The 70,614-nt window shown below is 46.6% G+C and overlaps 2 protein-coding genes across 2 annotated transcripts; one reads left to right on the top strand and one right to left on the bottom strand.

Annotated features, from left to right (window-relative positions):
• Positions 1-14,697: 14,697 nt before the first annotated feature.
• On the bottom strand, positions 14,698-16,204 carry LOC125154045 (translation initiation factor IF-2-like). The gene is made up of 3 exons (XM_047837711.1): positions 16,132-16,204; positions 15,702-15,756; positions 14,698-15,536 (listed from the first exon to the last, which is right to left on the bottom strand). The coding sequence occupies exons 1-3, from the start codon at positions 16,202-16,204 to the stop codon at positions 14,921-14,923; spliced, it is 744 nt and encodes a 247-aa protein (XP_047693667.1). The 3' UTR covers positions 14,698-14,920.
• On the top strand, positions 16,125-43,790 carry HAPSTR1 (HUWE1 associated protein modifying stress responses). The gene is made up of 4 exons (XM_047838059.1): positions 16,125-16,793; positions 17,440-17,520; positions 29,143-29,418; positions 41,133-43,790. Exons 1-4 carry the CDS (start codon positions 16,568-16,570, stop codon positions 41,375-41,377), a joined length of 828 nt encoding a protein of 275 aa, XP_047694015.1. The 5' UTR covers positions 16,125-16,567; the 3' UTR covers positions 41,378-43,790.
• The last annotated feature ends 26,824 nt before the right edge of the window (positions 43,791-70,614 follow it).

Below are 70,614 nucleotides of genomic sequence, written 5' to 3'. Positions count from 1 at the left end.
CAGTCACTGGCAGTAGCCTGACTACTAGAACAGATGTTTGAATGCTCCCAGACAATAACCCACACAGTGCATTTGGAGGATGCAGTGTACCGCCCCTAGAATCCTTCACCCCACCCTGAGCCTGGGCCTCTCCTGTTCTCTTACAAAAGGCTGTTGCTTCAGCTGCTGGGAGAATTCGCAGAAACACAGTCTGCCAAACATATTGGTACCATCAGCTCTTAGCACCCCTGGGGTACAGGGGACATGATTCTAATTTTTTTTTTTTCAGTTGAGATCTAACTGGCAATTGACATGTAACACTGTATTAGTTCCAGGTATGCAACATAACGATTCAATATTTGGATATATTGTTAAATGACGACCACAGTAAATTTAGTTAACATCCATCACCGCACAGCTTTACAGACCCTTTCTCCTTGTGAATAGAACTTGTAAGATTTACTGTTTCAACAACTTTCCAATGTACGACACGGTATTATTAACTCTAGTCTCCATGCTATACAAGTGCTGTATTTTTTAAGAAGGAAAGAAAATGTCCTTGTGATTTTGGGATTGTGGTCTGCCAGCGCCATGGTTAATGCACCCCCGTTTAGGAAGAGCTAGGGAAGATGCACATATTTGCACCTGTTCCTTGTGCTGGGCAGCCTCTGAGGGGGTCCCCAAAGATCCACACCTCCTGGTATTCATGCCCTTGTGTAATTCCCTTCCCCATGGTGTGGGCTGAACTCACTGACTTGCCTCCAATGAATAGAAATACAGCTGAAGTGATGGACGTCACCTCCAAGGGTAGGTTATAAAAAACTGTCATTTCTGTCTTGGGCACCTCCTTTCTTTTCCTCTGCTGAAAAGAATCCAGCTGCCAGGTCTTGAGCTGCCCCGTAGAGGCTTAATTAACATAACTATCACCCAGACTGTTTCCTTTCCCAAAGGAGATTACAATAGAATCTTCTTGTAATCCCTCCTTCTGGTCCTTCCCTGTCCTCCCCCACATCCCCAGGCAACCTTTCATCTGTTTTCTGTGGCTATAGATTAGTTTGCATTTTCTGTAAAGGGAGTGAATCATAAGGCACACACTTTTTTTTTTTGGGGGGGGGGGGTCTGGCTTCCTCTACTTAGCATAGTTATTCGGAGATTCACCTCTGTTGTACTGTGGACCGAGAGTTCATTTCTTCTCACTGCTGCATAGCAGTCCCCTGTATGGATGCACTATGGTCTGTTTATCTTTCCACCTGTTGGACATTCGGGTTGCTTCCAGTTTCTGCCTATTGCAGAGAAGCACAGGGGGGTGCCTGGGTGGCTCAGTTGGTTAAGCATCTGATTTCAGATCAGGTCATGATCTCACACTTCATGAGTTCAAGCCCCGCTTCCGGCTTGCTGCCTTCAGTACAGAGCTTGCTTCAGATCCTGTGTCTCTGGCTCTCTCTGGCCCTCCCTCACCCAAATAAATAAATACTAAACAAAAAAAATATTTTAAAGAAGAGCATGTAAGTATAAGTGCGGATATAGGCTTTCTTTTCTCTTTGGTAAATACCTAGGAGTATTGGTGGAAATGGTAGAGTATTATCGTGAGTGTATGTTGAATTTTATTTTATTTTGTGAAGTTTTTTTTTATTATTTTTTATGTTTATTTTTATTTTTGAGAGACAGAGTACCAGCGGGGGAGGGGCAGAGAGAGAGGGAGACACAGAATTGGAAACAGGCTCCGGGCTCTGAGCTGTCAGCAAAGACCCCAACATTGGGGCTCGAACTCAGGGAGTGTGAGATCATGATCTGAACTGAAGTCGGACTCTTAACTGACTGAGCCACCCAGGTTCCCCTATGTTTTTATTTTTAAAGTAATCTCCACACAGTTGGATATTACCTAAGCCTCTAAACTCACAATCCCAAGATCGAGAGTAAGATTCCCTACCAACTGAGGCAGCCAGGCATCCTGTATACTGAATTAACATTTTTTTTTTTAAAGTTTATTCACTTATTTTGAGAGAGAGAGAGACTACGGGAGGGGCAGAGATAGAGGAAGAGAGGATCCCAAGCAGGCTCTGCACCATCAGCATGGATCCTGATGGGCTCAAACTCATCAACCATGAGACCATGACCTAAGCCTAAACTAAGTGTCAGGTTCTTAATGGGCTGAGTCATCCAGGCACCCCCTGTATGTTGAATTTTAAAAGAAACCCTTGGCTTATTTTTCAAAGTGATTGTACCACTCTACAGTCCCACAAACTACTCTGTAAGATGTTTAACCATTCTGGAACTAACCAGTAAACACCAGAAGTCCCAGTGTCTGTGACAGCCATCTCCCACCACCACCCATTCCAAATGCTTCCCAGAATGGCGCGATACCCCCACCTCTGCTAGACCAGAGGCATTCTTGTTCCAGTGGTAGGAACCCCCATTTATGAACCAAGGAGGAAAGCTTGTGAACCCCTATTTCTTTTTTTACTTTTTTTTTTTTTTTTTTTAATTTTAAGAAAGAGAGAGCGCGCATGAGCAAGGGAGAAGGGGCAGAGGGAGAGAGAGAGAGAATCCTAAGCAGCTTCCATGCTGCGCGGTGCAGATGAATCCTGACATGGGGCTTGATCCCACAGCCCTGGGATCATGACCTGAGCTGAAATCTAGAACCGGAGGCTCAACCAACTGAGCCACCCAGGTGCCCCTGTGAACCCATATTTCTGAACTGAGTACATGGTAGCCAATGTACAAGACGGTAAGAAGAGCAGGAGGTAGCGACTAGTGGTACATCTTGGCTTGGCTTTGCATTTTGTGGTTCTTTGGTTTCTGAAAAGACCAAACTGCTCTTTATTTAGAAAACCACGGTTTACATGGAGTGGAGAAACACCCCGTGGTGGTTGGAACTTACAGTCAGGACCCATTTGTTTTCTATTCTTAACTTTGCCTCTGGCCCTGGAGCCTCCCAGAGCCTCCCTGGGGTAAAAATAAGTGGTGTTTGGTAATCTGGGGCTGAAAGGTGGTACTTAAGTCAAAAGTACACCTGAAACTCAGCTAATTTTCTCTAATCACCTGTACCAGCCAAGGATCAGCGGGTGCGGGGGGGGGGGGGGGGGGGGGAGGGGGGCTTGGGGGGGGGACATGATTATGATGCAACCACAACCACGCACTGCAGGACGGCACGGAACAGTGTTGTGATTCCGAAAACCTTCATCCCTGGACCTTATCAAGCTGGAGTGTGCATCAGAATCCCCAGGAGGGCTTGTTAAAGCATAGACTGCCTGGTCCCACCCCAGAGATTCTGATTTCAGGTGTCTGGAGAGGTGCCTGAGAATTGTCATTTCTTTCTTCCCTTCCTTCCTTCCTTTCAGTATGCTCCACGTGGAGCCCAAAGTGGGGCTTGAACTCACAACCCTGAGATCAAAACCTGAGCTGAGATCAAGAGTCAGATGCTTAACTGATTCCTACCCCCCCCTTTCTAAAAAATTAAAAAAGATTTTTTAGGGGCGCCTGGGTGGCTCAGTCAGTTAAGCGTCCAACTTTGGCTCAGATCATGACCTCGCAGTTCGTGAATTTGAGCCCCACATCGAGCTCTCTGCTGTCACTGCCCACTTGGGTTCCTCTGTGTCCCTTTCTCTCTGCCCTTCCCCAGCTCTCATGCACACTGTTTCTCAAAAATGAAAACAAATTTTAAAAATTTTTATTTTTTATTTATTAAAACTTTTTATATTAATTAATTCATTATAGTTTTTATTTTAGAGAATCTTCGTTTCTAGTAAGTTCCCAGTTGGCACACCTGCTACTGATCATGGGGCCACTCTCTGAGATGCGCTTCCTTCCTGGAGGTCTTTGCTAAGGTCAAGTCCAGCTGAGTCAGTGACCTTCAGCTGGGGTGATTTTGACCACCAGGGGGCGAGACTTGGAGACATTTCTGGTTGCCACAGCTGGCGTGCAGTGGGCATTGCTACTGGCATCTAGTGGGTAAAAGCCACGTCTCAAAGCATGAGACAGCCCCCCACAGGAGTTATTCGACCCAGAATATCAACAGTGCTGAGGCTGAGAAACTCTGAACTGCCGAGGAAAGCATAAATACATCAGAAGATTATTATTACAAGGAGTAAATAATACACAGCCATTAGGAAGAATGCCCTTTAGACCTTTTATTTCTTTTTTTTTAGGCATTTTTAAAAATGTTTATTTATGTATTTTTAAGAGAGAGAGAGAGGGAGTATGAGCAGGGGAGGACAAAGAGAGGGAGGCAGAGAATCCCAAGCAGGCTCCACTCTGTCAGCACAGAGCCCGACTTGGGGCTTGAACTCATGAACCAGTGAGTCGGATGCTTAACTGACTGAGCAAGCCAGGTGTCCCATTTTCTTAGACCTTTTTGAAACTTGACGAATTGTTTGTGATGGGGGGCAGGGGAGAAAAGGAATACGTTCAACATTATCAGTGGTTTCATTAATTTTCTTTATACTTTAACACTTCCTAGAAGTTTCTTGTTTCTGTGTTTATTTATATGGCATCCGTCTCCATTTAAAAGGACCTAATCTAGTACATGTTAGGAGAGTGTTAACTAGTTGGTGGCTACGTGGCTGGGGAAACCCAATGTCTTATAAGTCAAATCAATGGCGAGTTGACAGGTTCTTAACAACTGACTCCCTGAAAAGAAAAGCTCTGGTTTGCAGTATTTGCTGATTTTCATGCTGTAAACATGCCACCCCCCACCCCCCACCCCCCGTGGCTGATTTCAAGCCACCTCATGATGTCACCGGAGAAGGAGTTGGGTAGATGAGCACAACTGGCTGGCCAAGCCCATAGGAGCCAGGGGCCCTGCTGTTAATTATGGAAATAATTATGTTAATATAAAAGACTTGAAAAATATATACATTTTTTAATGTTTATTTTTGAGAGAGAGAGAACGAGTGGGGGAGGGACAGAGAGAGAGGGAGATACAAATCTGAAGCAGGCTCCAGTCTCCGAGCTGTCAGCACACAGCCCAACGCAAGGCTTGAACCCACGAACCGTGAGATCATGACCTGAGCTGAAGTCGCAGAATGCTCAACTGACTGAGCCATCCAAGAGCCCCAAGACTGGAAAAAAGTATTAAAAGACTGGAAGGAAAAATGGCAAAAGGCTAATAGTAGTACACTGGGATTATGCAAACATTAGAAACTATGAAGCTCCAGCTTAATACGAAATGAATTTGAGAGCGGGGTTGGGGGGGTGGGGGGTGGGTAGGGAAACAGAGGTGGCTCCTAGGCTGGGTTATGTCCTGGGTTATGGAGGAATAGAATCACCTAGCCATTCAATCGACGGAATGGGAAAAGATATTTGCAAATGACCTATCGGATAAAGGGCTAGCATCCAAAATCTATAAAGAACTCACAAACTCCACACTCCCAAAATAAATAATCCAGTGAAAAAATTGGCAGTGGACATGAATAGACACTTTTCCAAAGAAGACATCCGGATGGCCAACAGGCACATGAAAAGATGCTCAATGTCACTCCTCGTCAGGGAAACACAAGTCAAAACCACAGTCAGATACCACCTCACACCAGTCAGAGTGGCTAAAATGAACAAATCAGGAGACTATAGGTGTTGGCAAGGATGCGAAGAAATGGGAACCCTCTTGCACTGCTGGTGGGAATGCAAACTGGTGCAGCCGCTCTGGAAAACAGTGTGGAGGTTCCTCAAAAAATTAAGAATACAATTATCCTACGACCGAGCAATAATGCTACCAGGCATTTACCCAAGGGATATAGGAGTGCTGATGCATAGGGGCACATGCACCCCAATGCTTATAGCAGCACTTTCAACAATAGGCAAATTATGGAAAGATCCTAAAGGTCCATCAACTGACAAACGGATAAAGACAATGTGGTTTATATATACAATGGAATAGTACTTGAGAAAGAATGAAATCTGGCCTTTTGCAGCAATGTGGATGGAACTGGAGGGTATTATGCTGAGTGAAATAAGCCAAGCAGAGAAAGACAGATACCATGTTTTCACTCATAGGTGGATCCTGAGAAACTTAACAGAAGACCATGGGGGAGGGGAAGGGGAAAAAAGTTACAGAGAGGGAGGGAGGCAAACCATAAGAGACTCTGGGATACTGAGAACAAACTGAGGGTTGATGGGGGGGTGGGGGAGAGGGGAAAGTGGGTGATGGGCATTGATGAGGGCGCCTGTTGGGATGAGCACTGGGTGTTGTATGGTGTTGTATGGAAACCAATCTGACAATAAATTAAAAAAAAAAAAAAAAAAAGAATCACCTAGCCATTAATGTTACTTAGCTCCCAATTTCTGGTCTCCACCCAAATTCTAAATTTGTGACTGAGAGAATCAGTTGACATGATCCTATGTCAATTGTAGTGGAGGTTGGGGGCGGGGGGAAGATGCATATAAACATGCGGTGCATGGGGGGGGGCATGTGCTGCAGGTGAAATGTGGGTGAGGTAGAAGTGATGGGGGCTGGAAGACTCTGCTGTGGAACGCCTGGTCAAGGAGGACTGCTCAGAGGAAGTGACATGTGAACTGAGACCTAAATGACAAGAAGGTGCCTGACAGCCTGGGACTGTGTTTTGAGAACAGCCAGCAAATGCCTTCCCACTCAAGATGCCGTCTGCGCATTGGGGCACGGGCATCGCTGGGGGCTTATTGGACGGGCACCCACCCAGGGCGCACCCCAGCTGTGTGGAACTGGACTATGCATTTGAATGAGATCGACGGGGGGGGGGGGGGGGGGATTCAGGTGAGAATCACAGAGCTGGGGATTGAATTCGAGAGCCTGCATTACTGTTTCAGGATGCTGGTTTCGGTCAGATACTGTGACTCCACTGCATAGACATCTCGCCTCAATGAGAAGCTGTTTCTCTAGTGAGACCCAGGCTGGCAAACGGAACTGAGCCTTTGTTTTTCAGAGCTGTGCCATTTTATTACTTTATTTTATTTTTTAAATGTTTATTTTTGAGAGAGAGAGGAGAGCGCACACACAAGTAGAGGACGGGTAGAGAGAGGGAGAGGGAGACACAGAATCTGAAGTGGCTCCAGGCTCTGAGTTGTCATCACAGAGCCTGACATGGGGTGTGAACTCATGAACTGCAAGATCATGGGCTGAGCTGAAGTTGGATGCTGAACCAAATGAGCCACCCCAGCGCCCCTGAGAGCTGTGCCATTTTAAAACTGGTTTTGGGGGGCACCTGAGTGTCTCAGTCTGTTAGGCATCTGACTCTTGGTTTCAGCTCAGGTCATGATCTCATGGTTCGTGAGTTTGGGTCCTGTGTTGGGCTCTGCATGGACAGCATAGAGCCTTCTTGGGATTCTCTGTCTCCCTCTCTCTCTGCCCCTCCCTGGCTCGTGTTCTCTTTCCCTCTCTCTCAAAAACAAACATTTAAAAAAAACCCACAGATTTTAGGAAAGTGAAGGAATCACTTAGCAGGCAGAAGCCGGAGGCCTGAGAAACAGCGTTATCATGAGACTTTTCACAGTGACATCACCACCGGGCTGAAGCGTACCTTCAGCCCAAGCCCTGGGCACCACAGGCAGAGTTCTCACAAGTCGGAAAGGCCATGGGCTGTCTTTCTGAATGCACTTAATTGCCTGTGATTCACCCCTCAGAGAGGAGCCAGAAAGAGAGATCGTTCCTAACCGGAGTACTATCTGATAACTGGCAGCAACTTGCAGCTACAGTTCCAGGCTGAACACCAGCCCTGGAAGGAACACGCTGTTGTAATGGGGCAAAATTGCATAAAAGGTGGGTAAAAGCAAAGAGGAAGCACAACCAGCAACCTCAAATTTCCCCAAGCTACAGATTACATTTATTTAGCACTGCGCAGATTACTACGTCCTTTACATATAACGAGCAATGGATTGCGTTTAGCTGTTGGTGCAGAGACCCAACCACAGCTGCTCATACGAACTAGAGGGCTTTTACTTAACTAGTGGTCTGAGGACATCCACAAATTCATCAAACTTCCTCCTTTCTGCTCCACTATTCTCGGCATATGGCTTCCTTCCTCAAGGTTACCTCATGGTCAAATATGGCTGCTGCAGCCCTGGCTACCTTGTTTGAGTTCCAGGCAACAGGAAGGAGGAAGTAGCAAGAGCAAGAGACCAAGCTAAGTCACTTCCTTTTAAATAGCTTTCCTGGAAGCCCCACCCAATGACTTCCTCTTATGATTTCATCATCCTCCCTTCCTTGCAAAGGAGGCTGGGAAATGTAGTCCTTAAGCTGGGCACACTGCCCACTTGAATACAATTTAGGCTCTGTTTGCAAAAAATAACTGTCAAATGGATATTGGGAGAGAAGCATGCAGTCTCCAACATGCTTACATTGTCCCATTCTGTGCTCAGTTTTGAGAGACCTTTGGGAAAATCTATAATTTCCCCCACAAGGTCTGAGATTCTCGGACACTTTTTTCTGTGTTATAAAGAGACTAGCAGTATTTTTTCTTTCTTTTTCTCTGGGGGGGGGGGGAGGGGAGAGAGAGAGAGAGACAGAGAGAGAGAGACAGAGAGAGACAGAGAGAGACAGAGAGAGAGAGACAGAGAGAGAGAGAATCTTAAGCTGGCTATATCCCATGACCCCGGGTTCATGATCTGAGCTGAAATCAAGAGTCGGATGCTCAATCAACTGAGTCACCCAGGCACTGCAAGACTAGCAGTATTTTCTCTTTTTCTTAAGAAAGGTAGAATTATTTGCCCAAGGTAAGCTGCATTTCATAGCAAGGGGAGGAGAACATATAAGGTTTCAAATCTGTCAAAAATCTTCTTTCACAATTTGTTTTCTGTGTTTCTACAGAAAACAAGAGTTTAGGGAGAAACACATCCCTTTAATTTACCAAGTGAGGTGAGTTGTGACCACATTTGATCACAGGAAAGGCATGAGAAGGAATCAGAACACATCCCTCCCACACTCCTTCCCCCACCTCCCAGAAGAGCAGATCATTGTTCCCATACACGGTGACTGAAATGTGAGTGGGGGGAGTCACCCGCATCTCCAACAAGCCACCCCACCTTTGGAGTCCAGGACTGCACGGTCATAGAATCTCACCCTCAGTAGGAAGCTGAGTGCAGCACGGGTACAATCGAGATGTGGTGTTTTAAAGTATATCCCCATTTCTATGGCATGCCTCCCTTCAAAGGTGGAGCCAATCCCCCTGGCCTTGAACGCGACCCAGAGTTAGTGGCTTGCTTCCATGGAAGAGACTGTACACATGCTGTATGACTTCTGAGGCTAGGTCATAAAAAGGAGAACTTCCTCCTGGCATTCTCCCTCAGCTCACCCCCTCTGGGGGAAGCAGATGCCATGTCTTATAGCAAAAGTGAAATTCAGAAACCAGCTCAAGAGTGTACTTAATAACGCCAACACTGGTGCTAAATTTGAGCAAGCAACGTATTAAAACCCAAAAAGGACTGCCTTTTTTTAAATGTATGTGCAGTGAAATGTTAAGTAAAAGATGTTTTATTTTATCTTATTTTTATTGACCTCTTGTGCTCATAATGTTATTTGACTTTTCTCATGTCTTTTGACTCATGCCCTTCATTCTAACTTTGAGCTTTCCTGGCAGTAACTGATCTATGAGGCCGCGTGTATGGCCTACTGTGATGAATGCACCCATCATGTATCACGAGAAGCTGTGGGTATCACCCATTCTCTTGACGTTGCTGTGTGGTAGTCCAGGAGAGAAGGAAAAAGATGGGCTTCCATTTCAGTTTTAATTCAATCACATGGGGGCGCCTGGGTGGCTCAGTCAGTTGAGCGTCCAACTTTGGCTCAGGTCACAATCTCGTGGTTCATGAGTTCGAGCCCCGCGTCGGGCTCTGTGCTGACAGCTCAGAGCCTGGAGCCTGCTTCAGATTCTGTGTCCCCCACTCTCTCTGCCCCACCCCTGCTTGTGCTCTCTCTGTGTCTTTCAAAAATGAATAAACATAAAAAAATTTTTAATTCAGTCATGTGAACAAATAATCTTGGGAGTGTGGAAAGCCTTTCTAAGCCTGATGCAAAACTCAGGAGCTATAAAATCAAAGACTGAACTCTTTAAAAAAATTTTCAAAGCAAGAAAAATGGAAAAGGATAAACGAAACAGAAAGCCAATGACAACCTGGGAAACTAGACTAGTCAAAGTACAGCCATAAGGAGATAACCTTTTTTCATTTCTTTGATCAGCGAAGTGCAGAGTTTTTGGTTTTTTTTTAATACCATTAGTAAGACTATGGAAAAATGGCACACATGTATTTATGGGAGCCAGTGCCAATTGCTCTGCCTTTCTGAAGCACATTTTCTTTTTCTTTTTTTGTATTTTTTTAATGTATATTTATTCTTGAGAGAGACAGAGCCTGATGTGGGGCTTGATCCCATGAACCATGAGATCATGACCTGAGCCAAAGTCAGGAGTCAGCTGCTCAACCGAGTGAGCCACCCGGGAGTCCCTTTCAGAATATTTTATTTAAAAAAAAATTTTTTTTTTCAACACTTATTTATTTTTGGGACAGAGAGAGACAGAGCATGAACGGGGGAGGGGCAGAGAGAGAGGGAGACACAGAATCGGAAACAGGCTCCAGGCTCCGAGCCATCAGCCCAGAGCCTAACGCGGGGCTCGAACTCCCGGACCACGAGATCGTGACCTGGCTGAAGTCGGACGCTTAACCGACTGCGCCACCCAGGCGCCCCTCAGAATATTTTAAAAGGATTTATGTACTGACAAGGAATGGTGTCAAACTATGTTAAGAGAAAGAAGAGTGCGATAGTACTCATAAAATGATCGTGTGCTTTTCCTTAAAGGGGGGACATACATATGTATAGTTACATACACACATACACAAGGACACCATTTCCAAAGGTTACGTGTTAGCTCTTGAGTATAGGATTGAGACACATGCCAGACAAGGTAGGTGGAATAACTTTTCACTTCTTACTTTCTGTTCTTCTGTGCAATTGCAATTCTTCCGTTGAAACAAGGAGTACTTGTTAGAACCAGTGAATACAGAATACAGTGCTCTTACAGGGGATTCTACCTCATGGAATGTATAGGAAAGGAGGAATTAAAGGATGGCCAAGATGAGTTAGTTGTACAGAGACCCTGAGTACGTGTTCCTATAGTACTAAAACACTGAAAACAGCCAAAATGCTTTGTGGTGATGAACTGATACATTATGATGGGCCTATAACATGGGGTACTATGTGACTGTTAATAAGAAGTAAGCAGGTGACTACTGTTGACCTTTAAGGAACATGGGTTTGAACTGCGTTGGTCCACTTATATGCAAATTTTTTTCAGTCAATACAGTACAGGTCTGTGAATGTATTTATTCTTCCTTGTAATGTTCTTAGTCACATTTTCTTCTCTCTAGCTTCATTGTAAGAACACAGTGTATAATACATACATAGCATACAACCTACATGTTACCCACCTGTATATGTTATGATGGATGAGGCTTCCAATCAATAGAAAGCTATCAGTAGTTAAGTTTCAGGGGTGTACAAAGTCACGTGGATTTTCGACTGTGCGTGGTCGAAACCTCCACATCGTTCAAGGGTCAACTGTATATTGTTGGCATGGAAAAGATGTCCAAGATATATTACAAAATGGAAAATAAAAGGTCAGTTTCATAACAAGCTGTGTAATATATCTTTTGTGTTTAAAAGTGTTTATATACAGGGGTGCTTGGGTGGCTCAGTCAGTTAAGCATCTGACTTTGGTTCAGGTCATGATCTCAAGGTTTGCTCGAGCCCTGCATCGGGCTATGTGCTGACAGGTCAGAGCCTGGAGCCTGCTTCAGATTCTGTGTCTCCGTCTCTCTCTGCCCCTCACCCACTCACGCTCTCTCTCTCAAAAATAAATGAATGTTGGGGCGCCTGGGTGGCTCAGTCGGTTAAGCGGCCGACTTCGGCTCAGGTCACGATCTCGCGATCCGTGAGTTCGAGCCCCGCGTCGGGCTCTGTGCTGACAGCTCAGAGCCTGGAGCCTGTTTCAGATTCTGTGTCTCCCTCTCTCTCTGCCCCTCCCCTGTTCATGCTCTGTCTCTCTCTGTCTCAAAAATAAATAAACGTTAAAAAAAAAATAAAAAAAAAAATAAATGAATGTTAAAAAAAAAAACTTAAAAAAAAAGTCTTTATGTATACATACCTAAAAGTCTGGAAGGTGTTAAAAATCAAAGTGCAGGGGCACCTGGCTGCCCTAGTCTGTGGAGCATGTGATTCTTGATCTTGGGGTCCTGAGTTCCAGCCCCACGTTGGGCATGGAGCCTATGAAAAAAAAAAAAAAAGAAGAAAGTATACATTAACTCACATTTTCTTCAGTCATCAAATGTTACTTACTTTAAATGGATGTGAAGTTTCCAGAGTTTAGCTGAGAGATGTCACATGCACTATGGCTCCTATAGACCTCCCAATTCCAAGGTTGGAGGCTAATCCAGGATCACTTTCTCAGGCCCCTTGAGGACTAATTTTTTTTTTTTTTTTTTAGTGCCAGTCTTTATTGAGTAATTTCGTGGATGTGTGAGGAACTCAGTTCTTTTCTCATTTATTCTCATTGAATCTTGAAAGCAAACTTCAGGAATTTGTTATCATCTCCATTTTTGATGCTCAAAGAGTCTTACTAATGTGCCCAAGGTCACTCAGACAGGAAGTGCCTATAAAGTTATTTAGAAAGCCAAACTAGATGGCACTATCTCATCAATAGAAAAAAAATGTGGTTCAAGTCAAACTAGATTACTGGTTTTGTAAGCCTTTTCCATGTCTGTGCCTTTCTTTTTATTATTATTTTTTTAATGTTTGTTTATTTTTGAGAAAGACAGAGACAGAGTGTGAATGGGGGAGGGGCAGAGAGAAAGGAAGACAAAATCCGGGACAGGCTCCAGGCTCTGAGCTGTTAGCACAGAGCCCGACGCAGGGCTCGAACTCACAAACCGTGAGATCATGACCTGAGCTGAAGTCGGACGCTTAACCAACTGAGCCACCCAGGCGCCCCTTTATTTAATTTAATTTAATTTAATTTAATTTAATTTAATTTAATTTAATTAAAAAATTGTTTTAACGTTTTATTTTTGAGACAGAGAGAGAGCATGAATGGGGGGAGGGTCAGAGAGAGAGGGAGACACAGAATCAGAAGCAGGCTCCAGGTTCTGAGCTGTCAGCACAGAGACTGACGCAGGGCTCGAATTCACGGACCGCAAGATCACGACCTGAGCCGAAGTCAGACGGTTAACCGACGGAGCCACCCAGGCGCCCCATCCCTTTATTTTATTTTTTAATGTTTATTTATTTTGTTTAAAAAAATTTTTTTTTAACGTTTATTTATTTTTGAGACAGAGAGAGACAGAGCATGAACGGGGGAGGGGCAGAGAGAGGGAGACACAGAATCTGAAACAGGCTCCAGGCTCTGAGCCATCAGCCCAGAGCCCGATGCAGGGCTCGAACTCACGGACCGCGAGATCCTGACCTGAGCTGAAGTCGGACGCCCAACCGACTCAGCCACCCAGGTGCCCCTAATGTTTATTTATTTTGGACAGAGACAGAGTATGAGCGGGGGAGGGGGAAGAGAGAGAGAGAGGGAGACACAGAATCTGAAGCAGGCTCCAGGCTCTGATCTGTCGGCACAGAGCCTGATATGGGGCTTGAACCCATAAGCTGTGAGACCATGGCCTGTGCTGAAGTCAGACACTTAACCAACTGAGCCACCCAGCTGCTTTGTATCTCTGTGCCTTTCAACTTATGTGTCCCAGTGCTCTGAGGGGCCTCTGCCTTCCAGGAGCCTTGGCTGTGCTTCATGGTCTAGCAATGCTTCCCCCCCCAGGAAGTCCTCTGAAATTCCACCACTGGGAAATACCCATTTATCCTCCTTACAAATCTAACTTTCCGCCATCATAGCATAGGCCATATACTGTTTTTACAGTAGCCACAGGTGAGCCTCATCCCACAGCCCTTGCAGGTTGGCTATGAGCACCCAGCAGGTATTGACGTGTAATAATGCTGCTTAGGTTTTATAAACAGCAGTTTAGAATGAAACTGACCAATAGTTTGGGTCTCCAGAGTCATCTCTGTGTGTCTGGGGGTAGGGAGGGGGAGGAAGAGGGGAAGAGAGAGAGAGAGAACACTCATTTAAGACCTTGGCAAGTCTCAGAAAAATCTCTATGAAAATGCCCTCAAATTAAACATTTTTTGCCATACAGGCGCCTGGGTGGCTCAGTTGGTTAAGTGCCCAACTTTGGCTCAGGTCATGATCTCGAGGTTTGTGGGTTCGAGCCCTGTGTAGGGCTGTGGTGACAGCTCAGAGCCTGGAGCCTACTTTGGATTCTATGCCTCCCTCTCTCTGCCCCTCCCCTGCTCCTGCTTTGTCTCTCTCCATCTCTCAAAAAATGCGTTAAAAAAAATTTCTTTGCCATAAAAATAACAGATTTTCAGATGTTTTCCTATTGTAATCATTGAAAAAATTCTTTTAATATTATAGAATCAACAGATAGTTTTTGCTGTGCTTGTGCAAAAGAGGTAAGCCCCAGGCTGTGTGCCTCTGATAGTGGATGGACAAAATGCATTCATGGCCTGCTGCTCCCACTCTGGCTGCCTGAAAACTTGGGGTTCCCCTCTAACACCCACTTTTGCCTGGCATGTACTTTCTGCCTGGCCTCCAACCCCCTTTCTTCCTAAACCTTACCTATCTTTTTAAAGATTCAACCAGGAAGAAGACTGCCAAGATTCTGACCTTGAAGAAGTTACTTTTTGGAGACAGCAGTCCTGTAAGAAAACACATCAATAGTAGATCATTTCATGTAGTGATATGGGGTATCAAACAGTAAAACCAGGCAATAGGAGAGTAGAGGGCTCTACTTTAACAAGGCTGCTATGACGAGACCTCTGTGCTTACAGGCCGTTTGAGCTGAGCCTTGAGAACTGAGGGGCGGGGGGAGGGGGAAGAGTCCAGAGAGAGTGTACCATGACAGCAAAGGCCCTGTGGCAGAAAAGAGCTTAGTGTCCTGGGGAAACATAAAGAAGGCCAGTGTGAATGGGCAGCACAAGACAAGCAGGGGATGGTGTCAGGTGAAAATAAAGGAGGCGGACCCATATCCTGTAGGTCAAAGTGAGGAGGGTGAGCGAGGTGGCAGCTAGTGGGGGATGGTGGCCTGGCCGACTTCTCCAGCCGTGGGTGGCTCCTGCCCCTGACGCCGGAGTCTGGGGTGGCGGGTTTGCCTCTGTGCGGTCATCGCCCGTTTGCGTGGCTGCTTCCACTGGGGTGCCCCGGGGTCGCAGGGGCAACAGGGTCACCGCGCCGCGCGGGTTAACTGGAGGCCGCGCCGTCCACTCAGCGCGGCCACGCGGGTTCCGGCCGCGGGAGGCGGGGGCTGGCGCCTGACGCAGGCTGCCCGCACTTGGCCCCGCAGCGTGCTTGTCGGGACAGGTGCGGGGCCGCCACCCACCCCGGCTTGGGCTCCTCGTCCCGCGCTCCGTTGCGCTGGCGGCCTCCAGGGTGGACTGGCGGCCGCGACACGGGACGCTGTCCCCGAAGACCAGCCCGCTGGCCTTGCCACTTGCGAGTTTTTCTTCGAGCTCGGAGGCCCAAATTGCCCGTGAGAGAAATGGGACACTGAAATAAACAGATGGGGGAGCACTCTGCCAAGCTGGACACAAGTTGGGCGTTTCCTTCTCTTTCTCCACGTCCCTCCTCCCCTTTGGAAGCCCAAAGGGCTGGAGCAGGTTGGCTGCCACCCCCGACACCCCAGCGACTCCGAGGCGCGGAGGCCCGACTTACTTTTGCTTCCCCTGAGGCCGGGAAGCGCCTGAAAAGCCCCCGCGGGGCGCGGTCGCTAGGGCGGGTCACGTGACCCCGACTCGACGCCCCGCGGGGTGGTTGTGCCCAGCGGCGAGCAAGCGAGTGCGCATGCGTACCTTTTATCTCTCCCCACCCCACCCCCGGTTGGCTTGGACGCAACCACTGTCAGCTCCTCCCCCTCCTCCTCCATCCTTCCCGACATATACTCCCTTTCCCCCGCCCATTGGTTACGTCAGGCAGACAGGCCGGAGAACCAATCACGGAGCTGTATTCAGAGGCCGGCACGCGGAACCGGTCGGATCGGGCCAATGGGGGTCCTCGAAGCGGGCGCGCCCCAACCGGGCCGGAGAGCTGAAGCCGAGTGGGCGGTGCTTCCCCAGTCAGCATGTGGGCGGGGGAGGGCGGAGACCAGCAGCCGCAGAGGCGTCGACGGCGGCGGCGACGACGACGTTCCTCAGTCTTCGGGGTGGGCTCGGCGGCATAGGCCGGGCTGTGCGGCGGGCTGGGCGGTCAGCGGCGGCGGCCTTAGGAGGGCCGCGGCGCCATGGGCGGGCGGTAGACGGGTTCGGGCCGGCGACGCGAGGTGCGGCGGCAGTCGTCCGGGCCGCGGCGACCTTCCGCGAAGCCCGGGGGTGGGGAGGCCCGGGGCGGGGGTCGTCCCGGGCTGCGTGGGGCCTTGGGGCGGGGCTCGCAGGCCGTCGGGGTGCAGGAGGTCTGGGCCGCCGCGAGGAGCCGCCGCCGGTCGCTGGGCCCCGCCGCCGGGCCGCTCGACGACGACGCTCCCGCGGGGGCCCCGCCTGAGGAGGACGCGGCGGCGGCGGCGAGGCCGCGGGAGGCCGCGGAGGATGGAGGAGCGGAAGGAGGAGGGCGAGGCCGAGATCCAGGAGCACGGGCCCGAGCACTGGTTCTCCAAGTGGGAGCGGCAGTGCCTGGCCGAGGCCGAGCAGGACGAGCAGCTGCCCCCTGAGCTGCAGGAGGAGGCGGCGGCCGCCGCGCAGCCCGAGCACAAGCAGCAGAAGCTGTGGCACCTCTTCCAGAACTCGGCCACCGCCGTGGCCCAGCTCTACAAAGGTGAGGCCCGCCGCCGCCATCTTGCCGCCGCCGCCCCGCCGCCGGCGCCGCCGCCGCCGCCGCCTCGGGGCCGGCCGGTCGGCGGAGAGCCCCGAGGGCGGCCGCCCTGGCCCTGCCGCCGCGCCACCGCCCCGCCGCCCCCTCCTCACAAGATGGCGGCGCGGGGGGCGGGCCCGGCGGGCGGGCCGCGGCTGAGCAGGGGCCGGCGCTGGGGGCGCCCCCGTTTGGGGCCGCCGGGGGCCCGCCCGCGCCTCGGGCCCGGCTGCCGGCGCCCCTCGGGCCGGGAGGGCCGGGGAGGGGCTCCCACTCACAAAATGGCGAAGGCAGGCGGCGGGGCCGGCCATTGTGCCCGGAGCCGGCCTCGGGGCGGGGACTGGGAGGGGGCGCCTCCGGCGGGCGCGGCTCGGCCCCGGGGGGCTGCACCTCTGATCCCCGCGGCTCGGCCTCGTCCCCGCCGCGACCCCCTGCCTGCCGTCCTCGCAGCGAGTGTGGGATCCCGAAACCTTGGAACAAAATGGCGAAACCTAATATGGCCGTTCGGAGTGATTGACGCCCAAATAACATCTCTTTCTCTGTGTCTCTCCCTCTCTCTCTGTGTCTTTTGTGTTTCTTTTTTCTCCCCTGCACCCCTCGCCCACTTTTTCAGACCGAGTGTGCCAGCAGCCAGGACTTTCTCTCTGGGTCCCCTTCCAAAACGCAGCCACCGCCGTCACCAACCTCTACAAAGGTAAAGATAACCTTGCTGCATTGCCGCCTGAGGGGAAGGGCAGCCTGCGTCAGGGCTTGAGTCCTGCGTTGCTAGGGAGGTAGACCCCCCGGCCCGGACTGCCCGAGCCTTTTCTGCTGCCGAACCCGGCCGCCGAGTGCCTGGAGTATTTGGTGGGTAGGGAGCTCCGGGGGTGGCCTGGCCAGAGCACGGATTCTCAGCTGGGGCGTTTGATCCCCTCTTCGCCTGCCTCGGGTACATTTGACGCTGGGGGGCAGTTTTGAACGTCATCGTCGAGAGGGGGCTGCTGGATACCCTGCCCTGCAGGAGACCGTGCTCCCCCTGCCCGAATGTCAGTACTGCTGAGGTTGAGAAGCCGAGAGGGGTGCACCTTCTCATCGCAGAAGTCGCCCAGGGAAGAAAAGGGTTGATGGTTTGGTGCCACAGACCGACGTGAGCAGCTCCTGGAAAGGATTCTTGAGAGTTAGGCAACTTAGACCAAGGTACTTTGGTAGCATTTAAGTGCGTTGAAAATCAGCTGATGGGAATAATCTGTGCGCACGTTAACGTACTGTTCTTCCCTAGCAACCTCGAATAATTGCTTTCAGAGCTGCCGTCTACCTGATTGTATATTATTGGCAGGAAACGTGTTACCAGAGTTTGTGTCGGTAGATTTGTGCTTTATGATAGTGTTTTTTTGGGGCTAATCTCCCGCCCCCCAGTGACCGGAAGATCTGTAAGTAAAGGTTCTTGCTCTTTGTGCGTTCTCAGTAACCATGGCATTAGATTTTGTGTCTTACGATTTTGAAGATTTGGAAATTTGGATTTGATGTCTTTTGGGGTTAAGGTTCCTATGGAGAAAGGATTTGAATTTGTTAATCTTCGGAAAAATGTAATTAAATCAAACGTTTTCAAACTTGTAGAAGCTGCTGGTAACAGTAATGGACTTTGTGCACTTCAGAATTGTCAAAACAAGTTGAAGCACAGGCTGTGGAGTGCCTTTTCAGGTTCTCATTTTTGTGTAAGAATGTGCAAATGGTGGCAGCATTCTATAGGAAAAATTCCCTTCTTATAAGATTTCCTGGATGGAATTTGCAGTTTTGGGGGACAGTAATTTGAAAACAAACTGGTGAATGGAATGTTAATTCTAGGGAAGGAGGAACTCAGTCTAGGCTTGCGAGAAAAAGGAAACGATTAAATGTTGTCTCAGTGGTCAACTTTGATTCTATGTAGGTGAGTTCCTTAAATTTTGACTTTTGAGTGAATTACTCTAACATTTATCAGTGCTTGAGGGTGTTAAGCATTGTCTGGAATGGCTCTTGTTTGCATCCAGAGAATTTTGAAATATTTAATACCTGTTTTAAAAACTCCTTTCTTGGAGTATAATTTGGATATTGTGTAGTCAGTCTTCTTAAGAATCGTAGCTCAAATTTGATAAACCTACATTAAAAGAAAGCATCTACCTCCAACCCAAGCCCGCGGCACCACTGATCTGATTGCCGTGTGTAGTATATAGTTTCTCACTTCCATTAGGTCATGAGTAGAGCTTTATGGTATGCGGTCTTTTGTGCCTGGCTTCATCCACTTCCCATGTTTCTGAGATTGATCCCTTGAGTTCATACTGAAGGTGTGAATTCTGCCCCTCCTTTTTTGTTTTTTACTTATTTTTTGCTGAGTAGCGTTTTGTTGTGTGAGAGGTACTACAGTTCGTTCATTTGTTTGTTGCAGTTGCTTTTTGTTTGAAGCTGGGGGATGGCACCATTTTTGGTGCTTTTGTATGCCAAGCTCTTTGCCTAGGTCATGCAAAAATACGAATGTCCCCTAGATTTTCTGTTCAGTTTTTGGTCCTGTTGTGTGTTTTTATGATGTATCCGTTTAGAATTAAAGCTGGCAGTTTTGTATATGGCCTTAGGTAAGAAGATGCGTTCAGAAGCTGAACTCTGAAATTATCCCTAATTTGATTACTGGATTTGAAATTACTTTTTGTAATATATTGTTTCTGTTCAGAAGATTTAACGAGAGCGCTTCAGTTTTTTAAAAAATAAAATCACGTGATGTTCTTGGGTTATTGTGAGTATTAGATTGTTAGAACTCGTTGTATTTTGTGTTGTGTTACTGTAAAGGTAAATCTATCTTTACCTGTTAGGAAAGGTAAGTTGTGGTTTGTGGTATTTGGTAGTGTGGCAACATAGTCTTAACTGATTGACAGAGAAAGGATCATGCTCTGCAGAGCCTCACGTTCCTCTTTTTCAGGGTGAAGTGCTTGGGGACCAGGAATGCAGCTGTAGGAATAATTAGGTACCTTAAATAGAACTGGTACAATTAGCAAGGTAGTGTCACCAGTGCATGCAGCCTGGAGTAGTGGTAAATCTAAATCATCCTTTATAGCTCTGATTAAACGTTTACATGTAATTTACAAGGGGAAAGATTTGGAGGGTCTCTTTAAGTGGACACTGCTTCAGTATTTTATATGATGAAACACTAAAGCTAAAGCTAAAAATGGCTCCTTTTCCAGGCCGGGGACAGAGAGGTTGGCACTTGTACCAGGTTCTTGATAACCCCTAAAGGGAGCACATTGGAAGCTCAGAATGGTGGTAAAAGCTTAACTGAGGATCTTTTGATTGCTTGTGGGCTTTTTGAAAAATCAAGTGTTAATGTGGTTTGGCTTGGCTCGAAGGATTTAGAGGAGAGTGAGTTGTCCCTCATCGTGGACAGGATTCAGCAAAATGGAGTGTGTGGTTCCTTCTACTCCACTGAGTAGGGCTAGACTTTGGTATCCTCTTTTGGAAAGGGGAAGAAAAAATCTTGATGGTCGGTTCTCATCTCTACCTTGTTTTGGTAAATATAAAGAGGATGATGTTTGTTTACTTTTCAGTCAGGTTCTGTTCCTGGCCTGGTACAGTTTCTGATGTCTGCAACTGAAGAGGGGAGTGAAAAGTTACTTAAGTTATTTCACTCTAGCCCAAGTTCATGCTTAACCTGGGAAATACTGGACCACACCTAGTGGTTTGCTTCTGAAAGTCCTCCCCTCACCCCCCTGCATTTTCCTGGGTGCCAGTTGCAATCTGTCTCCTGATTCCTCAGTAGGAAAGTACTGGTCTCCTTATGTAATGCTAACTTCTTTCTGTTTTGGGGAGGGGGGGGAGGTTCTTGCCCAGAAGAGAGGTTGGACTGGTGGTTGTCCTGGGACAAGGCTAATCCCATGGGCCTCAGTGGTGAGTCTAAAGTGGCTGCATGTACCTTAGCTCTTCAGCAGAGCCCTTGAGCCAATGCTTGCTCTCACCCTACAGGGCCACTTCTCAGCATTTCCCTAGCTGACTTTTCTTCTTTAATGTTTTTGAGAGAGAGTGAGTGGAGGAGGGGCAGAGAGAGAAAAAGAATCCGAAGCAGGCTCAATTCTGTCCCCACAAAGCTTAATGTGGGGCTTCAACCCATAAACTGCGAGATCATGACTTGAGCTGAAGTTAGAGCCTTAACCTATGGAATCACCCAGATGCCCCTCCCGTTTATCTTTAAAATGTTGTTTTTTTTTTTTTAATTTAAAAAATTTTTTTTTAATTTTTTTTCAACGTTTTTTATTTATTTTTGGGACAGAGAGAGACAGAGCATGAACGGGGGGGGGGGGGGGGGCAGAGAGAGAGGGAGACACAGAATCGGAAACAGGCTCCAGGCTCCGAGCCATCAGCCCAGAGCCTGACGCGGGGCTCGAACTCCTGGACCGCGAGATCGTGACCTGGCTGAAGTCGGATGCTTAACCGACTGCGCCACCCAGGCGCCCCATAATTTTAAATTTTTTAGTGTTTATTTTTGAGAGTGTGAGCAGGAGAGGGCCAGAGAGGGAGACAGAATCTGAAGCAGGCTCCAGGCACTGAGCTGTCAGCACAGAGCCCAATGTGGAGCTCGAATCCACTAACCGTGAGATCATGACCCGAACTGAAGTGGGATGCCTAACTGCCTGAGCCACCCAGGTGCCCGTTAAAATAGTTTTTAATTTTCATTTTTTAAAGTTAGCTCTACACCCAGTGTAGGGCTTGAACTCATGACCCTGAGGTCGAGAGTCACATGTTTCACCGACTAAACCAGCTAGGTGCCCTTGTGTTGACTTTTAAAAAATGCATCAGAAACTTGAGTTGCATAGTGAGTTCTATCATCTGTGTTGGGAGGTTTCTCTTAATGCTCTTAGGGGGTTAAAGATGTTTCTGGTTCTGCCTTTGAGCACTGTTTGCCCAGGGGGCATGTCTACTCTAGCAGTGCTTAAAGAAAGCCAGCACTGCAAGAATGGCAGCTGCTGCTATTGTCAGAGTTTGGATTTTGGGCTGTCCATACTTAGCTGTATGGTTCTGAAGACAGGTAATGGAGGGAGATGCTTCACCATTTGTGCTCCTTCATTTTTTCCCCTGTAACTGGGGATACATTACCCATACCTTAGAGGACAAGATCTGAGTTTAGTGCTGGGGTATCTGGGGCAAGGTGAGTGTTGACCTTGTTGGTATTAAAGTTCTGTTTTTCAGCTTTTTCTGGCTCTGGGAAGTCCTTAAGATAAAGGGAAGAAATTCTAGGTTATTTTTTGCCTTTGCATTTTTTTTTTTTTTTTTTAATTTTTAAAAATTTAAAAATTTTTGCCTTTGTTTTTGAGAGACAACATGAATGGGGGAGGGGTGGAGAGAGAGGAAGACAGAATCCGAAGCAGGGTCCAGGCTTTGAGCCAGCAGCACAGAGCCTGACGTGGGGCTTGAGCTCACGAACTGTGAGATCACGACCTGGACCTAAGTCAGACGCTTAACTGACTGAACCACCCAGGTGCCCCATGTCTTTGCATTTTTTTCTTGTGTTGAAAAAAGCTTAGTGGGAAGTACTTTCCTTTTTTATCTTTCCCTAAAAGGACTAAATGTAAATTGGATTGGCAGGTGAGAAAAATAGCACGATGCCCTTTAAGTCCTTATTTTTGAGATATCTTGATGCCAAATCCTTTTTATAATATGCTGTCTCACTTCCGTGTAGCCATCTTAGACCATATGTGGAGTGAGGGTGAGCAGGATGTACTGAGAATTTGGGCCCAGTGGTGAGCAGTTGGTGTCTAAATCAGTGGTCAGAGAAAGCATGTTCTACTTGGAGATAAATAGAATTTCATCTCCTTAAAATTTGACTTTGTGGACTTGGTTTGTGACTCACCTGTAAAAAACCCATTATTGACCTTTGAAGCTTTGTTCAGAAATGCCTTAATATGGATTATTGTTCTCTAAGTCTTAAGTTTTATTTTTAATATAAGGAGTAGTGGCCTCAATCGCTAATATCCCTTGTGGATTCTGTCAGTTTTTGTAGAAGACAGTCTTTTTTTTCCCTTAAGTTTATTTATTTTGAGAGAGCGTGAGCAGGGGAGGGGCATAGAGAGAGAATCCCAAGCAGGCTCCACACTGCCAGCCCAGAGCCAGATGCAGGTATTGGCCATACAAACTGCAAGATCAGGACCTGAGCTGAAACCGAGTCGGACCCTTAACTGACTGAGCCACCCAGGCACCCCGACAGTCTTTTTCTTATATACAACTTTTCTGTAAAAGGATGTTTTGGTTGCAAATAAAGCAGAAATTACAAGGCAGACAGGCTCCAGTGGTGTGGGCATGGTTTGGCTCCTCTCTGGCTGGAAGGCTGAGGATAGGATGGATTTAATTCAGTCTGCCCTGCTCTCAGCGCTCTACACTGTGTGTGTGCACGTGTATGTGCAAAGCACGAGCTTTGTTTTGGGGCTAGTTTCAGTTCGTTGGCAGCTTGCGTCTTCGGGTCAGTTACTGACGCTGACGAGCCCTGGCGCTTCTTTTCCGGGAGCTGCCAGCAGATGACTTCTTTCTACCGGCTCTTGGCCAGAGTTGGGTCACATGCTTAATCTGAACCAGTATCATAGGTACTGTTTGGGGCTGTGCAGATGAGATGAGCACTAAACCATGTGTTCCACCTCTTGAGTGAATGTGAAGAAAGCTCGCCCTAGAGCTCTCCAAACAGAAACTTTGGAATCCCTTTCGGAGAGGCAGGGTGAGGACTGGATGCCAGGCAGATGAGGCCACTGCATTTCTTCCCTGGCTCCTTTCCATTGTTGGGTGTGCTGGGTGAAAATTGAGTAAGTAGCTACAAGGGAGTGCTTCTTTTTGGATACACTGCTTTGTTAGGGAATATAGGAGTCCTTTTCTCAAAACTGTTGGAAAAGGCTTTTATTTTGCCTGTAGCTCAGATCTTTGTATGTAATGAAACCTTTTTCATACTTAAATTTGCCCTGTGGCAGACTGGTTGGTTAGTGCCAACGCGTTTCTAAGTTCAGATATTTAGTCATTAGTATTGCTTGCAAATGTTACTTTGGTCTAGCAGTATGTTCTCACAGTGTGTAGACCCTCTAAGGAGAGTGGGAGACGGTTTCTCTTTGGTTGGGGAAGAACTGTGTCCCTTCACCTGACTCCCAGGCACGGCCCTCTGAGCCTCAGCTCCAGTTCCTTGTCTCTGAAATGGGGAGGTCTGCTCTAGCTAACTCCCATAAGGTTTGTGAGTGTCAAAAAGCTATAAACAGTGAGATTGGGTTAATCTTGTCGGTGTCGCAAGTAACAAAATTGTGCATTTGGTCTTCATCTCGGTAATCAGATGATTCTGTGCCTCTTGTCCCCTGCCAGTGGGGACAGGATTAGACCTGTAAAAATCTGGAATTCCGTTTCAGCTGCTTATATAAAACCCTTTTTAAAAAAAAAAAAAAAAAAAAGTATGAAACACGGGACATCTACCATGACTTGTCCGAGTCCATTTGTGTTTTGAATAAGGAAATAAATGTGTTGTGCTTAAAGGTTGGGTTGACATTTTGATGCCCTTGGGGTTTGCCTAACCTTCAAGCTTCTGGCCCTGCTGCACAGAGGCTTTTTGGCTTCAGTAAAATAGCTTTGCACATAAGACTGTCCCCACAGTTTCTGTGCTCTGCATTTCTAGAATTTGGATGTCTGTTTGTCAAGGTTCAGATGTAGTCACAGCAGTCTTGGGCTGAGAGCCTTCAGAAAGCCATCCTTGCGCATGTTTACGGTGCTGCTGTTCACTAAATCAACCTGGGATGACGTTAAAATCTAGCCTGGTCAGGCCCAAGATTCTCTAGTAAGTATTCATGTGTCTCCTGTTTAGTGCAAGGTATGATGGGAGGATTTTATTTTCAACCAAGCAACAGTTTAAAGTCCTAAACATAAGGACTGTATTTGAAATGCTTTAGGGTCAATCAATGTGACGTTTTCTGTTTAGGGAAGTAACTGAGATTGGGTTAATCTGGGTGGTGAGGTGATTGGATTCGCCTTTCAGGATATGCTGTTAATGGTACAAAACCAAATTGGGCCCGGCAGTGCAAAAGGGTGTACCTGAAGACCTTAAATGTCATTTTTTGCTTTTCTCTTCCTGTACCTTCTAACCTGTAAAAGTCCATGTTTTAGAAAATGCCTCCTAGTTAGTGTGTTCTTGGTTGGTTCTGTTGTTTCAGACTCAGAATTTCTGAGGTGAAATAATTGGTCAATTAGGAAGACATTTTTTTTAGTTGTGTAAATTTTAAAAGAGCTTCACAACTTACATAACTGTCTTTCATCTAAACCAGTGAATAATTGCATTTTCCAACTTTGTTCAAATCTGTGATTGAAGCATCAGGCCCTCCTTTGGGGGGCCTGGCTGGCTCAGTTTGTAGAGCATACAGCTCTTGATCTCAAGGTTGTGAGTTCTGTGAGTTCAGGCCCCATGTTGGGTGTGGAGCCTACTTCAAAAAAGAAAAAAAAAATCAGTCCCTTGCAGATCTGATTTTTGGGATTTCCTTGTGTTCTCAATCAGAACAAACCAAAATTTAGCTTTCTTCCCTGAATTGCCTTTTTTTTTTTTTTTTTTTTTTTTTTTTAAAATAACCGCTTCTGGTGGCCCCCTCCCTTTGGCCCTTGAGTTTTGTATCCAGTTTATGGAGACTTTTTTGGTGTCTCGTTTGCCAGGTGTACATTTACACGACTACTTCATCTTGGTTTGCGCTGTGCAGTCCTCTTTGCACTTGTTTTTTGTACTCCTTTTGCACTTCCAACTTTTCCCCCCTCTGTACTTCCAATTCTGGGCCTGCTTCTATTTGGTTCTTGAAAAATAAAATTTCCTCACTCTGTTGGGAAACCCCCTTCTCCAGTTATGAGCTTGAGTATAATCATTCTTTTAGGTAGGGTGGGTTTGTAGAAACCTGGTTGCTTCTAGGTACACACGTATGTTTGGTGCTGTGGCATGGGATCACTTTTCGCTCAAAGACGTGATTTCTCTGAAAATGCTTCCGGTGCTTTCAGAATCTCTTCTTTTTAGATCCCGCTTTCCCAAGGTCATCTTAGAGTTTACCTAGTCCTGAGATTAGCTTCAGTGGAGTCTTTAAGAGATGGAAAGTGCTATAGTATCCTTCTAAATGCTGTTTATCTTTAAAATGAATTTCACGCTTGCTTTGTTTTTGATGAGAAATCAGAAGTTGTTCGTTCACATTGTAACTTGGTGTTCTAGTATGAGATACTAGAGAAATTACTTCGTTCCCAAGCTGCTTTCTCTATCTTTAAAATAAGAATAATCTTCTCAAAGTTGTGATGGAGTTTACTTTTTTAAAAAAAAATTTTAAATGTTTTTATTTATTTTTGAGACGGAGACAGAGTGCGAGCAGGGGAGGGGCAGAGAGAGAGAGAGAGAGAGAGAGAGAGAGAGAGAGAGACACAATACGAAGCAGGCTCCAGGCTCTGAGCTGTCACCACAGAGCCTGATGCGGGGCTCGAACTCAAGGACTGTGAGATCAGCACCTGAGCTGAAGTCAGACCCTTAACTGACTGACCCACCAAGGCGCCCTTGGAGTTTACTATTTAAAAAAAATTTTTTTTTCAACATTTATTTATTTTTGAGACAGAGAGAGAGAGAGAGAGAGAGAGCATGAACAGGGGAGGGTCAGAGAAAGAGGGAGACACAGAATCCGAAACAGGCTCCAGGCTCTGAGCTGTCAGCACAGAGCCCGACGCGGGGCTCGAACTCACGGACCGCAAGATCATGACCTGAGCCGAAGTCGGCCGCTTAACCGACTGAGCCACCCAGACGCCCCTGGAGTTTACTATTTTTAAAGTGTGCTCCCATGGACAAATTCTTCCATTAAAAAAACTTTTTTTTTTTTTTTCAACGTTTTTATTTATTTTTGGGACAGAGAGAGACAGAGCATGAACAGGGGAGGGGCAGAGAGAGAGGGAGACACAGAATCGGAAACAGGCTCCAGGCTCCGAGCCATCAGCCCAGAGCCTGACGCGGGGCTCGAACTCACGGACCGCGAGATCGTGACCTGGCTGAAGTCGGACGCTTAACCGACTGCGCCACCCAGGCGCCCCCTTTTTTTTTTTTTTTTTTTTTTTTTAACAACAGGGGTTTGTCATCTAAAGAACAGGCCTTGTTATAAAGTTCTGCTCGTGCTGCCCTCTTGCCATCTAATGCAAATTCATGGCAGTTTGGGATTCTCTGTGATGTCTGGATTATTGTGTTTCTTTCTGGAACACAGCTCTTTTTTCTTTTTCTTCCTTTCTTCCCTCCCTCCCTCCCTCCCTCCCTCCCCCTTCCTTCCTTCCTTCCTTCCTTCCTTCCTTCCTTCCTTCCTCTTTTCTTTCCTTTTTTCTCTTTTCTCTTTTTCTTTTCTTTTCTTTTCTTTTCTTTTCTTTTCTTTTCTTTCCTTTCCTTTCCTTTCCTTTCCTTTCCTTTCCTTTCTTCTTTTCTTTTCTTTTCTTTTCTTCTTTTCTTGGAAGAGAAGGAGAGAGCAGAGGAGGGGCAGAGAGAATTCCAAGCAGGCTCTTCCCACTCCATCAGCGTGGAGTCCGTTGCAGGGATCAAACTCCCAAACTGAGATGATGACCTGAGCTGAAATCAAGAGTTGGACACTTAACTGACTGATCCACCCAGGTGCCTTGGAACCATCTTATTTTCTTTAAACTTTTTATTTATGTATTTATTTTTGAGAGAGAGACAGAGCACAAGCAGGGGAGGGACAGAGAGATGGAGACAAAATCTGAAGCAGGCTCCAGACTCTGAGCTGTCAGCACAGAGCCTGACTCAGGGCTCGAACTCCTGAGCTATGAGATCATGACCTGAGCTGAAGTTGGATGCTTAACCAACTGAGCCACCCAGGCACCCTGAAACCATTTTCTTTAATGTCACTAGAAGTATACTCATGATTTTCTGCTAGCAGAGCAGTCCAACTAAAAATAAATTGCAGTGGCTTAAATTTCCCAGTTCTTTTTCCAACTGTATAAAATCATGGGAAGAGCAGGGATTGTTTTTTTGAAAACTTGGGCTTAGTATATACAGGGAGGGGTAGTACTTACAGGGAGACTGGGAGCCCAGTCGGAGATTTTAGATGCAAGGTCTTTTGGGAATGATTATGAATGATGGGAAACTTTTGGGGGACTGGAAGCGGAATCCAAGTGTATACTAGGGAAAGGAAGCCTTTTCTGTTTCCACTGTGCTGTTTGGTGTTGGTGTTGACTGGTCAATCAGAATTAATTTTTCCTCACTTCTAAATTGTTTGCTGCTGCCTTCAGTGTGTTCCCAGTTCTTGGTGCTGAACTGATCTGTAAGAGTGTATTCCCAAAATGACATGGTAAATGTAGGTGGCCTGAGTGCTTTGTAATATTTAGTTCTCTGTTGAATGATGTGATGCTCCTATTTAGAATTGTGAGAATTCACTCCTTTTATTCTTTTTTAAAGTTAATTTTGAGAGAGAGAGCACGACCAGGGGAGGGGCAAAGGTAGAGAGATTCCCAGGCAGTCTCCACCCTGTCATTGCAGAGCTCAACGTGGGGATCGATCTCACTGAGCCAAAACCAAGAGTCAGACGTTTAGCTGACTGAGCCACCCAGGCACCCCAGGAATTCACTCTTTTCTGAAAGAGTGTAGAGCTTAGTGGTTAAGAATCATGGACTCTGGAGCAAAATTCGAGCTCTCGTATGTATTCTTACACCTTGGTAGAGTTACTCGGTGTAATTCACTTCCTTGTTTCCTCATTTGCACCAGGGGGACCATAGTACCATTTTCAAGGTCGTCTTGGTATTTTTTTTTCTAAAGTGAAGCTGAGTATAGTACTGATACACGTTTAATAACGTATCCATCAGAGCGCCTGGGTGGCTAAGTCAGTTAAGCGTCTGACTTCAGCTTAGGTCATGATCTCTGAGTTTGTAAGTTCCAGTGCCTTCCAGTGCCGCGTTGGGCTCTCTGCTGACAGCTCAGAGCCTGGAGCCTGCTTCGGAGTCTGTGTCTCTGTCTCTCTTTGCCACTTCCCCACCCATGCTCTGTCTCGAAAATAAACATTAAAATAATTTTTTTAAAGTAATGAATAAAACTATTATTTTTTTAAGGAACAAGGCAGAAGCTCTAGGACTGTGTGATGTTAGCTCTGAATGTAGACTGTGAAGATTTAATGCCACATATAACACTTGAAACATGGATGAAATACCATTCAGTTGACTAAATTACTGATAGATCTCCAGAACCCCAATCTTCATGATGCTCATTTTGGTTAGCTCCTGAAATGGTTTTCTCTTAGGAGAGAATGCTGCATGGCTCTGCTGATCATGATGTATCTTTTTTCTTGTTCTTTTTTCCTAACAGAAAGCGTGGATACTCATCAGCGAAGTTTTGATATTGGAATTCAGATTGGCTATCAACGACGCAATAAGGATGTGTTGGCTTGGGTTAAAAAGCGCAGAAGAACTATTCGTAGAGAAGATTTGATCAGCTTCCTGTGTGGGAAAGTTCCTCCACCACGAAACTCTAGAGCTCCCCCAAGACTGACTGTAGTGTCCCCTAACCGAGCTACTTCAACGGAAACTAGCTCATCTGTAGAGACTGATTTGCAACCCTTCCGGGAAGCCATAGCTCTGCATGGTAAAGCCGTTTAAACATATTTCTTTGGAAAAGTGGTTAAGAGTGTGCCTGTGGACCCCTTTACACATTTAGGTTTAGGTCCAGATATATTGTCTTGTGTTTTGTCTCTTATTAGTAACTAAATGCTCCAGAAATGTTTACGCAGAATGTAAGCTAAGAACTTACCTGGGCCATTTTTCAATGTTAGCTAGCCTATCCTAAAAAATGTTTTTAGAAAGTTAGTTTGAGCTTATCAGTGTCACAGTAACAGAATCTTGCAACGTTGATTAGAATTTATTGCTTTATACTTCTTATTGTACATGTTTTCCTATTATTCTGAGTCAAACAGGAAGTTCTTGTGTCTTCAGAATTCTGTTATATTTCCAATGGCCTGGAGAACCTGGTTAGCAGCAGGCAAGTGAGGCAGGAAATTGTGGGGCTGTTCTCCTGGGGACTCCCTTTGGCCCTGTAAGTTACTGAGCGTGCCTGTCAAAGGTGAGAGTTGATGACCCAGGTGGGAATGGACAAATGTAAGAATGATTGATTTTCCTTATGTCTCTTGTCCGTTAGGTCCTTGATTTGATAGTCAGGACTGTCAGGACAGTCCATCACTATCTCCCCAGGCCAGACCTGCCAGAAGGCGGCATTCTTGGCCAAGGGGTTTAAGTATTACTGGAGAAGCCTGGGATATGCAGTCAACAAGTCTGTTGTTTGTTCCTCTCTAATACAGATTTCCAGATAGAACTGGGAGAGGTACTTACAGGACATTTAATACTGCTGTGAAAATAAAAGAACAACAAAGTAATGAGACTTAGTAGATACAGAAAAGAAAACTTGAATGGTGCAGGTGATTGAGCAGAGAGAAGCAATTAGTGAATTAGGTCAGGAGTCCTGTTAGAAGTCAACATTTCTGGGCCACAGTATAGGCCATCTAAAAAACCAAGTAACCTGGTAGTAAAAAGGGTGGGATATATATGCAGAGGACATCTATATCCTTGAAGCTTTAATGCTTATGTTCTTGTTCTCTTTGGCGGACCTTGATTCTTTACCTACAACCCTCATCAGAACCTGGGGTTGGAAACAGTGTTTTTCCCTTTTGATAGTTTGATAAGTTAAAAATACATCTGTTGCAAGAGAAAGTCCCTGATGTATGGATGCAGTACTTAGGACTGCCACTGTCTCATGTAGTGGAATAGTCATGCATCAGAACCTCTGAAACTCAGACAAAAAAGAGGTCCATCTGGTCTTTGTTACAGAGTTCACATCTTTTACCATTAAGTTTGGAACAAATGATTGGAAGCGTATGTAGTGTCAGGTGACTGTCCTGTCTGCGCATGGTAGGGCCGTATGCGGTTGTCTCTCTAAGCATTCTGATTTTCTTTATTGTCAAGTGCAAGTTAAGATTCATTCCATACCTGTCTCATTAAGATTTCCTTTTTCTCTATTCTACTATACTTAAGAAGATAGTTTTAAGACACACAGATGCCACTTTTGTTACGAAATCTTAGTGCAGTTGTATACCTTGTAAAAAGGGCCAGCTTCCCCCTAACCCCTCTTTAGACTGTTCAACTTGTGGTTTATTATTTTCCTGAACTTCTGTTGGAGTTTTAGTAACAATGTAGTTTTAAGAAGAGATTATTTATAATTTTGACTTAAGTTTAAATTGTGAGGTTTGAGAAAGTTCATAATTATAAAGCTATGTAGAAAAATCTTTCCCTTCAATAAAGTTACCCATTAGCACAAGTCCAGAATATAGCGGAGACTCAGTGTACTCTTTACTCTTACTCCTAAGGTTCATACCCTGAATTTGTGTCTTAAAACAGTCTAGTAATATGGCCTCTTAAAAGAGTGTACAGAAACATAAATTGCATCGTGTTTTGTTCTATAGTGGTTTGTAGAGGACATCGATGTGTTGAGAATGCTAGTCTGGTTTGAGTGTTTACAATGACTGGAATGATTTCTAGTAATAGGGCATTGTTAACTAAGTTGTAAGGCAGATTAATGACCAACTTTGTAACCAGCTGTCCTAGTGATCTGATTTATTGGATAGTCTATAAATTGAAGTGAAAGCTGTTTAGATGATCTTTTAAAACATATTTGGAGACATCTCAATTAGGGCACATACTTGTCAGAATTTACTTTTGCATATAATTTGCTTAACCAGATCTGTGAAATGTAATTGAAGTCAAATTGAAGTTCTTAGGAATCTGCATTGGAAGGAGAGTCTAAATTTATGAAGTTTTAGGGTATGGGGTGGTGGGGGAGGGGTGCATAGGAGAAGCACTGTGTATTGAAGCAAACTTCTTAAGTTTATAAACCGCAAACATGAGTGTAGGGGGTTCACACCATTCTATCCCTTTTTATAAGACAGGACGGTTCCCCCCCACCACCATAGTTTTTCTTTATCAGTTCCTAAACACCTGTACCAAGCACCCTAAATCTATCTAAAATACACATTTTTATTTGAAGAAAAATAAAAAAGATGTAAGGTACTTACAGTACATTTATTTCTTACACTGTGTGTGATAGTAAGATCCTCTGATTAGTACCTCATCTGCCTCAGACCGAACCCAATTTCAGTCATACATCCATCAGATGGTTAGCAAGCAGTTTCAGTCAGATCTGCTGGTTACTGAAGCTTACAGAACATAACCAGTCCTGTGCTTTGTTCTGGCTCTTGTCTGCAGCATAGGTCGCTTTTTTTCTGAGTACCATGGCATCTAGTCATCTGGATCTTAAACTCACCAAGAAGTTCGGGAAACACAGGCATGTGCTACACGTGCAGCTAGGACTTGCCGCCTCATTTTTAACGTAACAGATTTCAGATGGACCTAAAATCCTGGACCATTTTGGTGGTTCTCAGTCTCCCTTTCTGATGATGTGGCTTAGGCATGCCTTCTCATCTGGAGTTTTCCTTTTCTTTGGTCTTTTTTTTGTCTGCTCCTTCAGCCTCTGCCATTTCCTCAGGTTCTTGACTGACTTAGATTTCACTCCCGCGGTTTCGAGCCCTCGCCGCTTTCTGCAGGCCCCTTGCTTGCAGTTTCGCCCACTTCCGGCCTGCCGGGCGCGCGTGTTCTCTCCTGTCCACCACGCCACCCCTGCAGGCAGGGCTCTCACCCAGGGCTTCACACGGACTCCCCTTCCCGCCCCGTCAGCAAATACCTGGCTTTTCCTCATGGAGCCATCCAGATGCGTACGTACATGGCAGATTCTGTGCTGTCTCTGGGAATATATAAATGAGGAGTGCTTCCTTTTTTACTGAGGCCAATACATACTTGGAAAATTTAATGTCCTGAGCTTGGTTTGTGTATGATGTTCTAAGGGCAGAAAGGGACATTTTACAGTGCATACTGGCTGTACGTTAAGGGAAGGCTCTTTGGAGAAGATAAACCCTGGGCTCTTGGAATAATCTTCCTGCTCTTGCTTCCTGGCCCTGAGATGACCCAGTTGCCAGTCCGTGTTTCCTGAGGCCACTGGAGCAGTCCTTTCTGTCTCGTCACTTGACTGAAAAATGACTTTTGTTGATGGAGAAATACGTTGAAGTCAGAACCCAGCACTGAGAGGCCCTTCTGATTGGATCTTCACCGTGGGTCAGATATCTTAGCTATACTGTCTCATGTGTGAAATAGCTCCATGCTCTTTTCCAGTTCTTTCCCTCCGCCTGCTCATACTTTAAGACTGATCAAACACTTCTTCCCTAACGAAGCTTTCGTTCTCCCTTCTGAAGCCTTCCTTGAGCTGTTAATCTGCTCTTTCTCTTTAGATTTACTTCTTTGGCTGTCCTTTCCAACATGGGGCTACCTTAGGGCAGGGCCTGGTCTTAAAGTTTCTGCCTTTACTAGAACCTGGCAAAGAACCTGGTGTTAGATGTATTCAGTTGAACACAGAGTTCAGAGGTCTGTTATGTGAAAATATATAGTACAGTGGGTGCAGAGAACCTTTAGAAAGAGTTGAGGATCACAGATCCCCAGATGACTATAATAAGGGTAGAAGTAATGGTGTACCTTAGGAGAGCTACAAAGTAAACTCCTTAAATTAGAACAACCAAGACTTGAATGGGTTTTGAGGATGATGTACCATTACAGCTATTTTAGTGCAAGCAACTCAGCTTAGGAGGTTCTCATTTAACCTTACACTTGCCCGGAGTTACTACCATTTTGTTGATGAAGAAAGGGCGTATCTGGCTGTGATGGAACGATGAGTAAGTGGTAGAATAGGTATTCCGGATCTGCCTGTATACACACTCTTAACCACTGTGCCTCCATATTTGTGCATTTATGGTCCTTCCCCCATGGGGTTAGGGGTGGAGTGGGGTGGGAAAGACCCCTAGGCTTATTTTTCTTCTCTAAAGACATCAGAAAAAATACATGAATTTTGTATCTTGGGGTTTTCGCCATGGGTGAACCTTGAGAAGTAGGCTTGAAGGTGAATGGTTCGGGGCCTGTATTTCTGGTTTATTTAGTAGGAAGAATATTTTATTTAGGCTTTTGTGTGTAGGCTACATTCCCGGTATGACCTTGGGCAAGATGGTTTACTTTTCCAAGGCAGTCTTCTTTGTAAGTAAGGTGTTAGATTAAATGAGAAACAAGCAAGGTACTTACCCTTTCATAATACCTTTTTACCTTGGGAGAAGTGGGATTTTCGGTTAGTTCTGAGTCCTGTGCAAAGAGTGCTCTCTTTGCCTCTGGGTGGCATTTTATTGCAAAAGTAGACCTGGAGATCAGGTAGCCTTTGAGGGTACTTTTTCCCTCCTCTTTTCAGTAAGGATGCCCTTTTAAATTGCATATATTACTCCAGAGGGGAAGGATAATTTAAAACTTATTGTTTATAACTTATGTTGCTTGCTAGGATCTTGCACTTTTTTTATCTTGATATAAATCTGTGGAGTTAGTGAGGTTCTCTTTCTACTGGATGGACAGATTTTGACTTGACTTGCCCAAGCTAGTGTTATATCTGGAAAGCCTTAGATGAAATCTGGTCTCCTCGTTCTGAGTTCTGTTCATTATCATGCGGGTTAGGAAAGGGTCGAGAGTAAGATTGGGGCATACGCTCCTGGAAGGGGGGAGAGAGCTGATTGGGAGAAGGAGTCTGGATACCAAGTCAGACTTCGCTCGCTCTTTTGATACCGACCTTAAAGCCTCCTCACATCATCTTGTGGATGGTCTTTGTAGGTTCTGGCCCTGGTTCAGACTGTTCTGTAAAAAACAGAAACACTTGGTTTGTGTTCCAGAAGTCATTTTGATGGCATTCTTGACTGAAGTACTAGGAATTAACATCACTGGGCCTGGGTCGTCCTGTAGAATTCATCATTTCAGACTCAGGCCCCTAGCATGCAGGGTGTCGTGTCTTAATAGGCACTGCCGTTGCTGTCATTGGCATTTGGCTTTAGGATTTCCCATTGTCCAGTTTTAAGTTCCTTTGGTGTTTAAAATAGGAAGTTTTAAAAAGGCAGTGGGATGCTACATTGACCAGTGTAAGTACTGAAAGAGGCTTAGGCAACCCAGCAGTTACATGACCCTGGAGAATTTCAAACAAAGGAAAGTTTGTTTTTTCAAAGAAAGCATTTTGTGAGTTAAGCCAGCAGCTCTTTAAGTATTGAAGTCTGAAGTCTGAATCCTTTTTAGTTTGAAATCCTGCCTTTTTTTTTTTTTTTTCTGTGGCTGTGGTCTTATGAGTTCTGATTTCTGCAGTTCATGTCCTTCCGTGGAAGGGGTGGTCATTTAAAGATAAAGTATATATTGTCATTATGCAGCCTTTTCTATTGCCCAGCATTTTACTGAAAGTAAATACCATGCAGTCTATTAGAGACTAGTGGTAGGGACCTGTGTGATATAAAGAGGAGTTAGGTAATGTCTTTGAGGAATTTCTAGCCTGATAGATTTCTATGAGAGCGTTTGAAGTGTTCAAACCTAGGCAGTCAGATTGACGCACGGTACATTGCCTTTGGAGTTCATAGACTCCATTTATGGCTACTTGCTTTTTTTGCCTTTAGTCTTCTCTGGGCTACGTACGTGGTGATTCTTGTTCTCTTAAATCATTAAGTTGCTTGACAGATTCTTGGACATGGAGAAAACTGGGTGTAGGGCTTTTCAGAAAATTGTGTAAGGTCAGGTAGGAATTTAACTTAGGAAAAATGTAGGGCCTATTCCTAGTTTGTCATACTCAGGGTATAAAACTGATACCACCTTCTCCTAGGGTTTATGGAAAGCTGTGATTCCAGGCAGCTTGAACCAGTAGGGTTTTCGTACTCCTCTGAGCACAGGTTTTTGTAGCTTTGGTTAATTTGGTCAGCACATCGTTTGGCCTGTGTGCTCTAGAGTGGTACAGAAGAGAAGTTAGGAAATTCTAGTGAGAGCAAAGCTTCTTGATACAATTTCACCTGAGATCCAGTACATTTAAGAAGAAATTAAGTAATTGTGCTTGGTTCTGTCTCTTCCTTAATGATTCTTGTCCCCTTCCATCCTAGAGCTAAATGTTTAGAAATATTCTGACTGCACCGGTGCTTAGGTTAAGCGATTTTACACTGGTGGAGTAGTGTAAAGGAGACTCTTGTAACACTGCAGAGGACTAACTGGAAATCCATGCACCTGTCAAGGTGCTCCCTTCTCTTGCCCACACTCCCTGTGCAGCGTGTGGGACAGTGCTAGAGACTTACTGTGTGCGTGTCTGCATCTTCCTGAAATAACAGAACTGTCAGTAGTTATTTTAACAGCAAAATATTTTTTTAAAAACTTATTTGGAAATAAAGATGTAAGAGATTTAATGCACCAAAACAATCGCCTCTCTTAAATGCTTAAAAAAATGATTATTTCAAAGAAGCTTCTTTAATTAAAATTCATCTCTGAAGGCTGGAATCTCTAAATTACGGCCTTTGTTCAAACCAGCTTTTGGGAATGAGGAAAACGAAGGCAATTAACAGCATTAAAATTTTTGATGAAAACTTGGCATTTCCTTATGTTAAGATTAGATATTAGCTGCTGAAGTTTCTGGGGTAGGACTTCACTAAAGCTACCATCAATGATAAAAAATTGTTTGGAAGTTGCAGTAAAATTTTCTTGGACAGTTTTTCATTGATGTGAAAAAGAAGTCCATGCAGCCATGCCTCAAAGCCAGTTCGTGCACCTAGTACTTAATGTCCTCTGGTAGTTTACGAAGCACTTGAACATTTGAGTTTAAATTTTCCGCTAGTCTTCTGATTTACAAATAACATTCTCTTGGAAAGTTTGAAAATTTCCGAAAAGTAAAAAATTCAGTATCTTGTTATCTGACTATACAGAGATAACCACAGTTAAATGTTTGGTGCATTTTCTTTCAGTCTTTTTTTTTCAATGTATAAATATTAAAATTATTTCATAGTTGAGATCATACTGCATATATGGTACTGTATCTTTTTTTCATTTTAACGTCGTGAGCATTTTTCCCATGGCATTAAAATTGTCTTTGAAAAACTGAAAGCATTGGGCTGTCAGCATAACTGAAAATGTTTTCTTGGTGTGACACATGTATCTTTGTAATTGGTTTGATTTAGTGTGCTTTACTTCAATAAAAATTCAGTATTACAATTTACATATTGGGGTGGGGAGTGGTATCTACTTCAAATTACTAAAATCTTAGTAGAATTCTTTTTTCAGTGATTTGAACTCCTTCCTTGGTGCATTTCAAACACGACATTTACACACAAGTGCTTGCTTGCTTCAAAACCTCAGAACACCACTTTGTGCACAGGGAGCTCTGTCCATTTGAATAGTGCAATTCATTTGAAATGCAAGAATGCCAGTTTCCTAGGGTTCCAGTCAGGAAGTTCTCACTTGGTTCAAATTGTGGGGATTTCAAATCCCCTCTCATGCTGCAGATGAAAAAAACTGGTGGAGCGTATCTGCCGAGCGTTCTGAGCCTGTGCTGAGTGGATCGACAATGACAGTCCTCCGCCTTTTCTCCTCTGGGGCTGGCCCTCTGCTCTCAGTCTTAGGGAGTTGGGGAGCAGGTAGAGAGTGTAGAGGCGGCCTCCAGGCCACGGGCTGCTGGACAGAGGAAGGGGGGGTGCATCGGTCTGCATTTGCTCTTTCTGTGCCTATGTGTGATCTAACTATGTGCTGGTAAACTGGAATTACATGTAATTAATTCTGAAAACAGGATTATCTTATTATCTGAAGCATGAACTTGGTATGAAAATAATAGTTATGTGCTGCTCTTAACATTTGACCATGTAACCTAGATACCTATAACCTGGACTGTAACTGTTTTAGCTCCAGTGGGAGCTTTCTTTTTAAAGTATGATTAAATCATCCTAATCTTTTTTTTTTTCCCCCCCTCCCTCCTGCACTAATCATTTAAAACGAATGCAGAAACTTTAAAACTGCTAAGTTTATCTTGTATTAAGCAATGGAGACTTTTCTGTCTAATCATACTACTTGTTCTGCTTTTTGTCAACTGATACTCCCATAGCCCTTTTGAAAAAGTGTGTTTTGGTAGAAATTAAGTTGTATGCCCTCGGGCTGTACAACTTAGTTTTTAGTTCTGAAGCATGTTCAGACTCTCTGTACTTGTATAGGCCTGATTGTTCATGTGGCTTAGCTAAGGTTTCCTGAAGCATCTTCCAGTAGCTGTCATTGGTTTGTAAAATAAAATTTGGGCTGTTTAAAATATATATTTTTTGGTTGTTAATCTTAATTTTTTTTTTTTTTTTTGACACGAAAGTGTTTTTGGGGAAGATTTTCAGCTAGTTAAATGTTGATAAGTATTTTCACTGCTGAGAGTAGGTAGGAGGAAGCTCATGTTGCACATTGTGGTTGCACTTGAGCTGCCCAACTAAAGCCCCCAGTCATATACTCAACAGAAGAAAGATGGCAGTTGCCCAGCAGTTACTGGGGAATTTTCAAATTGACCAAATTGATATTTAATGTCTCTTCTTTTTCACGGAGAATAGCAGTGGAAACAGTAGAAGTGTTTGCTTGATGTGCCTGTTCACTTCTGGTGGAGTATTCTGCGAGCCTTGGGTATTTGTCCTTAGGTGTTAATAAACATGTTGCTATGTTAACAAGAGGGGTTCAGGGTGGGGGGGGGGTTGTTGAGTTCTTTTGATGGTTTCAAATGATAAAGGGGATTAATTACTGAAGTTAGCCCAGTTTCGTGCCGAAGGCCTAAATTTTGCAGTCTAATTATCTTAGGACTTCCTGTATTATGAACCAGCTATGAAAAGGTTCTTGTTTTAATTTCACGGACACCTTTTAGTAGTTTGTTTCAGGCCGCTAGGTTGGAAAAAAGAAAGCACAGCACACAGAACTTGGGGGAAAAAAAAACATGCCAGCAATTTGGGAATAACTTGAGTTTTTAAAAATTTGATGGCAGAGATTTAAGAGACAAGAGCCACCTGGGTTTATTTCCTGGCTTTGGAGAGGGGATGAATGCCAGCAGGTTTGGGTTTCAGTGCATTTCAAAATGGATAGACTTGGAAGCACTCCCCTGTTTGCAGAATTGAGCGAATGCTGTGTGCCAGGCACCACGTACGTTAGGTGGGGATGAAGCTACATGATTGTACCGCGTTGCATGAAATGAGCCCAAGATGTTTCTTTCCCTTTTATTTATTTTTTAATAAACCTGCATGGCCTGAGGAAGAAGCAGCGTGTAGCGCCTTTTTGATGTTAAATGGGAGAGGTCCAGCAGGCAGTTAGAACTGTGGATGGGCCCATGTGCACAGGAGAGATCCCCTGTGCTGTGGAAAACGATGCCCGTAGGTAAGCTGAGGGGTAGAGGACACCACCCTGCGTGGCACCCAACTTGTCCAGTGGAAGTGAACCCCGCAGAGGCCACTGAGGAAGGAGCTGGCGGGCTGCGGACAGGAAGGAGTGGAGAGTTTCAAGCAGGAGGGAAGCGGAGCCAGCCAGAGACTAAATAGGAGAGAGGTGGCAGAGTCAGGAAAGGAGCCTCAGGGCGGAATAGGTGCCGGAGGAGCTGGGGGCCAGGCGTCAGCAGGTGCACATGGTGGAAGAGAGGCTCTGGCCAACCTACCAGAGCTACTTGGCCATGCCCATCCACTCTCCCGGTGGTGTGGGAGCACGAGGCCTGAGAGAGGCCAGGCGCAAGACCCTGTAGCTGCTTCATGCTAAAATCATGTTGACTTGAAGAGTGTAACAGTCAAGGGGAACATGAGATTGTGCTTAAGTTTTGAGTCGCAGCTCTTGCTTACTAGCTGTGTGACCTTGGGTCGTTACTTAACCTTTTAACCTCCATTTCCCATCGCAAACAGACTATACAGATGTCGTAGGATCACTGTGAGGATGAAAATTAAAGTACTTAACGTAGCACCTGTCTCACACAGGAAGTACTCCCAAGATTAGTGCCCCTGTTATATTTTTTTAAATAGGTACCAGCCTTGCAATGGCTTAGAGCTAAGGAGTGACGTGCCCACCCTTCCTCTCGCCACCAGTGGGAGGGAGGACGCATCTTCCACAGGCAGAGCAAGGAGGGGGCTGATGGCTACCAGGTAGGGAGTTTGAGAGCAGGAAGAGGTGTGGGCTGCAGAACACAATCAGCATAAGGGAGGCTGTTGAGGCCTGCAGCCTGAGAATGTTCACAGAGTATTTGTAGAGTCAGAATAATGTCAAAGTTGATGTGGTAGAAAGATAATTTTTTCTCAACATTCAAATTTAAATCACATTAACAGTATAAACTAGAATGGGCCCCTACCAGACCAACCTCTAAGCTCATTTTAAAATCTGAGAAGTTCTGTTCTTTGGGAACATGGAGTATCCTAGGTCATAGTCTGTGAATTTAGTCAAGCAATAACAAAAACCCTGTGTGAGGCTAGAATAACGTAAGGGGAAGTTCGTAAGGGAAATCCACCGTTCGTGATGTTAGGTTTTCAAATTCAACGCTGTGGTTAATGTTTCCTGGCGTCTCTTGGGCCTTTCACAGGTTCATCCTGAACATTTCAGAGTGGAACATATGTTTGCCTCCTTAACTGTTCAGGAATCTGAGGGATGAGTGTCCAGCGTTGGGTGCTGGGTCTATTCTGGATTTAATTCAACCTTGAAGGCAGCAGGATTTTTTTATACTGCCATAGGCACTACCTTCTCCTCAGAGGGATCATCCATGATGATTAAGTGAGGTTGTCCCGAGGAGACCAATCAAGTCCAGACCTTGGGCGGTCGTATAGCTTGTTTCATCCAAGGGCAGACTCACTTTGTGCTTGAGGTCCCTGTGTACTTTTTCAGTAGTGACCCCTTTTTTGGGCTTCAGCGTGCACGGTTTTGGATGATCATTTGGGGGAAGTTGGAATGAGCCCACTCAGACCTAGAAATCATCGCTCCCCTTCGTGCACATACACACACTATAGGGGGATCTATTGGGGGTGGTGACTCTGGGTAACCAAAATGTCCTATTTAAAGCATGCGCTTGCTGTCCTCAGCCATAAATTATAAGCAGTATATACCCAGTAGAGTAGACGGGAGGGTTTTGTGATCTGTGTGTCCACCTTACACGGTGCTTGCGACAGAATATGCTTCCCAGAGTTGGTAATTACCAATATTGTAAATAGTGGTAGTCTTCCCAATGAAACATCTATGCCAAAAGCCCGGCGATTCGTTTTTCCAGAAGAAAACATAACTGCCCCCTGGTGACTCCTTAAGAAAACAGGCAGACCTCCTTTGACACTATGAAACATTGAAAGTAAAGTGGGTTGCTTTCAAGAGGGTTAAATAATCGAGCAACTCTAAAACCTTTTTTCTTCTTCCTAGGTCTTAGTGGTGCAATGGCTAGTATAAGCGTGCGTTCGAGTACCCCAGGCTCTCCTACACATGTAAGCAGTGGATCGAATGCTAGTCGAAGGAGAAATGGACTCCATGATGTCGATTTGAACACTTTCATATCAGAAGAAATGGCACTCCACTTGGACAATGGTGGAACTAGAAAGCGTACCTCAGCCCAGTGTGGCGATGTCATTACAGACTCACCAACCCATAAACGCAACAGAATGATCTAAACTACAGACATTTTCACACCCACCATGCTGCTTGAAAGCCACTCGATCCTCCACATATACTCTTATTGCAAAGGAAACATGAGGCCATCTTCCCTTGTTCACTGTTTAAGACAAGTGAATTCTATAGTGGTTGCCATAAAAGGAAGCTCTAGGTATTTACAGTAGATGCCTCTTGTAACCATGGCTTTCTTAAAACTATAATCCTAGCAGAGGACATCAGACATCGTGTAGTCATTAGCAAGATCATCATAGGCAAACATATTATCCGTTCCAAGGCTAAAAGTGACCTTAACTGTATTTATTCTCAAAGGGAAAGGAACTATCAGATGTTATTTGGTTATATAGAATGCTTCCCCCACCCCCTCCCACCCCCACCCCCCTTCTTCTTCTTTTTGGTCCATTTCCTGCTGCGTTGAGTATTTTGCTTCAACAGTGTTGCCAGGTTCCTAAAATGATCTCAGACCCACGATTTGGCTTCCTCGTCAAATCTGCAGGCTTCCAGTTTTTGCAGCGGCCCTGTACCGTGCACCTGGTCTCTCTGTAGTCCAGTGTGCAACTTCTAATGATGGGACTGTGCCCTGGTTTTAGTTTTCCAAGCAGTTTCTAATTCTGGTGATTGTGTGATATAAAGAGGTGCTATGATGGTCATGCAATTAATACTTAATATTGAATCAATACACAGAACTTTATTGGATTCACTTTGTGTGTGTTAGCGCTCTAAAAGTAGCAATATGATTATTAAAGTGCCCCCCCAGATTGACCCCGTAGGCTTAAAATAATCCTGTTTTAAGACAAGTACTACTTCCCACGCAGGGTACTGTTCCTTATGGTAAATGTAAACTTGTAGACTGCATTCAAGGGGGACCTACAGTAGTGAGGTCATGAACTTGGAGGATGGGCTTCCTTTTTGGCTCTGCATTAGCGAGAGGGAGATGGATGGTGGGGGAGGGTAGGTATTCCAGTCTTTCGTGTCCTTTTCTATCTACATTTTTCATGAATGCCCTACTTTGTGCAGTTTTCCATTGGAGTTGGTGGAAGATAAAGGTCTTCGATCTGCCAATAATGTGATCGCAACTTAAGTAGCAACCCCCCCACTCTCCAGTCCCCCCTCCCCTAAAGAGTGCAGTTTGGAATCTCATTCTGGAAAAGATGGAATCGCATGGAGGCTTCTCTAGATGTTAGTTAGACCTAAATAAAGGTTCTGAGTAGATTCCTCTTTTGGTCCCTTATAAGACCTCTTGTAGCCACAATGTTTTAGAGCATGCTTCACCTTCATTTTTAATATCTTGAACTGAATGATAGTCTTTTTTAGATGAAGAACTGATGTCAGCCTGCCAGGTACTGTAATTTATTCTATCATATTATTATGTTATATATCAAGTAGGACAGTGAAAATGTTTCCTTGCAAACTTGTAGTCCAGTATCAGTTAACTTCCTGTTTTTATCCTTAAAAGACCACTGCAAATCAGTGGAAGGGTTTTTCCAGTAATTACTCACAGCACTTTGTTAAAGTTTGCAATTCCTTCAGCCATTTAATAATATCTTTCTGTGAAGAAACTTTGCTAAGTTAACCATAATATTCATGGACTGGGTGGGAGGTGAATGGAATGTTAGAAATGTTCTGTATTCGTATAGATATAGCCCTATTTAAAACAAAAAAAAACCCCAACAGAACAAAAGTCAATTCCATAGTAAAACTTAGGACTGAAAGTGAGGTATTTGAAAATTTTTGCAAAAAGTGGATCATTCTTTTTTGTTTGAATATAATAGCAGGAAGAATTATACCTGAAACAGACGAGCCTGTGTATTAGGAATACTTTTAAGCTTCCCTTTGGAATATGCCCAGAAATGCATTTGGAGTTACCATTGTTTTTTTTTTTTTTTTTTTCCATCGTTGTAAATTTAGATTCTGGAATTGGCGTTTGGTGTGGTGTGAAGCGTAGCTCACAAGTGGCCAGACCCCCTGTTCCTGAAGGATTTTGAGATTGAGGAACGCCTGTATAACCCTCCCTTTATGCCTTGGTTCTCTAGTTCCTCCTTCCGAAGAATAACAGGTTTTTTAAAATTTTTTATTTTTGGTTGTTTTTTGTTTTAGTTGGTGCTCTGACGCTGAATCTCAGTACCCTTTACTCTCGATTGTCAAATTTTGATAAAACATGTGCCATTTTCTTTGGTTAGAGAAAGCAGGTCTTAATGTCTGCCAGAACACAATTTATATGCCTTATTGGCTCCATTAAACTTTTTAAAAACTTTAGCATTCGTTACTTTTTTCCACTGCATTGAATCTCAGATGCGATTTGTCAACCTCCTCGTAACTCCCCCCACCCCCGCTCTGTGTCCCCTGCTCTCTCCCGTGCCCCCTGAGCACAGAATAACTCTTCACATTTAGGAGTAGAAAGGGAAACGATTTCTCTCTCATAGGAAAACTTAGTTCTGACTGCTAGAATTTTGAAGCCTTTGATTGTGCCATTTTAGATGCAGACAAATCATGGAAGATTGCATATTGTGTGGTACTTTTTAAATGACATTGATTTTCTTTTTTTCAGTCTCTTGAGAACAGTGTAGGCTGAATTTTAAAACTGAACGGTTTACTCTGGGAACAGAACCTCCCTTCATCTTAAGCTAGATCCTTGGATTCTTTCAGACCTCATGGCTCATGAGACCTGTTGCTGTCACCCTCACTTGGCATGAGTGGGTTGAGCTCATCCTTACTTACCCTGCAGTGTTCCGAGCATGGCTGAAGCATTCAAAACTTAATTACAATGTTTAGTATTTTATAGAGCAAAATTAATGGAAAGCATTTGGCTGAACTAAAGACCCACAGTCAAATTCTTCAATGTGGTTTACCCAACTGGAGTCATGGTACACACCTTAAATCATTCAATGAATAAATAATTTAAAAATCCAAAAAACTATGGGGCTTGTCTGCGGTTTTGTTTTGGTCACCACATCCGAGTTAACTTTTTTGATTGAGTCAAGTTCAGTCTTTTAGAAAAGAACCAGCCTTCCTACCATCCCCCCCCCCCCCCCCCCCCCCCCCCCCCGAGGGCTTTTGAGACCCATTAAACTCACACAGCTGTGTCTTTGGGCCAGAAGGGCTCCCTGCAGCAGTGAGAGCTGGGCTGGCTGGCTCCCCTTGTAGGTCGGGGGTGGGGGGTGGGGTGGCCAGGGCCTGACAGGGGCGGGGGGGTGTGTGTGTGTGTTGGCGGGGGGGGGGGGGTTGAGCCAGCCTCAGTACAGTGAGGACACAAGAGGCCGAGGGATCATCTGGAAATGGAGAGAGTGGGGACCTAGTTGGGAACACGGGCCACATAGTTAATTTTAGAAAATTACCATGAATGAATCACTAAATTTTTGTCATGATTTTTTTTGAGGGGTATTGTGACTATGTCAGTATATTTATCTCATTGCATCAGATTTCGTATTGTTTGTTAGAGCTTGCCACTTCATTAGATGCATGACTCAGGTGTCCATTTGCAGGGTGGTGGGGAATCTTCACAGATGTATTCCGGACTCTAAGGGTTGCGGGGTGACTCAAAAGGTTCTGCCAGAAGAAGAAGTTTTACTTCACGGTTCAAAGAAACTGAAGATTCATCCCTTTAATTGAGTTACAGGAGGTTGATGTGGTCAGGTGCTCATGGTACCTGCTCCCCCTGCCATGAAAGCTGTTATGTTTCTGGTGAGTTCAGGTGACCTAACCTCATGCTGGCCAGCTTGCAAACGCCATACTTCAGGGTTTCCGAGCTGTGTGATGGTCGAGAGGGGACCGTATTTTGAGAGAGGAGCAGGCCTTCACGCCCAGGCTGGCCGTCACATCACTCCATGTGTTGTACTGACTCATTGGACTTCTTCCTACAAGACGTGCACCATCTTCGCGGAGTTCAGCAGACGGCAGCCTTCGACACGCACAGGTTTGGAGGGTCCGACGCACATCCTGTGACCCTTGGTAAAGCCGGGAAGTCTCACTGATGCTGTTGCGAGTTTCCAGTGGCCTCTCATTTCAGTTGTATTGCATTAATGCTTTAAAAAAAGTTAAAACTCCCCCCAAATCCAGCCACACAGCCACTTAACCATGTATACACATCTTTCTGTGCCAGAGTACGTATGCTGATACTTGAGCAAATAGTAGTAGCTTCTCAAAATTGGTGCTGTGCAGTAGTGAATATTCTAGTTTCGTTAAGTTTCTGTAGGATACGTTTCTGCAGGTAAAATGGCTCAAAGGAATTCATATTTAAAATATTAATGGGTTCTACCAAAGGACCTTCTGCAAAGTGCTGGTTAAGGCTCACGCCAACACGGTTCTCCCAGCACCTGAGCCAGCATTGGGTATCTGGACTATTTGCAGGCAGGGGTGATCTTACCATTTTCATTTGCTTTTTTGCCCCCTTGCATGAAGGAAGAATCTTTGCTTGAAATCCTGTGGATTTGAATGCTGGCTCCACCACTTACTAGGTGTGGGAACCTGGGTAAGTTTGCCTCCCTGGGCTGGTTTCATCATCTGTGAAATGGGGTGTATTAGGGGGAAAAAAAATGTGAAGCTCAGTGACTTGAATTTCTTGGGTACTTTACATCTACATCTATAATCTGCCTCTCATCAGTGGTACCTTGAGCACTCTGGAATGTGGCTGATAATATTTGCAATGGCATGTTAAGAAAAACGTAACACGTGGTTTGTTTTTTTTTTGTTTTTGAAATGGCACACAAGTCGGGGAGGGGGAGGGAGGGGCTGGAGGATCCAAAGATCTGAAGCGGGCTCCTCACTGACACCACTGGGCCCTGTGTGGGGCTCAAACTCAACGAACCATGAGATCATGACTTGAGCTGAAGTCGGACGCTCAACCAAATGAGCCACCTGGGTGCTCCAACACGTGCATTCTTGTAAGGAAAATTAAAATGTCAGACAGACCTTAGTAGAGAGGCCGTTTTAATCTCTCCTCCCCAAAGGTAAAAGCTGAATGGTTTTGGAGAGTAACCTTCCTAGTATTTGTGTTTTATGTATGTAGCCATTAAAAATAGCACGCTGATCCATAGGTGTTCAGGAGTCAGTGTCGGGTAACCCACCTTGGGGACATCAGTCGTGGGAAATGAACTTGGGATTTCCAGTCTTGGAAGTGGACTGATTTCACCGTGTTCTGGTGCAGTTTGAAACCTGACAGCTTCAGGAGTCTTAGGTTTTATCCAGCTTCAGCAGTGAGGAGCCTCAGCAGCCTGAATACCATGAGAAAGGTGGCCCCGGGGGGACTCGGGGCAGTCTGCCACCACCAGCGTTCCCGGCCACTTTCAGCACCTGAGCCGGCGGACGGATGCTCGATCCAGATGTCCTCTACACATCCACCAAGGTATGTGTCACTGTGACTTTGGGATTCGAGGGAGATTCTCAGACCATCGGTTCTCTTTAGGGGTGGGGTGGTGATGCCAGGGCTCAGATACCTCGGGGGACGGGGAAACACCTACCAAACTGTCCTTGAGTGCCGTGGGCAGAGGTTGGTGGCTTCCCCCATCTCTTCTCTCAAGGAGGAGCTCCTAATCACAGTGGTGAGGTTGGTTTCAAGGTGTATCTAGAAATCAACTACCAAGAAGTTCTGATGTGGTGTTTGAGGCCTAGGTTGACATAAACTTATGGACCCGTATTTGCTTACACTTTTTATTTGGTATCTTAAGGCTTTTCTCTTGTCCATCTTCAGTGTTTCTCTGATGTTTTGGGCTGCGATCCACAGTATGAAATACCCGTGGCATCGAGACCTAGTGTGGAGACATACACATAACACACAGTAACCAAAAGAAGTTAGAACGCTTCCTCTCTTTCCGTCCGGTGCACAGCACTTCACAGTTTCTCACTGGTTCACGAAACAGATTGCTGTGTGTGATCCTACTACATTGACTTCACAGCAGCTTGAAAACCCAGGCTCTCTGGACATCAGTGGCTGGCACAGAGTAGGTTCCTGGACGTTTCTTGAATGAGTGAGCAGATACAAGGTGCCTTGAGATTTTCTAGGTTTTCGCGAAGAGTCCCTATTTTTCCTTCTGGGCTTTTACAGCGTCTCCAGAACCAGGGTGTGGTGGTTAAGAGCTGAACTTTGGGGTCAGTGGGGTGTAGACGGGCCCTGCCATGGGTCTGGGGAGATTAAAGTGCCTGGGACGACCCCTGGCTCGTAGTAATAATCACACACACGTTAACCATTAAGTATGGTCACCATCATCCATCTGGTTGGATAAAATTCCCTTTTCAGAGTCTGAGAGGGATCTCTCCTGACCTCTGTGCTCCCCTGCAGCCTTGGTTCCCACCCCCGCAATTTCCTCTCTTCCTCAGATTTCATGGTTCTCAATCTGTGCGCACACCAGAACCAGCTGTGCTCAGGCTGTACCCGAGACAAACTAGATGGCACTCCTTGGGGTTGGCCACAGGTACCAGCATTTTCCAGGCCCCTCCAGCAGAGAAACACTGTCTGAGGGCCTCAATGTGTTCTGCAGAAGGGAGTGTTGCTCTGGCCCTTTTCCAGATTGTTTACTGGGCAGGTGTCCAGTGACATTGGACTCTGCCTGCCCTCCCTCAGCGGGCTGCCTGCCCGTCCACCTTCGGTCCCTCAGGCTTTGAGGAAGTCTGGACTTGACCAGTGCATTCCTCTGGGGCAGGGTGTTTTCCTGGGCTTGCTTGGCAGGAGGAAGTTTGCACCCACAAGGCTTCGGGGCGTGGTGCATCCTGGCTCACCAGGAGTGACCCAGCAAGTATGCCATCCCCAAGACAGGCTCTCCACCTGGTTGGGAATGTGTCCCCTTGGGAGAGGTTTCAGATAGATTCCTGGACTCTCCTCCCACACACACACACTGAACGCAAAGGGTCTGAGTTGGGGACAGGGTATCTGAAAGAATACCTAAAACGGATCCTAAGTCCTGCCACCTCTGTTGACATTTAAAAAAATTACATTGCTAGTACATGCACCTGGGGGGAGATTGTACAGAAAGGTCCTGGGTGAAGAGTTGTCCTCTCCGGAGCCGTCTCCCTGGCACTAACCTGTGCATGTGTGGCCTGGAGCTGAGTGGGGCCCGGGGCTGAGGTTGACAGGACAGGGAAGAGCCTGGGCCTCCAGTGTGTGGGCTATTGTGTCATCTAAACCTGTAACCCTGTCACAGACACGTATCATGAGGACCAATCCCAGGATATCAGGGCGGATCTGTCACCACCACCCCCTCCCCCAAGTCTCCCTATCTCGTCTAGAGGTGCTGGGTGTACCTTATAAAACATTGCTGTGTATGTGCCCACATACAGGCATACAGAAGGGGGTCAAAGCCACTCCAGTCTGCACTTGTGTTTTCCCGAAGTAGCCCTTCCCAGCCTGTGTATCTTGTACTGTGCCCTTGGGGAAGGGCTGGAGACACCTGGGTGCTCGCCCACACATCCACTCTTCTGTCCATTTACCAGGCGAGAAGCTGAGACTTCGGTGACTGGCTTTGTGGCCACTGCCCTTGTGCTGTTGCCACTGCTGGGGGAGCCTAGGGCCTCATGGTCATGGTGTCACCTGTCTTGGCAAGTTCTTTAGCCACCCTGCTTCAGTTTCCCCATCTATAAGGGGGGTTGTGAAGATGAAATGAGGTAATGCCTAAACCTAGAGGGTCCCTGGCATGTGGTGAGCCCAGAGATCTTAATCCTGGCAATATGTCTTGGCTGTGAGACCGTACGTGCTCCATTTCTCCACGGGGGAGCTGATGAGGTCCTGAGGCTGGTAAGTAGTGGGTTGGAAGTTGCCCTCAGTGAGAGGAGAGCGCTCTGGGGGGAGGACCGGAGTGCGTTGAGGTCAGTGGACTGTTTAGGTGCCGAGTGTCACCAGGAAGGGTTTAGGTGACACTCCCGGGTTCGGCATGGACCCGCCTCAAAAGGCAGGAACTGTTCCCAGCAGTGCCCTCAACCGGCCCACAACACGAGCAGGTGGCTTCCCGCGGAGCTGCCTGGGACCCAACAGCCCAGAGATCAAGGTCAAGTTGACTCGGCTTCCTGGACCCGGCGGGTTCTGTCTAATGCGTGGGTTTCCCTCCAACTGTGGAAGCCAGAGTGCCAACAGATGTCCCCAGCATGGGTAACTGGCCGGGGGGGTCGGTGGCCCCAGTGCTTGTGTGCAGTCCTCCTGGCCCAGCCAGCGGGGAGGCCCCATGAAGGCAGGATGGGGGAGTGGGGGTCAGTTTGCAGTCCCCCAGCGTGGAACTCGCCCTGTCTGAGGCCGGGGGGACCAAGCTTGGGGCACAGGTGCTGTCACCCTTGCTGGCATTCTCAGTGGGTTCCATCAGTGAGGATTTCCCATTTTCCTTCCCTGGGAAGGATCTGGCAGTGTCCGGGGTCCACCCCACTGGAACCTCCTCCTGTAGAGGTGTCTCCCTCCTCCTAACGTTTGCTCCTGCTGCAAGGTTTATGAAGACTGGAAGTCTTTGGAATTTTCTCCGTGTGCCCCTGGGATGTCTTTCTTCTGCCCCCTTTATGAAAAGGCTGTCCCCTTATTTTCTGGTTTATCTTCCTTATCCTCTTGCAAGAGAGCCCGTCTGACCCTCTCTGGCTCTTGCATTGTTCTCTGCTCTCTCATTTATTCCTGGAAGGTTTATTTACTGGTCTGCTTTTGTTTGGGGTCTGCCTTCCCTGAAGGCTGTGTGTTCCTTCTAGCTCATCTCCGCTCCTGTCTCCAAGTAGACCACCAGTAAGTAGTGGCTGAAGGGATCAGGGCATCTCCACTGAGACGGGAAGGGAGTGGCCAAACCAGGTCAAACCACATCCCGACCCCCGGGTCTGCCTGGCTTCCAACCTATCTAGAAGGCACTTGCACACATTTCTTGTTGAACTGGCACTCGGGTTCCAATTCACAAGGATTAGGGGCACCTGGGTGACTCAGTCAGTTGAGCGCCTGACTTCAACATGAGATCATGGTCTCGAGGTTTGTGGGTTCGAGCCCTGCTTCGGGCTCTGTGCTGACAGCCTGGAGCCTACTTCGGATTCTGTGTCTCCCTGTCTCTCTGCCCCTTCCCAGCTCGCGCTCTATGTCTCTGTCTCTATCAAAGATAAGCAAACATTAAAAAAAAAATTCAAATTCTCGAGGACTGGGGAGTGTGGGGTGGTGTAGGACTTGGGCGGTGATCTTCACCCGAGCCTCGAGCCTCAGTTTGCTCTTCTGGAAAGTAGGGATGACATAGGTGACGACCTTACAGTGTGCGAAGCCCATGTAAATGAGCTCTGTCTTAGTATGTGTGCAACAACCCCTGCTGTGGGGGTCTGGCCAGCAACCAAAAAGAGATGCCTGAGTGATCTGCCTGACCCTGGTCAACTCCAATGAACTTGGGTGGAGTGTGAGATCTTGGGTCAGCTGCACCCCAGCCAGCCAAGCAGTATGAGCAGATGCTGAAATCTCGTCACACTTCCTGCTGAGCCAAGCACCCCAACGATGCCTGACCCCAACAGGGGGACCTCCGAGGTCGCCCTTGAGCGGCAGCTCCCTACGGCTGGGAGCCCTGCATTTTCCTGCGGTGACTCATTTCCTGTTTGGGCCTGGAATTCGGAAGACTGTGAAACAGCTCAGCGAGCTCCATGGAAACTGGTGGGCCCGCCCACCAGAGCGTTAAAGGGGCAGTCCTCCCAGGGCAGGACTGGGTGGAGGTGAGGGTGGGTGGGGGCCCTGGTGGTGAGCGGGGTGTCGATGAAGTTAGGATTTGAACCCACGGGGTCTGCGGCCAGATCCCACAGCCCTCCCCTTTCCCCCTAAGGAGCCCCCCCGCTCCCAACCCCCCTTCTCTGCTGCCCAGTCCAGTTGCTGATCTGGTTTGGAAGGACCCTCACTGCCAAGACCTCACTGAATAATTTGGTCAAGCTGGCTGCCTGTCTTGCCCTGTATCCTCTCCTCTCAAGTTGAGTGACAGTATCCCAGGCTGCAGGTGAAAATCCCAGGAGATCCTGTTTGTTGGGGGTGGCACACACTCAGGACGTTGATGGGGACAGGTGAGTGAATCTGGCAGCCCTGAGACCCCAGTGAACTGCAGAGCGCGCTTCCCACCAAGGACACTCAGTTCATGTGTTTAAAGACCGACCCTGCCTTTCCATCCGAGCCCCTGTGGATGAGGCTGTCCTTGGGGCAGGACCCGAGGGAAGCAAATGGGTGGATGCTTTTCTAGGCTCCTTTGGAAACAGCTGCCCAGTTCTCTGGGCCTCCGCTTGTCCGCCTGTACATGGCCCCTCTCACCAGCCCTGGATTTGGGGTCCAGCGTGCTGAGCAATCTGAACTGTTACTTGCAGAAGCTTGTTCTCAGGCTTTAGACCCTGCTTCCTGTACCTCTAACTCCCTCGCGTTTCCAGGCTGTGCCACATGGAGTGCTGGTGGTGCCCTTGGCCTGGCCTTCAGGGCTCTGCCTCAAGAGTCCCTTCCTGGGACGCCGTGATGGCTGTAGTTCTTCCCTTAGCCTTTGGCAGAAGGCGAACCCCGGCTGTGGACAAAGCAGGCTCTGGCTTCTCAGTGTGGAACAAGCTGGGGACCAGACAGAATCAAGTCTGCGAGTCCTGGAGGAATTGATGTGATGGCACATGAGAGGGGCCAGGCGTCCTGATAAGCGCATATCTCAACTTCCTCTTGGGTGCTTTATGTGCAAATCCCATGGTGTGATGATGGCATGTGTGTGTGCCTGTCCTGCCAGTGGAGAAGCTGGGCTCAGAGAGGTTGTGTGACTTGTGTGGGAGAGGCCCAGTGGTGACTCCACTGTGGGATTGTGTTTCTCTGAAGTCTGGACTCTCCTCTCCTGTGTGACTTTCCCTTACCCGAAAAAGGCACAATCCTTACTTCCCTGGAACTTGTGATCCAGCAGGCAGTGAGACATTGGCATCATTTCACGCGTTTAACTTTGCTTTTTATTCGCGCCAGTTAAATGGTATTTAGTTGTCTTGGCGTAGAGAGAACATCGCCTCTTCTCCCATGCAGTCATGCTCTTTATTACAAGAATGGGATTCTTTATTAAAGCGGCTGGTTTAGAATATTAAAGCCCATTATTTAAGGACATGGAACACCATAGAAGGACTAAAAATAAGTAATGCTGATGTACGGTCTCTGGACGTAGGCTGTCTGGATTTGAATCCACTGGTGAGCTGTGTGACCTTGAGGAAACCTGCTTGACTTTTCTGTGCCTCCGTTTCCTCATCTGTAAGTGGTGGGGAGTGATAGCTTTTATTTAAGTTGCTATGAGGCTTACATGAGTTTAATGACTTAATATTTATACACTCTTTAGAATGGCACTTGCCATCTAGTTAGTACAGACCTTGACCCAGAGCAGAGCTAATGGCCTCCTTTGTCCCCCCGAGTCCCAATCCTGGTTCTTTTGCAGAGGCAACCTCTGATACAATTTTGGTAGTTTTTTTTCTAGGCCAGGAGTCCGCAAACTACAGCCTGAGGGCCGTGTCCAGGCCACTGCCTGGTTTTGCCAAGTTTTATTTACACCTGTTCACATTGTTGTCTTCTTAGGTGACAGATACCTTTATGGTTCACAGAGACAACAGTATTGACGATCTAGTCCTTTGCAGAGAGTGTTTGCTGCCCTCTCTTCTGGAGCGTTTCTTATGATTTAAAAAATAGATGGACTGGGGCGCCTGGGCGGCTTAGTCGGTTGAGCATCCGACTCTTGACTTTGGCTCAGGTCATGATCTCATGATTCATGAGATCGAGCCCCATGTCGGGCTTTGTGCTGACAGCACAGGGCCTGCTTGGGATTCTCTCCCTTTCTCTCTGCCCCTCTCCTGTGCGCTCTCTCTCTCTCAAATAAATAAACATGGGGTACCTGGGCGGCTCAGTAGGTTAAGTGTCCAACTTCAGCTCAGGTCATGATCTCGCCGTTCCCAAGACAGCTGGAGGAGCCTGCTTCGAATTCTGTGTCTCCCTCTCTCCCTGCCCCTCCCCCACTCCTGCTCTGTCTCAAAAATAAACAAACATCAAAAAAAAAAAAAGCCTAACAAAAAATAGATGGACTCCTACCGTAAGCATTTGTTTAGCGTGTCTGCTTGTCTTAATGTTAGATCGACAACCTCCTTCCTTCTCTGTACATGGTGCCCTGCCTGCCCGCTGCTGGTCTTTCAGATTTGGCCACACCATAGCTTATTGCCCACCTCCGTGATGTCATCTAGTTTATTTCTAGTCTGTTGCAGAAAGTGCTACAGTGAACACCTTTCGTGCCCATGTGTGAGACTTCTAGATCCCAGGAAGTGGACATTCTGGGTCAAAGCATACATCCATCTAAGAGTTTATGATTGAGGGGCGCCTGGCTGGCTCAGTCGGAGGAAGGTGTAACTCTTGGTCTTGGGGTTGTGAATTTGAGCCCCACTTGGGGTGTAGAGATTCCTTAAATAAGAACTCAAAAACAAAATAAAAGTTTATGATTGAGACTATACAGTTATCTTCCCCGAAGGCCGGTTTTTACTTAATCTCTGGCTCGGTCCTCAAGTACCCACTTCCCCGTCTTTGCCCTGGAGTGCTGATTCTTTTCAAATTAACTTACAGTTGGATTTATGGTTCTAATAAAAGTCCAAAGGGATTTTTGGAAACGGGTCAGCAGTATTTAAGTTCAGCTGAGTGAATTCACAGCTGAGAATAGCTAAGGCAATTTTGAGAAACAAAAGAAATTAAAACAAATAGTAATAATTAAAAGTTAGGTATCGGGGCACCTGGGTGGCTCAGCCAGTTAAGTGTCCGACTCTTGATTTCGGCTCAAGTCATGATCTCGCAATTCATGAGTTCAAGCCCCGTGTTGGGCTCTCTGGACAGCATGGAGCCTGCTTGGCATTCACTTTCTCTGCCCCTCCCCTGCTTATACGCACACGCTCTATCTCAAAAATACACAGTAAAAAAAAAAAAGGTTAGGTATTAGCAGCAGGATAAAGACAGGATAGAACACTCCAGGAAATAGTCTCGTTTATATAAGAACTTGGTGGTCCGTGAGGAGATAGTGCAAGATGACGGGATGGACTGGTCACAACAGGTGGCATCAGAAAAATTGACTATTTGGAGAGAGATTTTTGTTAGAGCATCACTTCATGCTCCCTGACATATTGACAGAGTTAAATGTAAATTGACAGAGTTAAATGTAAAACCTAAACCATGAAAAACTGGAGGAAAATATATGTGAGTATTTAACTTTATAAGCATCAAGTTATTGGGGACAATATTTTTTAAAATAAAAGCTTGACTGTAAGAATAAATTTAAACTTCGATATAAACAAAATCGAAAGGAAAATCAAACTAACTGTGGCAAGGATTACAGATTTAATCTCTCTATATCCATATATGTGTATCTATATTTATATACACCTCCATGCACATACTTGAATAAGAAGGTAGTATGCCAAAAAGGAAAAATAAAAAAAATATGAATAGGGAGTTTTCGGAAACAGAAATAAGAATGACCGACCAACCCGTATATTAATTGAAATTTCAGCCTTTGTGAAACTCAGATTTGAGAAGGAGATACTGTGTTTTGAATACAGTTTTTTTTTCTATTTATTAATTGAATTGAATAGAGCGAGAGAGCGAAGAGTGCGCAAAGTGCAGAGAGAGGGAGAGAGAATCCCAAATGGGCTGTGTGCTCAAGCAGGACTTGAACTCACAATCCGGGAGACCACCTGAGCTGAAGTCGGACCCCTAACTGACTGAGCCACCCAGGTGCCCCTCCCCTCGAGTAGTTTTGGAAAGATGAGTGGCTGGTACTCAGCCCTGGGAAGTCTGAGATGATGTTCCCTGGCAGAGTTAGAGAATGAGAATATATATAATATATGTGTATATATTATATATATAGTCCCAGTTTCCTATCCTATATTTCCATTTCTAAGTATTAATCCCAACAGGGGAATAATCAGACTTGTGGGAGCCGGTTGTTACACAACAATATGAAGTGTAGTATTTGGAGAACAAGGCAACACACACGCCACATGACATGGGACTGATTAAACATACCAGTTTCACTAGCTGGGAAAACGTGAAGCCTGTATAAAGCATGTTCTTGAGGAATATGGTAAGAGACGGGAGGGGCCCCTGGGTGGCTCAGACAGTTAAGCATCTGACTTGGGCTCAGGTCATGATCTCACGGTACATGAGTTCGAGCCCTGCATTAGACTCACTGTCCGCGCAGAGCCCCTTTCAGATCCTCTGTCTCCCTCTCTTTCTGCCCCTCCTCTGCTCATGCCGTCTCTCTCCCTCCCCACTCTGTGTCTCAAAAATAAATAAAAAATTATTTAAAACACGGGAGAATGCCCATAACATGTACAGTGTGATATATGATCTTAGTTTGACTGGAACAGTGCCAGGCAGCAAGTTTTCAATAAATGTTAGCTACAATCATTATTGAGAACTTCATCCCCTCAAGTGATCTTTCGCTCGTGTGTTCATTCATTCCTCAGTTGACACGCATCTGAGTATCCCACCAAGTATCTGAGCTGCCTTCTCCCTCCTTGCAGTTCGGCCTTTCTGGAAACAGGCTCTGTTTCTGGCGAGGCACTGCCACCTAGAGGCTCCTGGCCTACAGGGCGGCTGTCCCTTGCAGCCCCTCACTTTGACCCTAGGCCCAGCTGATGAAGGCCCTCACTCACTGCACATGCTCTCCCTGGGAGAGCTGCTTGTTCTCTGGAAGCCTCTGAGAGTGTCAACGCTAGAAGGGCCCTTCCAGCTCCCTTATGGCAAAATCTTTATATGGATCGAGGGAGCCTTTGAGGCAGTGTTTCTTAAAATGTGGTCCTTGAACCTGCATTAGTGTCGGCAGGTGGGGAACTTTTCTTTTTAATATATATATTTTAATGTTTTTATTTTTGAGAGAGAAAGAGTGTGCAAGCAGGGGAGGGGCAGAGAGAGAGGGAGACACAGAATCTGAAGGCAGCTCCAGGCTGTCAGCACAGAGCCCGACGCAGGACTTGAACCCATGAACTGTGAGATCATGACCTGAGCCGAAGTTGGACGCTGAACTGACTGAGCCACCCAGGCACCCCGGGGCAACTTTAATAGTAAAGATCTAGGACCCATACCAGTGCCCCTGAATCAGACCTCGCTGGAGGGAGGCAGGGGTCCTGAATATCTAGGCTTTTTTTTTTTTTTTTTAAGTTTGTTTATTTTGAGAGAGACTGAGATCAGGGGCAGAGGGAGAGGGAGAGAGAGAATCCCAAGCAGGCTCCACACTGTCAATGAGAGCCTGACTCGGGGCTTGAACTCACATACCTAGAGATCATGAATTGAGCCAAAATCAAGAGTTGGACTCAACCTACTGATCCACCCAGGTGCCCCTGTATAGAATTTTGCCACACTCCCCAGGTTATTCTGATGCTGGCTGGAATTTTAGAGCCAGCCACCCAGACCAGTGGTATTTTATAATTTAAAAGGGGGCTGGAGCTGGGCATAGAGCCTTTGACTTTCTCCTTCAAAACATACACAGATACATTTCAAGAGGTTCCTTGACTCTATTTTAAGATTAAGAAGAAATTAGTTTCAAACAGAGAGGGGGGCAAATCATAAAAGAGTCTTAATACTGAGAACAAACTGAGGGCTGATGGGGGTAGGCGAGAGGGGAAAATGGGCGATGGGCATTGAGAGGGACACTTGTTGGGGTGAGCACTGGGTGTTGTGTGTAAGTGACGAATCATCAGAATCAAACCAAATCTTGACCAAAGTCAAGAGCATACTGTATACACTGTATGTTAGCTAACGACAATAAATTTTATATATTTTTAAAAAAAATATTTTTTTAGAGCAGTTTTAGGTTCACAGCAAAGCTGAGAGAGGGGGTACACAGATTTCCCACATAACCTCCTTCCCCCCCAACACCTGTACAGCCTTCCCCACTATCAACATCCCTACCAGAGTGGGACATTTGTTACAACTGGTGTCAAAAAAGCTTATAGTTTATAGAGGAGTTCATCTGGTGGTGTAAGTTCCATGGATTTGGACACATATCTAATGACATGTATCCATCATATGGCATAATACAGACTAGTTTCATTGCCCTGAGAATCCCTTGTACTTCACCTATTCATGAGCCTTGGGCAACCACTGATCTTTTTACTGCCTCCATCCTGTTACCTTTTCCAGAATGTTCTACAGTTGGAGACATACAGTACGTAGCCTTTTCAGGCTGGTTTCTTTCACTTAGGAATGTGCATTTAACTTTCCTCCATTTCTTTTCATGGCTGGAAAGCTCATTTCTTCTTCGTGCCAAATAAGATTTCATTGTCTGGGTGTACCACAGGTTAGGGATAGAGATGCTGTAAACATCCTGTGCAGGATTTGGTGTAGACATAAAGGTTCACCTCCTTTGGTAAATACCAAGGAGTGTAATTCCTGGATCATGTGGTGGGGGTATGTTTTGTGTTGTAAGAAACTGCCAGACTGTGTTCCAAAGTGGCCCTGCCATTTTTGTCTTCTCATGAAGGAATAAGGGTTCCAGATGCTCCATATCCTTGCTAGTATTTGATGGTTTTGGTGTTCAGATTTTGGCTATTTTCACAGGTACTTGATGGTATCTTACTGTTGTTATAAATTGCATTTCCTGATGATATGTGATGAGGAGCATGTTTTCATATGTTCACTGGCAATCTGTATCTTCTTTGCTGAGGTGTCTATTAAGGTCTTTGGCCCATTTTTTATTCAGGTTGTTTCTTTCCTTATTGAATTTTTTTAAGATTTTTTTATTTAAAAAAAAATTTTTTTTTTTTAACGTTTATTTATTTTTTTGAGACAGAGAGAGACAGAGCATGAACGAGGGAGGGTCAGAGAGAGGGAGACACAGAATCTGAAACAGGCTCCAGGCTCCGAGCTGTCAGCACAGAGCCCGACGCGGGACTCGAACTCATGGACCGTGAGATCATGACCTCAGCCGAAGTCGGCCGCCCAACCGACTGAGCCACCCAGGCGCCCCAAGATTTATTTTTTTAGGTGCACCTGGGTGGCTCAGTTGGTTGAACGTCTGACTTCGGCTCAGGTCATGATATCACAGTTTTTTAAATTTTTTTTAATGTTTATTTTTTAGAGAAAGACAGATAGAGACAGAGTGCAAGTAGGGGAGGGGAAGAGAGAGAGGGAGACACAGAATCTGAAACAGGCTCCACGCTCTGAGCTGTCAACACAGAGCCTGATGCAGGGCTCGAACTCACGAACCATGAGGTCGTGATCTGAGCCAAAGTCGGACGCTTAACTGACTGAGCCACCCAGGTGCCCCTAAGATTTTTTTTTTTTTTTAATTTTTACTGTGTATTTATTTTTAAGAGAAAGAGTGTGAGTTGGGGAGGAACAGAGAGAGGGAGACACAGAATCCGAAGCAGGCTCCAGGTTCCAAGCTGTCGGCACAGAGCCCAACAGGGGGCTTGAACTCATGAACGGTGAGATCATGACCTGAGCCAAAGTCGGACGCTTAACTGACTGAGCCACCCATGTGCTCCTTTAAGATTTTATTTTTTGTTTTTTATTTTTTAATTTTTTTTTTCAATGTTTATTTATTTTTGGGACAGAGAGAGACAGAGCATGAACGGGGGAGGGGCAGAGAGAGAGGGAGACACAGAATCGGAAACAGGCTCCAGGCTCTGAGCCATCAGCCCAGAGCCTGACGCGGGGCTCGAACTCCCGGACCGCGAGATCGTGACCTGGCTGAAGTCGGACGCTTAACCGACTGCGCCACCCAGGCGCCCCAAGATTTTATTTTTAAATAATCTTTACACTCAATGTGGGGCTCAAGCTCAACTCCGAGATCAAGAGTCAAATGCTGCACTGACTGAGCCAGCCAGGTGCCCCCTTATTGTTGAATTTTAAGAGTTCTTTGTATATTTTAGATAATGGTCTTTTATCAGATAGGTTCCTTGCAAGTATTTTCTCTTGGTCTGTGGCTTGTTTCCTAATTCTTTTGGTGTTGTTCGTTTGTTTATTATTTTGAAATGTTTGTTTATTATTTTGAGAGGGAGAGGCAGCCTCCCTGGCAACTACAGCTGTGTGGCTATGTGACCAAGCTCTGGCCAAGGGGGCGTAGGTAAAAGTGGAAGGAAAACTCCTAGGGAGTGTTGCCCTTCTCTTCTTTCCTCCTTCCCCTGAAGAGGATTATAGGTGTAATGGCTGGAGCTGGAGCAGCCCTCTGGAACACAAGGACCTTTTAGGAGTCGAGAATGGAAGGCGTGCATATTAGTTCTCCAAGATAGAAGAAAGTCACTTCCCTAACACCATGGAGCTATCACACCAGCCCTGGACCCTTTTATCTCAGATTTTTATGTCACAGAGAAGTAAACATATCTTATTTAGGTCACTGTCATTTTGGGTCTCTGTTACTTGTAAACTGATCTTCGTCTTAATAAATGCATGACCTCACAGATTTCTTGGGGAGACTCAATGAGATATTGTGTGCAATGCACCTGTCATAATACCAGGCACATTGTAAACACTCTGGAAAACTAGTAGCTTGTGTAGCGCTCAGTTATAATAACTGTCCCTCATCTCCAGTGAGAGCTCCACAGAGGAGTTCTTCTGGAAAGAAAAATGGTCAAGATTGTGTTGTTACCTTCCTTTTGCTTCCAAACAGTTACAAAAAGGAAAACAGGATCATCGTAAACAACTAATTCAGCTAGAAATGACTTCACTTTGAGCTCCTCTGTTCTCCTGTTTACTCATTCTAGCTGACAAAGCCAGGCCTCACACATTTGTATGGTATTTTCATTGGGAGCTAAGTCACACGTTCTTTTAAATAGCTGTATTTACAAACACGCAGCTCAGTTGTTCCACATTTGAAACCCAGCCTTTTAAAAACAATTTGGTTCCATTCTTCTTGGTTTTCTCTCTTTCAAAACACAAGTCGGAACATTTTTCTGGGAGTCGGTGGCCCCCACCCAGTACAACTTTATGCTCTAAGATGGTCCCCTTTATCGACTGTTTCATGATTTCTCCTGTGTCTAATTAATGTCTGTTTTTTAAATTTTTTTTTTTTAATGTTTATTTTTGAGAGAGAGGGAGAGAGAGAGAATGAGAATGAGCAGGGGAGGGGCAGAGAGAGAGGGAGACACAGAATCCGAAGCAGGCTCCAGGCTCTGAGGTGTCAGCACAGAGCTCGATGCACGGCTTGAACTCACAGACTGCAAGGTCATGACCTGAGCCGAAGTCAGATGCTCAACCGACTGAACCACCCAGGTGCCCTTAAGTTAATGTCTGTTGACTCCATCATTCTAAGGTCCTGTTTAACTGTCAGGTTCTCTGATTCAGCAAAATGTTGCCAGTCTTCAGGACACAAACCTTGATTCCTAAGGAATCCCAAGGGTAAAAAAGCAAGGACAGTCAAGCTGAAGAAAATTGTCACAAGGTTTATTATCAATGGTTGAAAGAAAAGACAAGAGGAAGATCAAGATGGTTACTCTTTTTTTTTTTTTAGGTTTTTTTAATTTAAGTAATCTCGACATCCCATAGGGGGCTTGAACTTCTAGCCCCAATATCAAGAGTTGCACAATCTACCGACTGAGTCAGCCTGGTGCCCTGGGAGGGTTACTATTTAATGTTTAAAAAAAATACAAAAATTGGGGCACCTGGGTGGCTCAGTCAGTTGAGCGTCCGACTTTGGCTCAGGTCACAATCTCGTGGTCTATGGGTTCAAGCCCCGTGTCGGGCTCTGTGCACACAGCTCAGAGCCTGGAACCTGCTTCGGATTCTGTCTCCCTCTCTCTTTGCCCCTCCCCTGCTCATGCTCTGTCTCTCTCTCTCTCTGCCAAAAATAAATAAACATTAAAAAAAAATTTTTTTAAATACAAAAATTTAACAATATTAAATATAACGTGTGGGAGGAAGATGATGCCCATATAAAAGCTTCATTATATTGTTAATAATATTAAATAATATAAAGTACTATAATATATTAATAAATACAAAAATAACGTATACTATTTTATTATTGCATAAACAGCATTTTATATGTTAACTCCATTTTATTTTATTTTATTTTATTTTATTTTATTTTATTTTATTTTATTTTATTTTATTACTTTTTTAACTTTATTTTGCGAGAGAGACAGCATGAGTGGGGAAGGGGCAGAAAGAGTGAGGGAGGGAGATAAATCCAACGCAGGCTCTGTGCTGTCTGCACAGAGCCCGACGTGGGGCTCGAACTCACGAAACTGTGAGATCATGACCTGAGCCGAAATCAAGATTTGGATGCTTGACCGACTACATGTACCACTCCGTTTTACAGTACAGGGAAAACACTTCATGCAGGACTGTAGAACTTCATGGACTGTGTTTGGGGTGCCTGGCTGGCTCAGTTGGTAGAGCATGTGACTCGATCTCAGGGTGTTGAGTTTAAGCCCCACGTGGGGCATAGAGCTGACTTAAAAAAAAAAAAAAAAAGGCTTGGGGCACCTGGGTGGCTCACTCGTTTGGACATTTGACTTCGGCTCAGGTCATGATCTCACCGTGCGTTCGAGCCCCATGTGGGGCTCTGTGCTGACAGCTCAGATCCTGGAGCTTGCCTCAGGTTCTGTGTCTCCCTGTCTCTCTGCCCCTCCCCTGCTCATACTCTGTCCCTCTCTGTCTCTCAAAAATAAATAAACATAAGAGGCGCCTGGGTGTCTCAGTCAGTTAAGCATCCACCTCTTGATTTCAGCTCAGATCATGATCTCACAGTTGTGGGATCGAGCCCTGAATCGGGGTCCATGCTGACAGAACAGAGTCTCTCTCTCTCTCCCCATCTCTCTGCCCCTCCCCTGCTTGCACTTTCTCTCTCTCTCAAAGTAAATAACTTTAAAAAAAAAAAAAAAAAAAAAAAGAACTGAAGTTCACATACAGGCAGGACCTCGTGTCAAAGACCAAGAGTGGAGCTGGCAGGCGGCATTGAAATGATTTTAGTGTGTATGCAGTGAGTGCTCTCGGTGACCGTGTCCTTCGTCCTGAACTCTCCACAGAACCCCACATTTCTTTGCGCTGTCTATAGTGGTCTGCTAAGGCTCCCGCTGCTGCAAAGCACCATGAATACGTTGAAACAAACTTTTCTCTTCTCACAGTTCTGGAGGCTACATGGCCAGAAACAAGGTGCTGACCCGGCTGGTCCCTTCTGAGGGCAGTGAGAGAGAATCTGTCCCAGGCCGCCCTCCTGCAAGCTCTCCCTGGCTCGTAGGTGATATCTTCTCTCTGTGCACGTCTTTGTGTCCAAGTTTCCTCTTTCTCTAAGGACGTCACTCGTACTCAGGGCCCACCCTCACGCCCTTATCTGAACCCGGTTACCTGTGTGGGTCACATAGCTCCACACATGGTCACGTTCCAAAGTCTCAACAGCTTTTTTTTGGAGCAGGGCCCAGTGCAACCTATAACATCCACCCCCTTCAAAGGGAGATCCCACAGGTGCGTGGCCGGCCAGGGCTGCCCCCTGCACTCTCTGGCTTTCCATATTTGCACATTGTGTCTCTCTAAACGTTTGAGCTCCGTATTTATCCATGCAGGGCGGTGGGGGGGTGGGGGGTGGGGGGGCAGTCTTACGCAATGTTTAGTGCAGGAATCACTGAGGGATCTTTGAACCAGTCCAGATGGCCCCCATTCTGGGTGAAAAGGTTGAGGACAAGGAAACTGCCCAAGGTTCCCTGGACCCAGGGACCCAGGGATGGAACAAGATTCTCAGGAAAGTCTTTGGGAGGCTGCACAGCCACGTGGTGGAGAAGGAGGGCCTTGGGGACACCTGCCTGAGCTGGAATCCGGCTCTGGGACTCGTAGCTAAATGACCTTGAGCAAGTCACGTGACCCCTGTGTGTCTCCATTTCCTCACGTGTAAGATGATGGTACCTACCTCGTGAGGGTTAGAAGACGGGATATGTTCCGGGTGCCTGGTGTCTCGGTTGAGCACCCGACTTCAGCTCAAGTCATGATCTCTTGGTTTGTGGGTCGAACCCTGCATCTGCGTCTGTGCTGACAGCTCAGAGCCTGGAGCCTGCTTCCAATTTTGTGTCTCCCTCTCTCTGCCCCTCTCCTGCCCATGGTCTGTCTTTCTCTGTCTCTCAAAAATAAATAAAACATTAATTTTATAAAAAGAGGACACATGTGGGGTGCCGTGTGCCACACCTGCACACATATCTGCACACACATCTGCACACACACAGTGCCCACTAAGGGTTAGCTCGGTGTTGTCACTTTCAGGGTCATTCATTCCTCCTGTGTTGAGCCTGTCCTGTACTCCTGCCCGGCCTGATCGTGGGACCTCGGGTCGGGGTGGGGAGATTGGGCTTGCAGTCAGGTGTGCTGAGGCAGAATGCTGGCCTCTCCCCTTCTTGGATGTGCAAGCTTCAGGTCCCCGAGGCTCAGTTTCCCCATCTTTAAATGGGGCCGATGGTATTACTAATCATAGAAATTGTGAAGCGTAAAGACCATTCCTTCTTTCAACACATACTTCCTGTGGTCCTTTTCTATACACCCTAGGGTCTGTCTAGATATTGAATACATTCACAAGGGAATTATTTAGCAAGTTGGGAGGACATAAGTGCTATAGGGAAAAACAAAGCAGAGAATGGGGAAGAGAGAAAGTGGCAGTTTTGTGAAGGGACCTTCGGACAAAGACCTGAAGGGGAAGAGGGAGTGAGTCATGAGGAAACAGGAAGTGTAAAGGCCCTGGGGCAGGAGTGTGCCTGGTGGGTTTGAAGGAAGACATAGAAGTCGGTGTGGCTGGAACAGAACAGGGGAGTGGAAAGGAGGAGGTGAATGCAGAAAAGGACAGAGGCTGCTGGAAGGACCTTGGTCCTACAAAGAGGTCACATGTAGTCATTGGAAATATTGCACATGTTTTGGGGGCATTGCTTTGCCCCAGGGATTATGCTGGGTGTTGGGGCCTCGAAGAGCTCAGCCCTGCACTTGGAACCACTGGGGTTTTGCAAAGCAGCTTTCTGGGGAGTCCTTGGATCTCCATCTGGGTCTGCTTATTTTGTGACCAGAAATGGGTGTTCTGAAAGCCTTTGGAAGTGGAGCAAATACACCCTTTCAACATCTCGTGGCTTATTTATTAGGAATGACTTAATTGGGGCCCCTGGGTGGTTCAGTTCGTTAAGCGTCTGACTTCGGCTCAGGTCATGATCTCGCGGTTTGTGGGTTCGTGAGCCCCGCGTTGGGCTCTGTGCTGACAGCTCAGAGCCTGGAGCCCGCTTCGGATTCTGTGTCTCCCTCTCTCTCTGCCCCTCCCCTGCTCATGCTCTGTCTCCCTCTGTCACAAAAATAAATATGACATTAAAAAGAAAAAAAAAGAAATTACTTAATTTATTTTTTTCCCTAGGGGTGGCTGAAGCCCCCTGCTTGCCTGGCTTTCTTTTTCTTCTGCCCCCGATGATGGCTGAGCTTGGTTCGTCTGCTTTTCCTGTAGCCCTCCAGGAAAACGCTGCCAGCCTTCGGGACCGGCACGGATAATATATTCTTAGGAAGTGCATTTTTATTATTATTCAAATCTTTAAGATGTCAGTCCATTGAATTTGGAACTGGAATCAGATGGGGCCACTGGACTCAGCTGTTCTCCGCCCCCTCCCCCTACCCCCCCAGCCCCTTCCTGGTTTTGTTCACTCCAGATGATGCCAGTTCCTGTGTCTTTATCTCTGTGTCCTTCCCTGTTTCTTCGCTGCCTCCTTATCTCTGTGTTGACTCCAGCAATATCAACATTGGGACTGGGTGTTGCTGTGTTAATGGTGTCCCTGGTCCCCACGCACTAGATGCCAGTAGCACCTCCTCCCCAGTTGTGACAATATGACACATCACCAGACACAGTCACCTGTCTGTGACACAGTTGCCTCGAGAACCCCTGGTCTGTCCCCTTTTCATCTGTGTGTGTCTCTGATTAACTTTCTCTCTCTCTGTCTCTGGCCAACACGAGCCGGTAGTTAGGGTGGAACTGTCCCCAGGCCTGGGAAGCCAGGCTGTGCCCTGTCTCTTGGCTGTGCTCTGAGCCTCGTCCTCAGTTTCTATGCGGTGGGGCCTTGAGCTGGTGGAGGAGTAGGAGTGAGGCCAGAGGCCTGTGGGAACTTTGGGAGTCTCTCCTTGCATGGACCTGGGAATCTGGAGGATCCCAGGCTTCTCTCCAGCCTCTGGTGGTCCATTCGAGACCCACCGTATTGGGCTTGGATAGACACATGATAGTGGCCTGTGGCCTGTGTCCAGGATTCCAAAAGATGCTCGAGCAGTCAAGTAACTACTGCACTGGGGCTGTCCTGTCTCTTGCTGGAACCCGAATCTGAACAAATCAAGTGCCAAGTGTCTCCTGAGTCCCCCATGGTGTGGGCGCTGGCCTGGCCCTGGTAAATTCTGGGCTGTCACGTGACCAGCCGCTGGTGAATTCTGGGCTGTCACGTGAGCCATGCTGGCCCAGAAACCCAAGCGTGTGCCTGCTCCGTGCCCTGGGCGGGCACATGCTCCCTGCCAAGGGCATTCCCAGAGCACCGTCACCTCCTGCTCCCTTACTTGCCACATCTGGCCCTGACTCCCATCCCAAGAGAGCTGGGAAGTGGCTGGTCTGAGGGTCTTGGTTGTGAGCACCCTCGGGTCCCTGAACCAGAGAGGGAGGGGCCAAGGCAGGTGTTGAAGACTGCACAATGGCAGAGCAGACAGGGGACTCACAGACCCCGCTTGGAATCCAGATTCTGCGGCTCACCAGCTATGTGACCTTAAGCAGATCACTTCACCTCTCTGAGCTTCTGTTTCCTCTTCTTTTTTTTTTTTTAAGTTTATGTATTTATTTTGAAGAGGCAGAGACTGCATGAGTGGGGGAGGGGCAGAGAGAGAGTGGCGGGGAGAGAGAGAGGATCCCAAGCAGGCTCCGTGCTGTCAGTGCAGAGCCCTGTGCGGGACTCAAGCTCATAAAACCTTGAGATGGTGACCTGAGCCGAAACCAAGAGTTGGGTGCTTAATCGACTGAACCACCCAGCTGCCCCTGTTTCCTCTTCCACAGTATAGCAATAATACCACACAGTGGTGTATGTGGCTTATGTACACCCAGAGTGGATTGTTTAACACCTTTTACTTTCTTTTTTGGGGCAGCTTTACTCAACTACAATTCACATGCCATATACTTCACCCACTAAAAGTATAATTTGATGGTTTTGAGCATATTACATTATTGATTTAAATATTTGTGGTAAAATATGTATGACATAAAATTTACCACGCTGACCATTTAAAAAAAATGTTTTTTAATGTTTATTTTTGAGACAGAGCATGAACGGGGGAGGGTCAGAGGGCGAGAGGGAAACACAGAATCCGAAGCAGGCTCCAGGCTCCAAGCTGTCAGCACAGACCCTGATGCGGGGCTTGAACTCACGGACCGTGAGATCATGACCTGAGCCGAAGCTGGACGTTCAACCAACTGAGCCACTCAGGCACCCCTAAAAAGTTTTTTTAAATGTTTATTTTTGAGGGAGGGAGAGAGAATGCGAGCAGGGGAAGGGGCAGAGAGAGAGGGAGACACAGAATCTGAAGCAGGCTCCAGCCTCCGAGCCATCCTCACAGAGCCCACCGTGGGACCTGAACCCACAAACTACGAGATCATGACCTGAGCCGAAGTAGGCACTCAACCAACTAAGCCACCCAGGTGCCCTCCCACACCGACCATTTCAAAGTGTGCAAATCAGTGGCATTAGTTACATTAGGGACAAAATGATCTGTGATAGTAGCAATCACAGACACTTGATTTGCATTTCATATCACGAAACACTTAAAAAATTAAATTTTTAATTGAAGTACAGTTGACATATAATAGTATATTAGTTTCAGGTGGACAGCACAGAGATTTGACACTTACCTACATTACGAAATGCTTAGCATGAAAAGTGTAGTCACCACCTGTCACCATAGAATGTTAGCATAACATTATTGGCTGCATTCTGTCTCTTGTACTTTTCATCCTGGTGACTCATCTGTTTTATAACCAGAAGCTTGTACCTCTTCATCCCTGTCCCCTATTTCACCCATCCCTGCCACTCCCCTGCTTCTTTCCTATTAAAACAAAGGATTAATAGGGCGCCTGGATGGCTCAGCGGGCTGAGTGTCTGACTTCAGCTCAGGTCATGATCTTGTGGTCTGTGAGTTCCAGCCCTGCGTCAGGCTCTGTGCTGATGGTGCAGAGGCTACTTGAGATTCTCTCTTTCCCTCTCTCTCTGCTTCTGCCCCACTCGTGCTCGCTCACTCTCTTTAAAACAAAACAGAACATTGGGGCGCCTGGGTGGCGCAGTCGGTTGGGCGTCCGACTTCAGCCAGGTCACGATCTCGCGGTCCGGGAGTTCGAGCCCCGCGTCGGGCTCTGGGCTGATGGCTCAGAGCCTGGAGCCTCTTTCCGATTCTGTGTCTCCCTCTCTCTCTGCCCCTCCCCCGTTCATGCTCTGTCTCTCTCTGTCCCAAAAATAAATAAACGTTGAAAAAAAAAAATTTAAAAAAAAAAAACAAAAAAAACAAAAAAACAAAACAGAACAAAACAAAACACCAAAGGATTAACAGCTAAAAGAGAAGCGTCCAGTTCAATTTTAAACATGTTACTCGAATTCACTAAATTGTTCCATATGTGAATTGGAACTCGCACTGGCCGAGCAAAAAGAACTCACCGCGCAGGTCCCACCATTTCGAGGTCCTAAGCTGTAAACACAGAGTGACAGAATGGGAGTAAGTCCAGCTCTGTCTCCCTGTCACTGTGCCCTCCTTGAGCGTGTTGACTCTGCTGCTCGCACCCAGGGACACTGAGCGCCACGCGGGTGTTGGAGATGTGCATTGTCCCCTGACGGAACGCCGAGGGCCCCCAGAGACCAGGAATTTTCTCTCCAAACAAACACGGAGCCGGGTCTGTTTGTTTGTGTAGCTGGGCGTTCTCCGAATTCACTTCTGGAGAATGCGATGTTTATTAAAAAGTGAGTAATAAATATGTGCTGATTTGAAGTTTAGGTATATATTATTAAAAGTCAGCGGAGCCCTGAGTAATGTATAGGATGGGGAGTCACTATGTTGTTCGCCTGAAACTAATACAACACTGTATGTCAACTGTACTTTAGTAATACGTTGAAATCCCCCTCTGTCTCCAACAGAAACTCAATGCTACCTGCAAAGACGAGGTAGCCCCCTTATTGTCTGCCCCGGGGGGCCACCCCACGTCCCACCAGGCTGTGGATTGAGGGTCAGCATTCATTTGCAGGAAGGACCCAGCGCGCTCACTGTGTGTCGTGGGCATTTGACGGATGACGCCTCTGTCATGGTCAGTATGGGCTAATGGCCTTTCCATTGACAGGGTTTCCACGGCCTCTTTAGGAATTTCTGCATTTTCTCATCTTCGGTGTGGTCCTCATGCAAGTGTAGGTCATTGTGTTCCTATCTGAAACCCTTCTCCAACAGGACAGGTGTATGGAATGTTCAAGAATCGAACTTCATGCTGTTTTTCTGTGTAATTTGCTGGGGAAGAAAGAATAACCCGCGTTGCTCTGAGCCTTTCTACTTTGGGGATATCGGTTGGAGCTCACGGAAGATCCCCTTTTTATTAAAGTCCTCAAAGTAAATTCCGGGGACCAAGCATCCACATGTCACAGACAGGAACAGAACAGCCAGGCATTTAAGGCTAGGCTGGGGTGGTGACGTGGGAAAAGGCTCTGTCCCAGAGTAACCCTGGATCAAATCCTGACCCCACCTACCTACCCCTGCCCCCCTCCCCTCCCCTGTCCCAGAGCCTCCCCTCCGCACCACACCTGACACGGCCCAGGCTCACACCCCACTTCAGGGATGAAGAGACGCTGATGTTAAGTGAACGGCGTCTGGATGCCCAGCGCAAATCTCCCAGCTCCCGAGTCCCGGGGCGCCCCACATTTGGACACCTGGATTCCCTGGAATTGTATGTCTGTGTGTGTGCCTGTGGGGCTCCCTGGTAGCTCTTGGTCCCAGGCAGGCCAGTTGCTCCGGGCCAGCTGCCTACCTACCCCGTGGCTCCTAGAAGTCTGAGGCTGGCTTTGTTGGAGATCCATTTGGGTGTCCTTTTGCCCTGCATCCGTTTCCTGGGGTGGCCTGAGCAAAAGACCAGGCATTGGGTGGCTTAAACCTCCGGAAGTTATTCTCTACCGGTCTGGGGGCCAGAGTGTCTCCACAGGGCGTCCTCCCTCCCAGGACTCTGGCTCCAACCCGCCGGCTCCTGGTTCGTGCCCCCAGCCCCTGGTGTCTTGGCTTGTAGCTACCCCACCCCAGCTCTCCCCATGACTCTGTTCGACTTCCCGTCTTATACAGACACCCGTCATTGGATTTAGGCCTCTCTCCTCAATTTAGGTCTCATCTCAACTCTTGCACCTGTGAAGATGCTATTTCCAAATCAGGTCACATTCTAAGGTTCCAGGTGGACCTGAATTTTGGTGGGGGACCCTCTTCGACCCATACCAGTCCCCACCTCGTCCTGATCCCCATCCCGAATCTTCTCCGTGACCCATCAGGGCAAAGGGCTCTGATGAGATGTCTTCTCTGAGGGGTCATTTGGATCCAGCAGCACAAGGATCCAGGCCTGGGAGCCGGATGACCGTGAAATGGTAGCTTGGTGGGGGGAGGGGATGAGAAGGGAGAGACCGGGTGGGGTCGGGGTCCAGGTCCAAGTCCAGGGCTAGGATGGGAAGCCAGCAGGGCAGCTGGAGACACTTTTTCATGTGGCTCCTGCTTGTGATGAGAGAGTGACAGAGGCAGGATCTGAAGCTGGAATATTCTCTGGGCGGGGATAGTTCTCTGCTGGGATCTGGAGCTGGGTCATGGAGGAGTGCTGTCTGTGCAGCGGTTCTCAGCCCCACACTCAGATCCTTGCAAGCAGAATTGCCGGGGAGGGCAGTGGGGGTGGGGCGGGCTGTCCTGGTGGCTGCATCTTGCAGGGGAGGCTGAGCATGGCTAAGCTGGAGGTCCAGTCCCTGCAAGGCTTGCACAGCCTCCCCCAACCCCAACCCCCCCGGGGGGCCAGGGTGGATTGCTCACATAGGTGACCTTGAAAAGCCCCTCATATGGAAACATACTCGCCTCTGCAGGGCCCAGAGTGGGGGCTGAGGGTCCCCGGGTGATAACTCATGCAGCATCGGGCGCTTGGGCAGGGGGGGCATGGCTGAAATACTGTTCTTGGGCTCTGCCCCTGACAGCCTGCTTCTTTCCAATTACCCTGGTGACTGCAGTGATAAATCCTGTCCGCCCAAGTCTGGATGCTGGGCACGCTGGGCCCTGCCTCCTCCCTTCTGAGTGGACCCTGGGCCTTCTTGCTTGCAGACCCTCCTGCCCCTGACTCTGTAGGAC

The sequence above is a fragment of the Prionailurus viverrinus genome, chromosome E3 (assembly GCF_022837055.1).
Source record: "Prionailurus viverrinus isolate Anna chromosome E3, UM_Priviv_1.0, whole genome shotgun sequence".
NCBI lineage: Eukaryota > Metazoa > Chordata > Mammalia > Carnivora > Felidae > Prionailurus > Prionailurus viverrinus.
This window is presented reverse-complemented; position numbering and strand designations above follow the sequence as displayed.

Bases quoted from the DNA above. Each gene is read 5' to 3' on its own strand.
- HAPSTR1 (XM_047838059.1), top strand. From the start codon at position 16,568: ATGGAGGAGCGGAAGGAGGAGGGCGAGGCCGAGATCCAGGAGCACGGG. The intron at 16,794-17,439 runs GTGAGGCCCGCC...CCACTTTTTCAG, and splicing joins CGTGGCCCAGCTCTACAAAG to ACCGAGTGTGCCAGCAGCCA. The intron at 29,419-41,132 runs GTAAAGCCGTTT...TCTTCTTCCTAG, and splicing joins GGAAGCCATAGCTCTGCATG to GTCTTAGTGGTGCAATGGCT.
- LOC125154045 (XM_047837711.1), bottom strand. From the start codon at position 16,204: ATGCCGCCGAGCCCACCCCGAAGACTGAGGAACGTCGTCGTCGCCGCC. The intron at 15,757-16,131 runs GTCTCCGCCCTC...GACCCGCCCTAG, and splicing joins CGACGCCTCTGCGGCTGCTG to CGACCGCGCCCCGCGGGGGC. The intron at 15,537-15,701 runs GTAAGTCGGGCC...TGTTTATTTCAG, and splicing joins CGGCCTCAGGGGAAGCAAAA to TGTCCCATTTCTCTCACGGG.